Source organism: Homo sapiens, chromosome 3 (assembly GCF_000001405.40).
Source record: "Homo sapiens chromosome 3, GRCh38.p14 Primary Assembly".
In the NCBI taxonomy this organism is placed as follows: domain Eukaryota; kingdom Metazoa; phylum Chordata; class Mammalia; order Primates; family Hominidae; genus Homo; species Homo sapiens.
In genome coordinates, this window is record NC_000003.12 from 86,463,959 (window position 1) to 86,536,047 (window position 72,089).

The window sequence follows — 72,089 nt, forward strand, 5'->3', positions numbered from 1 at the left end:
ATCTTATAAGTCTTCTTATCACACTGTGGTCATAAAATTATTAAATATTGTCCATATACTATAGTCTTTCCAAGTTGGCTCATATTCTACATTTATGTATTTATTACATGCTTTCAGACATTCTATAGTAAAGAAACTATCTTAGATTTATTTGTGACCACCATTCTTTTGTCTCATTCACCTATTAAAACATGTCTTCATCACCCACTAGGTGGGCCGTGGGAACCTCTTCTCTAGATCAACTTTCTATTTGCTGAAGCCATGTGTATGAGTGGTTAAGAAAGGGAGGAAAATTAAATTATTATTATTTTATTATCATTATTAGGGATATATTTATTTCTTGGAGTCCAAGATAAAAGGTTTCTCTTATTGTGCAAAAATAAAATAAAATAAAATAAAATAAAATAAAATAAAATAAAATAAAATAAAATAAAATAAAATGAAATAAAATAAAAAAATAAAATAAAATATAATAAAATGCCCCAAAATTTCTTGTGCAGCTTTCTAATCCCCCAGCAGCCATAACTTAGAAATAGCTCACTGCCATTATTGTTTTCATAGATTTTTTCTCTCAATTTTATTTTTTATTCCTTTTTTTTCTAACCACTGATTTGTCATAGCCTCATCAACTTATGGCATAAGATAAAAAAAATTTAATTTTGAGAGTCTATAAATAGTGATTGAAAATGTTGTCAGGGACAATTATTCTCATCTCATCACAAATACTTCTAACTTGATTTACATTTAACTTTAAACATTTAAGTGTCTAATAAATATGACATTGAAACAAACTATTAATTTATCATCAGAATGATGTTACATAATTTTATTCAAGAATATGATCGTTCACTTTGATTTAAATAAAAGATCTAAACAGAAATGGAATGTTTCTCTATACATAGCAAGTAAATATTTCGAAATAGAACAACCTTAAAGCAGAGATAATTTTTACATAGAGAACTAGATTTTTATCTTGAGACTGTGTTTTCTTCTCTAGATAAATAAGTGTCTTTCTCTGTAAAGGAAGATTTTTGTTACTGCCTTATATCCTTGCTATTCTTTTTGACTATTGTAGTAGTTCATTCTCACACTGCTATGAAAAAATGCCTGAGACTGGGTAATTTATAAAGGAAAGAGGTTTAGTTGACCCGCAGTTCTGCATTGCTGGGGAGGCCTCAGGAAACTTACAATCATGGCAGAAGGCAAAGGAGAAGCAGGCACCTTCTTCACAGGGCAGCAGGACACAGTTAGTGCAAGCTGGGAAAATGCCGGATGCTTGTAAAACCATCAGATCCCTTGAGAACTCACTATCACAAGAACAGCATGGGCATGGGGAAAACACCCCCATGATTTAATTACCTCCACCTGCTCCTGCCCTTGACATGTCGTGATTATGGGGATTACAATTTGAGGTGAGATTTGGATGGGGACACAGAGTCAAACCATATCAACTAATAAGAGGAAACAGTATCACAGGACATATTATAAATATCTCAGGGCCTGAACATTTGAGTAGTAATTGGTTATCAATGAATGTAGGGACTTGACATCCAAACTAAGCCTCTAGTATTTAAGTTAGAAGTTAGTTAGGATACAGTTCTCTCCACGTATGTAAAATAGAGAACAAATTACTACAAGGAAAACAAAATATTGCTTTCCAGTGTTCTCAAAATGATAAATCTAATTTCCAACAATACTAGAAATCTATTATACTGGTGCTGTGAATTGTTACTACAGTTTATATTACAATTTTAAGTTTATCTATGGTTAATCTTCTTTTAAACACAGATCAATTTACCTCAAATTGCCTGTTGGGGCCATGGCTAGCATGCTTGGAAAGTCCAACAGAGTTAAGAGTAAATTAAGGATGTAAATAGTTTGCATACAACTCCTATCCTTTATCTTTTAGAAATGTTACCCATATTCAACCAACAGAGGGAAAAATGAGGTCTAAGAAGGATGAATTGCCAGATTTTATTAAGTTGAAGTATGTGGGGTGCATTGCTACCATTCAAGCACTCACATTTCGTTAGCTCACTCATCTGGCGTGATTCCATTTTTATGTCCTAAACTCTCTAGACTGAATGAATGCATGACTGCTATATCAGGCAGCCTGTGCAAAATACTTGACTTCAGCAAATCTTTGACAAGCACCATTCATTAATCTTTGTTTCATAATTCTCACCAGTATGCACACCCTGCTTTTCTGTTCGTATCTGCAGGTAAATTGGTTTTTCAGAAAATGAAGAGGTCAGCAGAAGATGTTGGAGCATACATTTTTCTGTTGAAACAAATCAGTAGATTTGGACAGCAATGTCAATGGTTAAAATTAGTAGAACTTGCCCATTTTTCAACTGAATCATCAATTTATATTAGCAGCAATATTGTTTGGGTTCCCATGTAGTAACAAAAATAAACTTACTTATACTAAAAGTATGGATAACTCTTAGCTTACACACACTTAACGCCTTAAAATATAGTTACAAACAACAGACTTCAGCTGTCATAAATGTTATTAGTGCCTAATTTTTAGGTCCAAAGGTAAGTTATCAGATTTATCTTTCCCATAACAGTGAATTAGGTACTTGAACAAATCCACATGATAAGAACAAATAGAAAAACTGGAGAGTATATACAGAAAATATATGTTGTAAGATATAGAGCAACCAGGGTAATAAAAGTCTGGATCTGTGAGGAAAAACTAAACAAAACAATACTTTTATCTAAGTATTTGAGGCCCTAATTTACTTAGCAGGCTTAGAATTTTAGAGGAAGTTTGAACAGACTTACAAGGCTAGGGGGACAAAAGTTGGAATTTAGGATCTACCAGGGACTGGGAGCCCTGATGGACCTGACAAGTATTACAGAGGTCACCCAAAGAATTATAGCTTAGTAGAAGATATTCAGATAAACAAACCCTTAGTAAGACAGAAACACAGCTTCAAATTGTCACAAATGTAGAATGATTAAATTGATTTGGAATTGCTCTTGCCTTAGCCCCCTGGCAGAATAAAATACAAATGTTCTGTGAAGAACACTTCATCCAGAGCTCAAAACATCTCTACTATTTTTATCTACAATACCTAGCACTTAATCAAAAATAAGCATGCTTATTGAGCAAGAAAATGTAATATTAGAGACAGACTCAGAGGGAATCTAGATTTAAAAAAATCAGATCTGGATTTTAAAAGGTAAGACTACAGTAATATATTAAAGAAAATACGAGATGAGTTTAAGAAATTTGATACATATCTTTCAAAAGCAACCAAATGGAAATTCTAGAGCTGAAGATTATAAATAACAGAAATTAAAAAACTGAAAGGTGAGATTAATACATTAATCACAGCTGGGGAAAATGCAAATGGAAATATGGGTCAGAAGAAATACTCGTAATGAACCATGAATAGGTTGAAGGAAAGTATACATAAAAAGTGTACAAGAGACATAGAAGATATAAGTATGACTGGTTTGATAACTATGATAGGTTTATCATACTTGTAATTGAAGTATTTGAAGGAGATAGAGAGAAAATAAAATAGAAGCAATACTTGGTGACATTATGGCTGAGTATTTTCAAAATTTTGGTTGGAGATATTCAGCAACAACACTATGGAATCAAGGCAAGCTGGATAAACATACAGCAAGGCATATCTAGGCCAAGCATAGTAATTCTGTTGAAAGCGTCCTTCCCTCTAAAACGAAAAGAAAACAAAACAAAGCAAAACCACAACAAACAGGAAAAATGGTTTAAAATAACCAAAGAATGAAAAAGCAACACTAAAGCTAAGAGCTGACTCTTCAATAAAAGCCAGAACTATTATAATACTTCACCTCTTCCTGCATAATTTGCAATGCAATTTCTGTCCTATTTTCATAAATAAGTCAGGCTATTTATTTGTACTTGAGCATAAATACAATAATGTTTTATTTAATAAAATTTTGTAATAGATCATCTCACTCCTTGTATTTCTTTCATGTCAAAAATTTGCTTATACTTGGCTCTTTGTTCCAGCACTTAAAATACAGAATTAGCTTGCCAACTTCCAAATAATACCCAGTTGTGATTTGACTAAAATCAAAGTGAATACCCAAATCAATCTGTGGAATGCAGATATTGTCATAGTACTGAGTTTCCCAAAAAGATGTTTATATAATCTTTAATTCCTTACAATAGAGCTCTTGTATATCTTTGTTGGATTTATTTCTAAACGTGTCTATTTTTGAGCATACGATATGAGTACTTTAAGTTGTTTTCAACGTTTTTTGGTAAAAAGAAATGGAGTTGGCACGTATTTAGGGCCCTTATAACAAAATACCTTGCTTAACACCTTTTTTTTTTCTTTAAGTCAATGTTGTTCCATCACCCAGGCTTGAGTGAAGTGGTGGGATCATAGTCTACTGCAGTCTCAAACCCCTGGGCTCAAGCTATCCTCCTGCCACAGCCTCCTATGTAGCTAGGAGTACTGGAAATAGGCCACCACACCCAGGTAATTTTTTTGTAGAGACCAAGTCTCTCTACGTTGCCCAGGCTGGTCTTGAACTTCTCACCTCAAGCAAACCTCCCACCTCACCCCCTGAAAGCACTGGGATTACAGGTATGAGTCACTGTGCCCAGCCCTAAACATCCTATTAAACAAAATATAAATGGTAGGGACTTTTTTTTAATGTATAGTTTCAGATCTACTCAAAATGTGACTTGTGGACTGAGGCTGTTCCACCCAGCGTACACTGCTCATCTGCAAGGAAGTATGTGAAGAAATTCAGAATAAGCATAGCAAAATTTTCATAGAAATGTAGAATTGTCACAGCATCTTAGTGTATTATTAGTGTATTATTATTATATTTTACAAAAAAAGGGTCATAAATGGTTTATCAAAAAACTTCTGGCCCTTTACCACAGGTCATTTGAGAAGTGTGAATGTTAATACCATATGCTGGAAAAGACAGCTTTGTTTACATTATTTCCCAGTTTTACTGGTTCATCTTTCCTGCAGTGGTGACTGATTGCCCCTTTCCTACTTGCAACCACAGAGGGAGACTATCTTCAATTTCCCATCCACGGATTCTATATTGCCATGTGAACCCTTACTCAGCTTTTAGTAATTCATTAAAGTATTGGTTCTTTTATTCTTATGTACTTGATGGTGGCCACATATATCTCCAGTTGGTCTCTCCTTGGCTTTCAGGTTATATTGCTGTTCTGTGATCTCCGCTCTGATATGGGTTAAAAAGAAGTTATTACTTTATAGTTCTCGTAGCTTTTTCCCTTCCATAGTTCAGAGAGGAGTGATGCACTTGTCCAATTATGTAAGTTTACACACTATTCTGGCACTTTACCTCTCTTATTTAGTCCAAATCCAACAATTAAATATATTTAATGATTATCCACAAACCTCATGCTGAAGCTTCTTCTCAAATCCTTTTTTGTTGTCTGAAGGTCATTCTCTAAGAGTTTCTCAAGAAGTTCTCATGGGAACAATTATTCCTGAGTTCTTGCATTTTCATAACCGTTCATAGCCATTGTGCTTGAAGGAGAATTTGGCTGGCTACAGCGTCTTTGATATGCTTTCTGTTTTTGAAACCATTTTTAAAAGTTTCCCTATTGCTTTTAGAAGTGTAATGAAAATCTATTGTAATTTTCTGCCTTTTCTTTGTCAGGATATCCAAGAAATGATTGTTTATCTTTATTTTCCAACAGTGTCACTAGAATATATCTCAGTATTCATAATAGTGATTAAAATTTTTAGGTGTAGAGTGTGGCTTCCTAGGATGGCAGTTATTCTTTTTTAGCATAGTACTATTTTTTAGTTTACATTGTTGCTGTTATAAATAATCTGTCCACCTAATGCAATCCTTTCAAGATTCCTTTTAAGATGGTCTCTCCCCCCACCCAGAATTCTGCTCCTTTTAAGAATTTGTGATTGCGTTTTATTTTCTGCAATATTATTACAAATGTCTACGCGTAGATTTCTTTTCTAATTGTTCCCGTTTAGAGTAAATTGGGATCTTTGATTCTATGGCATATAGTTTTCATCAGTTCTGAAAATAGCCATTGTCTTTCACATATTGTCTATTTCTCATTATTTCTCTCTTCTTTTGTATTCTGTACAAATGCATATTAGATGATTCCTATTTCTACTATATATTTTTTTTATATTTTATTGAGAGTCTCACTCTGTTGCCCAGGCTGGAGTACAGTGGCATGATCTCGGCTCACTGCAACCTCCACCTCCTGGGTTCAAGAGATTTTCCTGCCTCAGCCTCCTGAGTAGTTGGGATTATAGGCCCCCACCACCACGCCCGGCTAATTTTTGTATTTTTTTAGTAGAGACAGTTTCACCATGTTGGCCAGGCTGGTCTCGAACTCTTGACCTTGTGATCCGCCCGCCTGGGCCTCCCAAAGTGCTGGGATTACAGGCATGAGCCACTGCGCCCGGCCTATTCCTACTGTATTTTTCATATGTTTAAATCTGTGTTTTCAATTTGGAATAAATTTCATTGACTTTTTTCAGCTTACTAATTGTGTTTTCAGTTTTCTCTAAATAGTCGTAAAATCAGTCTGTATTATTTTAATTTTAGTTAATATGTTTTTTACTTCTAGGTGACCTTTGTGTTTATAGATTTGCTTCTTATTCAAATGTACCTAGATCATTCTGATAATCTCTTTTCTGTCAGAAACTCTGACTCAGGATATGTATTTTCTTGTCAACTTAATTTTTTGTTAATATTCTATTTTTAAAAATGAATCTTGGAGATTATTTGAAGGCTTGACTTAAAGTTTTGTGGGGTTTTTTTTTTTTTTTTTTTTTTTTGAGACTGTTTCTGTTGTTTCTCTCAGGTAAGTATAGCAAGGGCCTGACTAGGACCACTTCCAGCTCAATGTTCATCTTGTTATTTCAGCACTACTTCATACATTCTGGTATCAAGCAAGTTTGGAAGCAGAATGTAGTTAAGAAATCCCAGGAGACATATTTATATTTTTTCAAGAAAGTGTCCCAAACATCTCCTTCTGTATTTTAGGATTTTTTGAGACATACTCAGTTGAAGGTAAAGCCTTCCCAGAGTTCCAACTTTAGAAAGATCTTTTTGATCCAATCCCCTGTCTAGACTTTGCCCTGTTGATAGTGCACAGACAGTTAAACCAAAGTTCCAGACCACCTCAGACCAAAGGTCAGCAGATGCTTCTAGAGCAATTTAGTGCTTTCTTATGTCTGTTGAATTGCATGTTATTTTCAATTTGGGGGATTCTTATTTTCTTATTACTCTATGCATTTTTTAAAGATGAATTTTAAAATTTTATCCAGCATACGTTGTGTTCCACATTGGAAATTTTTACCACTATGTGTAGTTTGGGATTCTACTTAAAATAGAAACATGATTGCCTCTTCTGCAGAGAACTTTTGAGATGGGATTATTAAATTAGAGCATAAATTTATTTGAGGTTTAGGTTTATAGAAATTTTACACCTTATTGGTCTGCATTTCTGCATAATGGGAGACATCTCACCTGCCCTCCTTGGGCCCACAGTTACATTTATAAAACCATTTTTTCCCCGTGACTTTTCATTGTAAAGAGCTGCTTATCTTCCAATTGTTGTTTCTGACCCTTTTGTTTTTTGGGATTTAGATATTCTGTTCCCAATTTTGTTATTTTGGAAAACTTTCCTGAAAGAAATTACATTAACATTTGTATTAAATATTAATAAAACAACTGGACTCAATATATGGAATTTATCATTTCTGAGGGAATAAATCTATTTAATATATCAAAGAATACATTTTCTATAACAGAAAGAAAGTACAAATAGAATGAATATGTGTGATGAATTTGCAATGTCTGCCATGGTTCTTTTATTGTACAGGAACAGAGCAAAAATAATTCAAATTCTTCCATTGTGTTTGTACTTCCCAGTGAGTAATACTATCTCTTCCATTTTTGTCTTTGGACTCCAGTGTATCTTTTATGTTAATTTATCATGTTTAATAGGTGAGAGGTTTGTGTTTTGCCTTAGAAAAGAACTGATAAAATTTGCATTGTACAATACCCAAGAGATGATGATGGCATTTTTTCTTGTTCATTTCATATTACAGTGTTCTGAAATGTATTATCAATGGAACTCTACACAAAAAGACTATTTAAGAGATTATATTGTTCTTCATTACATAGTGATCTGTGACATACTAAAAGCATATGACTGCTCCATGCTTTTAATTATTAAAACTATACCTATATAAAATGGATTTTAGCATATAGGAATTTCATTTATATTAAAACACAGAAGAAACTAATAATATAATTTAATACTTATAAATTTCCAAAACTCCCTCAATTAAAGTATAATATGTTGAAATGCTATTGGAAAGCTTATAAAAATATATGACAATTTTTATTGGCAAGCTACTTATTAAAATAGACTATAAATTGTTTTCTTCACGATATGTGTAACACTTTCTTATTAGAGATAGCTTTCGTATCTTTAAGTGAGCAGCTTTTCTCTTTTAACACATTTTAAGATGACTTATAGAATTGTTTTGAATTTTCTACCACTTAAGTTTCTGTTTTCTGGGTGGATACCTGATAGAAATAATCCATATCAAAGTATGTCTTATGCACTATTATTAGCTTACATTTATAGATCTTATACTTTACAAAACACTTAATTTTTGCATTATCGAATCCAGTTAATGTATTTATATTAATAGATTCTCATGGAGATATAATATCCTAAATAACAGATGAAATTTTAAACACCCTCTCAGGTAAGTATAGGAAGGGCCTGACTAGGACCACTTCCAGCTCAACCTTCAACTTGTTATTTCAGCACTACTTCATAAATTCTGGTGTCAAGCAAGTTTGGAAGCAGAATGTAGTTAAGAAATCCCAGGAGACATATCTATATTTTTTCAAGAAAGTGATGGTTTATATATAAGAGCAAGCAGTTCTTTTTTGTTTTTAATTTTATTTTACTTTAAGTTCTGGGATGCATGTGCAGAATGTGCAGGTTTGTTACATAGGTATACATGTGCCATGTTGGTTTCCTGCTCCTATGAACCCATCATCTAGGTTTCAAGCCCTAGGTTTTAAGCATTAAGTATTAAGCCCTAGGTTTCAAGCATTAGGTATTTGTCCTAATGAAGAGCAGGCAGGTCTTTTACTATTCCCAGCTTCTTACTCCATTGACAGAGAGGGCCAGGCATCTAAACGTTGCCCTTACACAATGAAAAGCACATACATTGGCAGAACCCTGTTGATGAAAAATGTAAGCATTCCATAAACAGAGAAGAAGAACACAACTTTTGCTTATTCTCTTTTGAAAACTAAATTTCTATCAAAACTCTGAAAATGTACAGATAGAATATATATAAATATGTGTATATGAATATATGTGTATATACATATATATGCACTCAAGCTAAAATGACATAGTCTTTATTTTAAATCCTGCTGGACTTTAGTCTAAAAATTCATAATAGTATTTGATTTTTAAATACAATGAAGTAAAAATCAACCAGATCTAACCCAGAGTTCTCACAATCTTCATAATTGCAATTTTAATTCACTTTAGAACTATTTATTCTAGTTACTTACTTTTTATTTTTATTTTTTTTTGTGATGGAGTCTCGCTTTCGTCACCTAGGCTGGAGCGCAACGGCACGATCTCAGCTCACTGCAACCTCTGCCTCCTGGGTTCAAGCGATTCTCCTGCCTCAGCCTCCCAAGTAGCTGGGATTACAGGTGCCTGCCAACACACCCAGCTGATTTTTGTATTTTTAGTAGAGATGAGATTTCACCATGTTGGCCTGGCTGGTCTCGAACTCCTGACCTCAGGAGATCCACCAGCGTTGGCCTCCCAAAGTGCTGGGATTACAGGCATGAGCCACCGCACCCGGCCTATTCTAGTTACTTTCTTTTCCCTTTAAGAATAACATAAATTAACTTTGGATATAGTTTGGATATCTGTACCCTCCAAATCTCATGTTGAAATGTGACCCCCAGTATTCATGGGGCCTGGCTGGGAGGTGTTTGAGTCATGGGGGCAGATCTCTCATGTATGGCTTGGTGCCCTCCTCATGGTAATGAGTGAGTTCTTGCTCTATTTGTTTGCAAGAGAAGTGATTGTTTAAAAGAGCCTGGCTCCTCCTCCACCTGTTTCCCTTGCTTCCTCTCTTGCCATGTGACACATCTGTGCTCCCTTTGTCATCTGCCATGGTAGAAGCTACAAGAAGCCTCACCAAAAGCTGACCAGATACTAGTGTCATGCTTGTGTGACCTGCAGAATTGTGAGCCAAATAAACATCTTTTCCTTATAAATTTTCCAGTCTCAGGTATTCCTTTAGAGCAGTGCAAAATGGACTAACAACCTTAATAAAGCATTAAAAAAGTGCCAAAATGTATTACAATTGCTCTGTTACTTAAAAGCTTATGTTATACTCTCAATTATATGATTAAACACATTTTAAGAAAAACAATTTAGTATTTAATTGATAGGAACTATCAATCATACATTTTGTGGTAATATTCAAATATTAAACATTTACAGTCTCATGGTGGCTAACAGAAAATCTTTTGAAATTATGTAACTTAAGATCTGTACAGAATTATATTAGAGAGACACCCTAGATCTTCTAGTTGTATAGTCTAATGTCCTTTAGAAAGGAAACAGTTATAGATGTGTGGTGTTATTTCTGAGGCCTCTGTTCTGTTCCATTGGTCTATATACCTGTTTTGGTACCAGTATCAAAGAGTTACTGTTTTGGTACAGTAACTCTTTTGGTTACTGTAGCCTTGTAGTATAGTTTGAAGTCAGGTAGCACGATGCCTCCAGTTTTGTTCTTTTTGCTTAGGATGGTGGTGGCTATGCAGCACTATTTACAATAGCAAAGACTTGGAACCAACCCAAATGTCCATCAATGACAGACTGTATTAAGAAAATGTGGCACTTATACACCATGGAATACTATGCAGCCACAAAAAAGGATGAGTTCATGTTCTTTGCAGGGACATGGATGAAGCTGGAAACCATAATTCTAAGCAAACTACCACAAGGACAGAAAACCAAACACTGCATGTTCTCACTCATAGGTGGGAATTGAACAATGACAACACTTGGACACAGGGTGGAGAACATCACACACTGGGGCCTGTTGGGGGGTGGGGGGCAGGGAGAGGGATAGCATTAGGAGAAATACCTAATGTAAATGACAAGTTGATGGGTGCAGCAAACCAACATGGCACATGTATACCTATGTGCACGTTGTGCACATGTACCCTAGAACTTAAAGTAAAATAAAAAAAAAAAGAAACTGTTATATTTAAACAAGACCTTTCCTCCAAAATACTATTAAATTTAAAAAATGAGTAATAATTAATGTTATCACAGTAAAATAAAAATGTATATATTTATATAACATTTGCTCATTACACATGATTTTTCTAATATGTTCATTTCTTCAAACTATGGTTACAAATACATCATCATTAGGAATACAAATGTATTCATGTGTGTAAGAGTAGTATTATATTTATAGATAAAATAGACAAGATATTTTTGAACTCATAAATACAATCATATATAAATTTTAAAAAATTGGAATCCAATAATTCATTATTCAAAAATTGATCTAATTATTACAGTATTTGGTGAGATAGTGTACACTAACAAAATTTAACTAAAATTTTGGGTTTAAAAATTAATTTTATCTTGTAAATTTCAAGTAGTATGTTAAGACATCCTGTCTACTTTCAAAACATGTTTGCTTACATAAATATTAAAGATATGCTTCTAAATAAACTCATATTGTAGCCCAGTGGTTATACAGTTTTCTGTCTTGGTGATTATAAATAAGAGACCTAGGCTATCTTTGATTCTTTAGTTGGAATTTAGCCCAAAGGCAAAAGGTAGATTGAATAGCCTCTTTTTGTTCTTTTCTTTGGCACCGGTGGTTCATCAAAATCCAATCTGTGAAGATGCAAGATATTCAGAATTCTCTTATTCTGTCTACTACTCTCATGATATAGGTACTAAGAGAAGAACATGGGTAAATGGTGTGACACTGAGGTTTGGGATATGAATAATCCCATCATGTAGGGTGTGAGCGTAATATCCATGTAACAAACTCGCACATGTACTCTCTGAACCTAAAATACAATTTGAGATTTAAAAAGAAGAAGAAGAAGGAGGAGGAGGAAGAGGAGGAGGAGAAGGAGGAGGAGGAGGAGAAGGAGGAGGAAGGAGAAGGAGAAGGAGAAGAAGGAGAAGAGAGGGAAGGGAGAGGGAGAGGGAGAGGGAGAAGAAGGAGAAGGAGAAGGAGAAGGAGAAGGGACCAAAGAACTATAACAGGATTGGGGTGGGAGTTTTTATCTCTTCTTTCGTGACCTTCAATCACAAATGTGTCCAAAATATATGTATTTAAATGTAGATATGTTTCCGAAAGTTCTCTGAACACATCAGAGGGCTCTTTTTTAGAGAGAGAAGGTCTGTGGGGCTCTAAGACCAGTGAAAGAGCAACACGGAAAGGACTAGAGAAGTAGAGTTATCCTATATCCCCTTTGGGAGTGGGGCTGAATTACCTTGACATGACATATCATGACATTTTATAGAAACTTTGCCTTTCAGCTATGAGGGAGCTGATAAAAAGGTTTAATAACCTCTCCTTGCTCACTTCATAACACTGACAATTAGTTCTCTTGTAAAATTAACTAATGTTTTGTCTTAACTTTTTTTAATTATTAAAATTTAATTTTTGTAGGTACATAGTATATATTTATGAGGTACCTGAGATATTTTGATACAGGTATGCAATGTGTAATAATCACATGATGGAAAATGGCATATCCATCTCCTCAAGCATTGATCCTTTGTGTTCAAATGTGTTCAAATTATACTCTTTTAGTTATTTGAAACTGTACAATTACATTATTATTGAGCATAGTCACCCAGTCGTGCTACCAAAAACTAGATTTTATTCATTCCTTCTATTTTTTGTACCTATTAACCATCCCCACCTCTCACCCATTTCCCCAGTATCCTTCCTAGCCGCTTGTTACCATCATTCTACTCTATCTCCATGAGTTCAATAGTTATGATTTTTAGATCCCACAAACAAGTGAGAACTTGTGATGTCTCTCTTTCTGCACATGGCTTATTTCACTCAACATAAAGACTTTCAGTTCATGTTTCTGCAAATGAGACGAACTCATTCTTTTTATGGCTGAATAGTACTCCATTGTGTATAAGTACCACATTTTCTTCATCTATTCATCTGTTAGTGGACACTTAGCTTGCTGCTACTAAATCTTGGGTGTTGTGATCATTCCTGCAACATACATGGGAGTGCAGATATCTCTTTAGTGTACTGCTTTCCTTTATTCTGGGTATATACCCAGCAGTAGGATTGCTGGATCAAATAGTAGCTCTATTTTTAGTTTATTGAGGAACCTACAGACTGTTCTCTATAGTGATTGTACTAATTTAAATTCCACCAACAGTTTATGATTGTTCCCTTTTCTCCACCTTTTGGCCAGCATTTGTTATTGCTTATCTTTTGAATATAAGCCATTTTAACTGGGGTGAGATGATATCTCATTGTGATTTTGATTTGCATTTGTCTGATGATCAATGATATTGACCACCTGTTCATATACCTGTTTGCCATTAATATGTCTTATTTATATGTCTATTCAAATCCTTTACCCATTTAAAATCAGATTATTAAAGTTATTAATCCCTTGTCAGATGGGTAGTTTGCAAATAGTTTCTCTCATTCTGTGAGTTCTCTTCACTTTGTTGATTGTATCTTTTTCTGTGCAAAAATTTTTTAACTTAATGTGATCCCATTTGTCTATTTTTGCTTTAGTTGCTTGTGTTTGTGAGGTATTACTCAATAAATTTTTGCCCAGAACAATGTCCTGGAGATTTTCCCCAATTATTCTTGTAGTAGTTTCATAGTTTGAGGCTTTAGATTTAAGTCTTTAATCCATTTTGATTTGATTATTGTATATGGTGAGAAATAAGGGTCTAGTTTCCTCCTTCTCCATATGGGTGTCCACTTTCCCAACACCATTTATTGAGGAGACTGCTTTTTCCTTAATGCATGTTCTTGGCACGTTTGTCAAAAATCAGTTCATTGTTGGTGTGTGGATTTGTTTTTGAGTTTTCTATTCTGTTCCGTTGGTCTATGTGTCTGTTTTTATGACAGTACCATGGTGTTTTGGTCGCTATAGCTCTGTAGTATAATTTGAAATCGGGTAATGTGATTCTTTCAGTGTTGTTCTTTTTGTTCGGATAGCTTTGGCTATTCTGGGTCTTTTGTGGTTCCATATAAATTTTAGAACTTTTTTTCTATCTGTGAAGAATATCATTGTTATTTTGATAGTGATTGTATTAAATCTTTACATTGCTTTGGGTAGAATACATATTGTAGCAATATTAATCCTTCAAATCCATGAACATGGAATATTTTCTCCATTTTTTTGATGTCCTCTTCAATTTCTTTCATCAATGTTTTATAGTTTTCATTATAGAGATCTTCTACTTCTTTAAGTAAATTAATTCCTAGGTATTTAATTCTATTCATGGCTATTATAAGTGGGATTACATATTTTTTCTTGTTAAGATTGTTCAATGTTGCCACATAGAAATGCCACTGTTTTCTTTATTTTGATTTTGTGTCCTTCAAATTTACTGAGTTTGTTTATTAGCTCTAGTAGTTTTCTGGTGATGTCTTTAGGTAATTTTTGAATTGTAAGGTAACATGGACTGCAAAAAAAAGGATAATTTGACTTCTTCCTTTCCAATTTGGATTCTTTTTATTTCTTTCTTTAGTCTGATTGCTCCAGGTAGGATATCCAGCACTATGTTGAATAACAATGGTGAAAGTGGGAATCCTTGTCTTGTTCCAGATATTAAAGGAAAGACTTTTAGTTTCTCCTCATTCAGTATCATACTACTTGTGGGTCTGATGTTTATGGCTTTTATTATGTTGAAGTGTGTTTCTTCTATAGCCAGTTGTTTTAAGTTTTGTTTTTTTTTTTATCATGAAGGGATGTTTAATTTTATCAAGTGCTTTTTTTCAGCATCAGTTGAAATGGTCATATGTTTTTGCCCTTCATTCTGTTGATATGATATATCACATTGATTGATTTGCATATATTGAACCATCCTTGCATCCCAGGGATAAATTCACTTGATTATGATGAATGATATTTCCAATTTATTGTTAAATTCAGTTTGCAAGTATTTTGCTGAGGATTTTTGCATCAATATTCATCAGAGATATTGGTCTGTAGTTTTCTTTTTTGATTTGTCTTTGTCTGGTTTTGGTATCAGGGTAACACTGGCCTCATAGAATGAAAGTGAAAGCATTTCCTCCTCCTGTATTTTTTTAAATAATTTGAGTAGGACTGGTATTGATTCTTTTTGAAATGTCTGGTAGAATCTAGTATTGAAGCCATTTGGTCCTGGGTTTTTCTTTACTGGGAGACTTTTTGTTATGGCTTTGATCTTGCTACATTTTATTGGTCTATTTGTATATTTTAATTCCTTCATGTTTTAGTCTTGGTAGAGTGTATGTGTCTATGAATTTATTAATTTCTTCTAGATTTTCCAACTTGTTGGCATATAGTTGCTTATAGTAACCTCTAATAATCTGTTGAATTACTGATGTATCAGTTGTAATGTGCCCTTTATTTGCTATGATTTTATTTATTTGGGCCTTCAATCTTTTTTTCTTAGTCTGGCTAAAGGTTGGTCAACTTTGTTTAACTTTTTTAAAAAGCAACTTTTGTTTACCTTTTGTATTATTTTCTTCATTTTAAATTCATTTATTTCTGCTTTGATCTTTACTATTCCTTTTCTTCTCCTAATTTTGGGTTTGGTTTTGCTCTTGCTTTTCTAGTTCTTTAAGATGCATTATTAGATTTTTTTTTTAAAGTTTTTCTTCTTTTTTGATGAAGGTACTTATAACCTTCTCTCTTAGTATTGCTTTGACTGTATCCTATAGGTTTCAGTATGTTCTGTTTATCATTTGTTTCCAGAAATTTTTCAATGTTCTTCTTAATTTCTTCTTGTTTTGTGACCTAACATATAGATTGGTTACTGCTTTCTTATTTGGTGAGGTCAGGTTTTCTTTGATGGTCTTAATACTTGCAGATATTTATCTGTGTCTGGGAGTTGAAGAGCTAGGCATTTAAATTAGTCTTTGTAGACTGGGCTTGTTTGTACCTATTGTTCTTGGGAAGGCTTTCCAGATATTTGAAAAAAATTGAGTTTTGTGGTCTAAGCTGTATCTGCTTTAGGGGCCATCCCAAGCCCAGTAACGCTATGGTTCTTGCAGACTCATAGAGGTACCAGCTTGATGGTCTTGAACAATATCCAGAACAATTTTCTAGATGACCAGGCAGAGACTCTTGTTCTTGTCCTCTACTTTCTCCCAAACAAACAGGGTCTCTATTTCTTTTCTAATCCACCTGTAGCTGGGGGTAGAGTGACATAAGCATGACTATGGTCACCACCACAAGGACTGCACTAGGTCAGACATTAAGCCAGCACAGCACTGGGTCTCACACAAGGCCTGCTATAACCACTCCCTGGCTACTGCCCATGTTTGCTCAAGATCTGGGGACTCTACAATCAGTAGAGGACAAACACAACCAGGCTTATGTCCTTCACTTTATGGCAGTGAGTTTCCCAGGCCTTGGGTGGGTCCGAAGTTGCCTTCAGGAGTTAAGGCATCTTAGCAGTAGGAGTAGTTAAAAAAAATCTTAGAAGTCTACATAGTATTCCATTGTACTGTGGCAGAGCTAGCACTCACATCAAAAGATGCAGTTACTTGCATTTTTCATATTCCAGAATTTCTGCTTAACACAGAGAATCACAGAGAACTGCATTTCCACTCTTCTCTCCCCTTTCAAAAGGCAGAAGAGTCTTACTCTATGGTCCTGATCATTACAGGCCCATGGGCAGTACCAGCAGATTACCACTGATGTTCCCTTAAGGCCCAAGGGCTCTTCAGTCAGCTTGTGGTGAATGCTGCCTGGCCTGAGACTCCACAGGACAGCGGATTCCCCTCTGGGCCTGATTAGGTTTAGAAATGTCATTTAAGAGCCAAGTCCTGCAATCCAGATTCTAAGAGACTCCTAGTTGCTTTACCCTGCTGTGGGTGAGCTGTGAACTAAGGTGCAAGCAAACTTTCCCCCTGCCTTTCTTAAGCATAAGTAGTCTTGCCTTAACACCACCATAACTGGTAATGTGCTGAGTCACACCTGAAGCCAGTAAGTATCAGAGGCTCACCAGAGGCCCTTTATGTAAGACCTGGATATCACTGCTGGTTGTTCAGGGCCCCAGGGCTCTTCAGTTAGCAGGTTATAAATTCTGCTAGGGCTGGGTCTTTCCTTTCAATGCAGCAGGTTCCCTTCTGGCCCAAGGTGTGTCTAGAAATGTCATCCAGTAGCTGGGGCTTGGAAAGGAGGCCTCATGACTCTGACTGGTGCTCTATCCTGCAGTGGCTGAGCTGTTATTCAAGATGTAAGACAATGTCTTTCCTGCTCTTCTCACTCCCCTCCTCAGTAGAAGCTCCTTTTGAAGCTGTGGGCTGTGCAGCTGGGGGTTAAGTAGTGGGGTGATGCCAGGACTCCCTTGGCTGCCCTAGCTGGTGCCTCAGTATGTCACATGCCCCCATGTCACTGGTTGTCAGCCAAGTTCAGCAGTAGGACTTGTCTAGGAGCTGCGGTCTTCATGGTCTAGATGGCCTTTAACATTAGGTAGGGCACCTGAGCACTTTAGCCCATGGTGGCAAGGTTTGTGGGAACTCAAGTTCAGACTGCTGGAATCAGGGATTCCCCCCTGGCAAGGGTTGGTTTAAGTGCTCCCTTGTAGGTTGGAGTCAGTTGAATTTGGTCCAGTTTTGCCATCTGCTATAACAGAGCAACACTGAATTCAATGCCTTACAAATGTTGTACTCCCCCTCTCCTGAGTTCACAGAATCACTCTCTGCATCATGCTGCTGCTGCTACAGGATGGGAGAATGGTGGTATCAGTGATTCAAGACTGTTTTTCCTACATCTTCAGTGCCTTTTTCAATGCTGTGGAGTTAAAACCAGGTACTGTAAGTGCTCACCTTATTTTTGGTTCTTATGATAGTACTATTTTGTGTAGATAGTTGTTAAATTGGTAATTGATTTTCTTGCAGGCAGCAACGGTGATCAGTTAAGCCTTCTATTCTGCCATCTTGCTCCACCCTGCTGTTTTTAAATATTTATTAAATCAGTCTGATCCTCTCTATTACCACTGCCCTAATGTGGACCATTATCAAGTTTTCATGGATTATTACAACAGCCTCTCTTCATGCCTGCAGTCTTAAACCCTTCCATTTTTCCCTGCAGAGAAATGTCAAAGTAACATGTCCTAAAATACAAGCTCATAGGAAATTTATTGTTCTCACATGTAGTACAAAGTTCAGGCTCTTCACTGTGAAGCATTCTGCATGGTACCTATGAGCTGTGCAAATGTCTGTTGAAGAAACAAATGGACAATAAATAAAGAGGTGAACAAGGCAAATAAGGCATAATCAGATTCCTTCATGCTTTCTCTTCTTCATCTTTTATCTTTTTTTATCGTGTACTTTTGCCTTCCACATTGATCCCTCCTTAGAACTACTCTCTCTTTCTTTGCCTTGCTAATACCTAATACCTAGTCAACCTTTTTTTTTTTTTAGACTGAGTCTCACTCTGTCACCCAGGCTGGAGTGTGGTGGTGCAATCTCTGCTCACTGCAACCTCCGCTTCCCAGGTTCAAGCAATTTTCTGCCTCGGCCTCCCGAGTAGCCGGGATTATAGGCACCCACCATCATGCCTGAGTAATTTTTGTATTTTTAGCAGAGATGGGGTTTCACCATCTTGTCCAGGCTGGTCTTGAACTCCTGACCTTGTGATCCACCCACCTGGGCCTCCCAAAGTGCTGGGATTACAGGTGTGAGCCACCGTGCCTGGCCACCTCATCAATTTTTAAGACTCAACTTAGAAGTAATCTCTTCACTGAAGTTTTCTGGACCCCTCCTCTTGCATTCCTCTCCCCACAGCATTTCAAATATTGGAAACCTTTCCTCATATTGATTCATATTAGCCTATTAATATTGTTTGGAAATTTGTCCTCTCCAAGACTCATGTTGAAATGTGATTTCCAGTATTAGAGGAAGGGCCTTGTGGGAGGTGTTTGTTTGGGTCATGGGAACGGATCCCTCATGAATGGCTTGGTGCCCTCCCCATTGTAATGAATTCACATGAGATCTGGTTGTTTAAAAAGGGACCTGGTACCTCTTTCTCTCTTTCTTACTTGCTCTCTCCATGTGAGATGCTGTCTCCTTTTGCTTTCACCATGATTGTAAGTTTCCTGAGACCTCACCAGAAGCAGATACTGGTGTAATGCTGCTTGCACAGTCTGCAGAACTGAGTTAAAACAACCTCTTTTCTTTATAAATATATATAAATATTAACCAGTCTCACGTATTCCTTTATAGCAATATAAATGTACTAAGACACCTATGTATATGTCTACCTCTGAACACAGCTCCACTGCATTTTAGCCATTTATTTTCATGTCTCTCGTTATACCTAAACTCATTTACTTAAGGACAGAGATCATATCATATATAAATATTTGCATCCTAACATGAAATTCACTCTTTTCCCTCACTTATAGTTACTTAATACATGTTTATAGAATGAATGCAGAGTTGAATAACTTAACTAATAGTAAATAACAATCATATTTTTCCAATCTGTGTATGTCTGGGGGAAGAATTAATGAACATAATTTCTGCCTTTTAAAGTTTGTCAGTTATAATTCTTAACGTTTTTCTGAAAAACATAAATATATTCAGCTGAAAACTTTCATATAGGGTACATTTATAAATATTAGCACTTCTTTGTTTTTATTCAGAAAAATGCCAAAGATGTTGAATATTTTACAAATATACTCTATGGGAAAATCCTGGAATGATATGGTTATGCTTTATTCAAAGGCTTTGGAGTTCTTTTATTCCCATATTTGACTGGAGTTATGATTTTATATTGAATGCTATGCATATATTCTATCAAGAAAGTTTCTTTAGATTGTGTGAGAGAATTAAATGTATTAACATGTCTTGACACGCTGCTTTAGGTAAATTCTTGAGTCATTTATGACATATTAAGGTGGTATTGTTCACATTGGGGTTACAGCAACAGATAAACAATATTCACACATTATGGGAGATATTTTATGGAGTAACGCATAAATTATGTAAGAAAGGTTAGTGAGACCAAAGTGAGTGAACCAAGAAAGGAGTGCTAAGAGATGGGTAGGAGAGGTAGACAGGGGTTAAAATGAGTAGTTTAGATTGAATTATTATTGCAGGAGAAGCCACTGGACGATTTTTCAACAGAAGAGTAATAAGAAGATAGACCAAAGGACTTGCTGTTGTCTTAGATGCTAAATATTAAAAATAAGTGAAGGAAAGATGAAAAACAAGGGTCTTTCCTTGAGAAACAAGGTGAGTGGATGGTAATATCATTTATTAGGTTGATGCAATACTAAGAGAGGAAATACTCCAGAAAAAAAACTATGCAGAGAGTGGAGATCAAGAATTGAGATAAAATCATGTTGGGTTTGAGAAGCCTATTATCAAAAATGCAAGTGAATATGCCTTCTAAGAGCTGTGTCAACAGATCAATTATGAGAACCTTAGGAGAGCATAATATATGTTAAATTATTAATATGTACTGTGACTTAATACGTTACCTTTCTCAAGTAATATATTTGCATTTTAATGAGTTTTCACTAAACACTTTGACCCAGATAAATTGCTCTAATACTCGCCATACCAATCATGTATCAGACTATGAGAGTTGAGTGCTGTGATAGGCTGTGATAGGCAATAATTATTTTGAAAGACATAGGCACCCCACCACTCTACTGAAACACAGGTCTCATAGTTGCCCAGTTGAGTAGTCTACCTCATCTGCTTCCCAAAATCACTTTTCCATACTCACATTTCCGGAATACAGCCTTAGGAAATATGAATCCCCCACATATGCCCATCAAGAGATTTTCCTGATGAAAATTTTAAAAGATTTGAGAACCTATTCAACAGTTAATTTGTGGTCATCTTTTTTCACTCAATGAATAAAGTTAATAAGTTTTTATCTAATAATTAAGTAGCTAATGTATCATTAAAGTATTTTTAGGATGTTTTAAAATATCAATGGATAATATGTTAGATACCTAACTATGCTTTTTCTTTTTCAATATTCAAAACAAAAGAAAATGTTTACTTGATTTACTATGAGTCTAGTCTTTCAGGGTCAGAAAAATCACTAAAATCAGAGTAATGACATGTTATCTCCCAGTTTGAAAAATGGTAATTCAGAACCCAGTGCTTCATGTGAAACACTCTTAAGCTGAGGAGAGTGAAAGTAAACTGAGGGCAGGGAGGAAATGGAGTCTTGAAAGAGAATGTCAGTGCTTTTCATATTCTTACTTTCACACAGTTCTAATTCACATTAGCAGGGAGATGAACACATAGTGGGATTATGTTGTGATTTGGCCTTATTTCATTTCTGTACACTAAATTATTACTTAGACATTATTCTATTCCATGTAAGGCAAAAAATTTCTCTCCTTGTAAAAACATTTTCTATATTTATGTTTATGTAGCTCCTATAAGTAAAAATGGCTGCATTGTTTAGCCCCAAATACAATCTCTCGGGGTATAACATTAAGATATTTAAAATACTTTATTAAATATTTAAAATAGCTTATTAAAAGATGAATCTCAGAACAAATGCCTGAAAGTTATAGGATATCTTGAAACTGTATTGAGCCTAAAATGAAAAAATAATTAATATGATCATCTTAATAATTTATAAATGTTATAATTAATAATTTATAAATATAGGCTTTATTTAATACAGGTGTATCAGCTCCCACTCTGTAACAATAAACACTAGAACTTAATGATTAAATATGTTTTTCTTTTTAGATTTCTTATGAGCCTACTGATTTTCTTGGTGGCTTGACTGATTTGGGACAACCTCAGTTCATTTCAGTTGGGCCTGTTCAGTCAGGTGAAACAGCTGTCAGAATGACCGAGTTCTGGCTGTCTAGGATGGTTTCCTTGAATTCATTCATAGCTTGCTAGGCATGAATCTGAAAACAGATGCTTCAAAGTTGCAAGATGCCTTTTAACAGAATTATATTACTTTTCTTAATTTTGAAAGAACAGTGAATAGAGGATTTTTTTAATTTATTTTTTATTTTTTTAAATTTTTTTATTATTATACTTTAAGTTTTAGGGTACATGTGCACAATGTGCAGGTTACTTACATATGTATACATGTGCCATGCTGGTGTGCTGCACCCACTAACTCATCATCTAGCATTAGGTATATCTCCCAATGCTATCTCTCCCCACTCCCCCAACCCCACAACAGGCCCCAGAGTGTGATGTTCCCCTTCCTGTGTCCATGTGTTCTCATTGTTCAATTCCCACCTATGAGTGAGAATATGCGGTGTTTGGTTTTTTGTTCTTGCGATAGTTTACTGAGAATGAATAGAGGATATTTAGGAATTTTTAGTCATGTGTTTTGTTTAAGCTAGTCTGATAATTTTAAAAAGTTTATCATTGTTATCATTTTATACACATAGCACAGAACAACTGTTTGATGGAAAATACAAGGTCTTATAACTTCATGCTTGGGCTCAAAAAGCTACTTACCATCAAATTTGCTTCAATTATGTTTAAATGAACTAAACTTTCTGATCATCCTTTAACTGCTTAGCAGGGTGCACAAAAGTATGTGTTCAATTAAGTTAAGACTACTGGCCTTCCCAAATTTTAATTGGTCTCTGTGTTTTATAGGTGAGCCAACAGTATTCTAGAGTTGATATAATGTAATTAAATTTTAATAAATTCTCTGCAAATTAACATAGGAATTAATGGAAAGCATTTCCAAATTACATAATTTGTATAATCTTTGTGAGTTTATTTCACAAGGTACCTTTTCAGAGATAAAAAATGTAATTCTAAAAAAGTGTTAGGTAATTAAAAGATGAATAAAGCTATCAGTAAATGATATGTCAACAATGTTAAGCTATTATTTTCAAATTCTTTTCTATTTAGAAAAGTAATATATTAATTGTAGAGACTGGACATTTAAAAATACATAAAAAGCATAAAAACATTCAAAATTTTGTTATGCATAAATTAAATTAATCATGGAATAATATCATGTATATAAAGATACAGTTAAAATTTCTTTTAATTTTATTAATATTATGTAATAAGCATAATTTTCTTGCGTATTTTTGAAGCATTGTTTTTAATATAAAGTTTCTAGAACATAGTAACTACATAAAATACATTAAACACACATTTTCCTCAGGTATGAAAAATTATTTAAGTAGTCTTTTTTTGAACCTTTGTTCTTTTTGAATGTTTCTTTTGTTATTAAAAGCAAGGCTGCGATGAAGCTAAATATCTGTGTACATGACTCAGTGCTTTCCTCCTGATACTGAATACTTTTTTATAAGTTTGTAGACGTGGACTACTAGTCCACATCTTTTTCCTGTGCGTCTCCAATCCAACCCAGAGTACTCTCTCACTCTCTCTTTTTCTTCCTGCCCCCTTCTACATCTCTAACTTTATTTAAATATCTGCCAATTTGAGAAGCCACATAAGTGTGTTGAATTAATTTTCTTTGCATTGTGTTATCAGTAGGAGTGATTTAAAAAAATTAAATGCTTATTGCATTTCTTTTGTGGAAAAATGCATATTTATACACTTTACCATTTCTCTGTTGAATTTTCAAACTTTGACTAAACTTTTTATATAATACAAAATCAACCTTTTATCTAAAATTGACCTTAGTTTTTTTGTTTTAGATTTATATTTAAAATGTCCTCCATGTCTAGGGTTTACAGAAGTAATAATATCTTCTTGATTTCCTTCATGACAGAGATAGTTTTTAAAATGTGATGTTGCATACATTTTTATTAATATGTTTAGTAAAAACAAGGGCATAGCAGAAACCACAGTGATGAAATACTAAATAAAAGATGAAATGATAATAAGGAAAGCTTCAAAATATGATGCTAGTGGGTCACTGCACACAAGAATTCATCCTGATGGGAACTGTCTGCCCTGGCACCTTTATTCTTCTAGTTGATTAGCTGTCACATGTGGTAACTTGGTAGATTGTGCATTATCATAAAACTTTCAGAATCACGCTGAAAGCCAAAGCATATCATAGCTATTTCTTCTCCCTAAAGATGACTTGAAACCAATAGCTACTCTTCAACTCTTCTCATCTCTCCAAACTGCACATTTCACACAAGTCGTAAAGTACCTTAAATAGGTAAATATCTCATTTTGATTTATATTTCCACAGAGATGACCTAAGCACAGAGTTCTTTATAAAAACCTATGCTTGAATAAATTTGGCCAGATTGCAGAATCAGGAAGGAAATAGATTTAGAGGTTAACATTTATACGAAGGTCAAGTGCTTTGGAAACAAAAAATAAATGGATATTTGTACAGTATAAAAGTCCCTTTATTATGCATATTCTCTATTTTTTTGAATTTTACTTTAAGTTCTGGGATACATGTGCTGAACGTGCAGGTTACATAGGTTTACATGTGCCATGGTGATTTGCTGCACCCATCAACCCGTCATCTAGGTTTTAAGCCTCACATGCATTAGGTATTTGTCTTAATGCTTTCCCTCCCCTTGGCCCCCAGCCCCTGTCCGGCCCTGGTGTGTGATGTTTCCCTCCCTGTGTACATGTGTTCTCATTGTTCAACTCCCATTTGTGAGTGAGAACATGCGGCGTTTGGTTTTCTCTTCCTGTGTTAGTTTGCTGAGAATAATGGCTTCCAGCTTCATCCATGTCCCTGCAAAGGACATGAACTCATTCTTTTTTATGGCTGCATAGTATTCCATGATGTATATATGCCACATTTTCTTTATCCAGTCTATCATTGTCTATCATTGGTAGGCATTTGTGTTGTTCCTAAGTCTTGGCTATTGTAAACAGTGCTTCAATAAACATATGCGTGCATGTCTTTATGGTAGAATGATTTACAATCCTTTGGGTATACAGCTGGTAATGGGATGGCTTGGTCAAATAGTATTTCTGGTTCTAGATTCTTGAGGAATCGCCACTCTGTCTTCCACAATGGTTGAACTAATTTACACATCCAACAACAGTGTACAAGCATTCCTATTTCTCCACAGCCTCACCAGCATCTGTTGTTTCCTGTAAAAGCCCCCTCACCCTTTTTTTTTTAAGACGTAGTCTCACTCTGTTGCCAGGCTGCAGTGCAGTGGCGAGATCTCAGCTCACTTCAACGTCTGCCTCCCGGGTTCAAGAGATTCTCCTGCCTCAGTCTCCCAACTAGCTGGGATTACAAGTCCACGCCACCACGCCCAGCTAATTTTTGTATTTTTAGTAGAGACAGGGTTTCACCACGTTGGCCAGGACAGTCTCAATCTCCTGACCTTGTGATCCGCCCACCTCGGCCTCCCAAAGTGCTCGGATTACAGGTGTGAGCCAATGAGCCTGGCACATAATCTTGTTTTAAGTAACAGATTCTTTTTGACACAAGTTATTGTTTCATCTTCTTTGTAAGAATTTAAAGAGAGAAGAATTTTTATCAATTTGAAATCTTGGTTTCATCATGTAATAATAAAGCACATTTTCACTTTCATAATTAATAAATGGATCATGGTTTGCTCACATTTTGAAATATAGTACAGAACACAATAAAAATGGGAATATGTTGAAGATAATTTAAACTTAAATCATTTAATATATTAGCAAAAAGTACAGAAAGGAGATTATAAACATTTGAAAAATGAGACTAATAATAACCTTAAATCAAATAACAAATGATTTTTGAAGCTCTTTTATTTTCTTCTGTAACATTGGTGAAGAAATATAGACTCTTCTCCATGTAGTACAAAACGGAAATCCTTCGTTTTATTATGTTCACATTTCTGAAAAATTGATGCATGTTTCAAAGAATTGATTGGGAATTGCTGCACTTTACATGTTTAGAAACATATCCAGATATGGAAATCACAGCATACATAGGGCTTTTTAATAAGGAATGACTTCTCATTCACACATTATAATTTTAATTGTCCTTTTTTGAAAGATATTAGAACAATCAACAAGATCTGAAATCATTTTAGGCAAGAATGAATAGACTATCATTTCAATAAGAAGTTGAATTGTGATAAAAGAGGAAAGCACACTACATTTATTTTATTTAGTTTGGGAGTCAATCATGTAGACACAAAGATAATTTACAGTCTTATGTGCACACACTTAACACCCAAGATAAAGTAATGTTTTTTAACTTATTATTTCATATTGAAAGGTATTTTTAATGTGGGGAGAAGCAAGAAGGGAAGCGAAAATATAACCCCATACCAGTAAAATTTAAAAGGCAAAAATCCTCTAAAATACAAAGCCTTGGAGGACAATCTCTGTTCTGAACTGTTGCTGAAAACAAACTGAAATAATGTAAAGACAACCAAAAAGGAACTCCTAAAGCTGCCTGGGGCAGATGATAGTATTTTCTCAGGACACATTTAAGTAAGAGCAGCAAGACAAAAAAGAGGAACAAGAAAGGCAAACTAGACAGGGTCATTGTTATGGAAAAGTTCTCAGTAGCAAGGCCTTATTTCTATAAAAAAGATAATTCATACTCATACTTTATTAATACCAATGTGAGATCCAGGATAACAGATCCAAATTTCCTGCTGCATTGTAGATGAGGCAGCAGAGTGCAACCATAGCTCACCTTTTGGGATTTTAGAAAAGTCTGAGTTTCAGTTATCTTACCGTAAATATCAGGCTAACATCACTTTCATTGATATTTCAGTACTGTCTGGAAAATATGAACGAATATCTGAACACACTTTTAAAAATAGTGGTGTTTCATACTAATATCAAGTAATAAAGTATATTGTTTGAGTTCTACCTTTTTATGAAAAAAATTGAAGAAGGATTTCTTAAAGCTGTGGAAATAAAGACCTATGCTTGGTGTGATCATATAATTTATTGTCCAAATCAAGATAGTTTTGAAAATAAGAAGCACTAAAATTATTAAAATGGTATCCATTTAAAAAAAACTTTGTGTATTGACTAATTGATTTTGTTAAATTGGATGAATTATAAAAAAACTATTAAAATCTATTTTTAAAAAATTTAATAACCTTTTAATAATTTCTATCTCTAGTACCAATTTACTGATATTTTTCTGAAGAATATTTATTTAAAACAGTTTCATACATATGTAATTTCTTTATTAATTTCAACTTTTAATTAAAATATAAAATTCATCATTTTTAATTGTAGAGTTTGATAAATGGTAGTATATTTATAGTTGTATAACCATCACTACAGTCTAATCCTAGAACTTTTCCATCACCTTGGGCTCTAGGTGATTTGTTTTTATTATTGTACAGCATGACTTGGTAAATGTATCACAATTTATAGATGAATTCTGCCGTTGTTTATCATTTAGATTATTTGCAGATTTGGCTTTTATAAATATAGCTACTATAAAAATTATTGTCCTTAACTTCTGGTGCACCTGAGGACACATCTCTGTTGTATATATCCATAAGAATAGAATTTTTAGGTCACAGCACAATCATATATTTATCTTAAGGAGATCATTCTACATTGCTTGGCACAGTGGCTTCTTCAATTTACATTTGTTCTTACAGTATACAAGACAATCTAATGCAATATATATTCAGCCAAAGTTGGTACAGACAAATGTTAAACTTTCAGACATCTTAATATGTATAGTAATATCTCATTGAGGCTTTAAATTGTATTTTCCTGATAATTGATAAAGTTAAACAAGTTCACATGTTAATTTTTCCTTTGAATATCTTCTTTACTGAAGTTTAAAAATCTATTTAAAAATTATGTTGTTTATCTTTTCTTCATTAACATGATAACATTTTTATATATCTGGATAGAATAACCTTCTTGGTTATATATGTTGCTTTTCTACTCTGTGGATTTTCATTATATTAAATGTGTCTTGAGAAATGAAAGTTTACAACTTAAAATAATCCAATGTATACTATAGCATTTACAGTTAAAGCTCTGTATTCTTCTTAATGAGTACTTTTTAAACACATGCTATTTTAAGATATATTAATCTAAATATAGTAAATATTAATATTTTTAAGATAAATACTGTTTTAACTTGTGCTTTTAGATCTATCATTTAATATAAATTTACTCATATGTATTTGTGGATTATGGGATTATGGGTTAGTTTCGCTTTTTATTTTCCAGTTTAGGTGGATGGCTGACCTAGTTCTGTTTACAGAATAGATCATATTTTTCCCACTACTCTACATTAACACGTTTGTAGTAATTAAACTGTACTTATATACATGGGTTTGTTTTTATCCTCTCTATTCTGTTTTATCATTCTGTTCTTCCTAGAGTCAATACTTCATTATTTTAATTACTGTGATTTACAATAAGTCTTGATATCTAATAAGAGATATTATTCATTACTGTGTTAGGCCTCTGTTGATATCAAAGTATATAAGAACAATATAGTAATATGCATAAAAGTTATTTAAAATATACAAACTAACTTTGACCTAGCAGAAATTCTCACATTACTTTCTTCTTAAAGATTTTTCTGAATAATTTAAATCTTTTTTATGTCCAATTATATTTTTAAACCCATTTGTCTTTTTCTAAAAAGTTTATGTTTATGTTGAGATCACATTAAATTTGTATATTTGCAGTATTATCTCTTACAGTGGATGAATATGTCATATTTATTTGTTTTTCTTTAATTTCTCTAAATAATGTTTTATAATTTTGCTATGTAGATGCCTCGCACATTGTTTAGACTTATTTTTTCTTGCTGTTGTAAGTGGCACATTTTATAAAATTATATCTTTTAAACATCTGTTGCTAATACAATTACTTTTGTACTCACAATTCTTGTTTGAGGCCACTTATTACATTAAATATTTTTTCTCAGTTTTTAAATTTTTTTACACAAATAATGAAGTTGTCTATGCATCACAAGTTAGAGTTATTTTCCTTTTCAACTTTTATTATGGTTTGTTTGTTTTTCATGACTTATTTTATTCTCAAGAACTGCCTTTGTAATGCTGAATAGACATTGTAGTAATGGTCATCCTTATCTCTTTATATCACAGAAAAACATCTTCCAAAATTTCTCCTGTAATTTTGTTGATTTTTATTGTTGTTTTTTAGATGATTAAGAAATTCCTCCTTCTAGTTGTAGTGTGCTATGTGTTTTGGCAATAAGTGGATGTTTAATTGTTTCAGAAATAATTGTCAAACATTAAAAACAAATTTGTACTTCTGAATGTGTTAAATTTGAGTGTACTTCTAAATTTACTGATAATGTGTATTTTTACTTCTACGTTCATGAGTGAGTTGGGTTTGTAATTTTCCTTCCTTATAATATCCTTCTCAGGTTTAAGTTTTAAAGTAATTCTTTCTTCATAAATTGAACTATGGCTAGTTTTATAGAAAAGTTGCTGTGACTTTGGTATTATTTCCCCATTTAAAATTGTAAAATCCAGTAAGGCTATCTGGGGTACTGCCCTCCAATTTCAAGTTCTGTTCAGCAATCTGTTCTCAGAAGCCTCTACTGTAATTGTCAGGGAGATACTTCTACAAATCTGCAAGGTCCCTAGGACAGTGTTTCTCCAAGTGTGCTCCTCACACAAGTAGCAGCAATGTCACCAAGAAACTTGCTAGAAATGCAAATCGCCAAGCCCCTTTTAATACGTGCTGAATTAGAAATTCTGAGGTTGGGGCCATCAGTCTTTGTTTAAATAAACTTCCCAGATGACTTTGATGTGAACCGAAATTTGAGAACTACCTTAAGAGAAAGCAACTCAAATGTCAGACTCTCTTTTTTTGCCTTCTCTGATGTCTTGGCAGAAAGTATTCACTATCTTGTTAGTACTACATTGACATCGACATATATGAAAACAACATAATTATATGTATAAAAAATATTGAAAGTATAAAAACTAACTAACCTAGCAAATTCACTTACAGAAATTAATCCTAAGGAAACAATATGAAATTCTTAAATGTTTTACATGAAATTATGTTTAAAGGACATAAATTTGTACATAGATGATATTCATTTCAGTATTATTTAGTTAATTGTGGAAAACTATGTGTAAGTTCATTAATAAAAATTGATTAAATAATTATTTTATCTTTCAGTGATACAATATTATGCATCTAACAAAACATTGATTATATATAAATGATTTTATATATCATATATGATTTTATATACAATAAATATAAATGATTATATATAAATGATAAAAAAATATAAAAGATTATATATTATATACATATAATGTATTTCTTTCCAATGGTAATATATTTTTGATATATGCATTAAAATACCAATATAAAGTAATTTGCATTTTTGTACTTCTGTATATTTTCTTCTCAGCTCTACTAAAAAGTTACTGTTTCTAAAGAGTTACCTTGACTTGTGCTGTAAATGCATTGCCTGACTATCCCAATTTCTAAACAATTTTTAGAAAGTGTTGTAAATGTATTTTACGGCATTTATTGTTAGATTATCAAATTTATGTCGATTAGGGATGTTTTTATTATACATATACAGGTATAAATGGATTTGCTCCCATTTAACCTTCATTTATTTTTTAATGATTATATTATAGTTTTAAAATATTTGCTCAGTTTTTACTGTTATTAAAATTTATCATTGGCTTATGTAAAAAGATGCAAGGAGAATACAGAAGAAAAAAGGAATCCACATCAATTTGGGTCTTATCCTTAGATAGAGTCTTTGCACATTTACTAATAATCTGTTTCCAATTTTAGTATGTGGGCTATGAAGTGAGCATCACATTTTTTGTAAAGTTTATAATATTCACACTTTCAAAACCAAAACACTTCTATAGTTAATTTTTGTTGATATTAGATGTTTGTGATAAATACACCAAAGATTATGTTTTAACTGGGATGATTTCTTACAATGTTTTTCTTTAGGGAGAGGAGATGATATGGGAATAAGATCATAATACATTGCATAAATGGCATTCAAAGTTGTGGAGATATATATATATAATGTATATGCATTGAAATACCAATACAAAGTAGGCTTACTATTAGATGTGTGTGTGTGTGTGTGTATATATATATATGTGTGTGTGTGTGTGTGTGTGTGTGTGTGTGTGTATGTATGTGTGTGTGTATATATATATATATATATATATATATATATATATGGAAAAGTTAAAAAAAAAAACTCCTTGCCAAAAAGGTAAAATTAGAAAACAGTTTCAATAACATATTGCATATATTTTGTAACTCAATTAAGACAAATTATTATAATATAATATTACTATTAAAAAACCAAGCTCTGAGTTATTAGCTTGAAAGGAGAGGTTGACAGCCTTCCCCCAGATATGAGATAACAAGACAGCCTGACACATTCTACTTGTAAATACTTTCATATACTGTTTTGAAGTAAACTTTAATTAGCAGACATCATCAATAAGCATTAGATTTGTCATATGCTAATTGTGACAGAGTTTTAATATGTCCTTTTGTTATTTTAAGACCAGATTATTCAGTCACTAGGAAGGGTACAGGTGTGTGTGTGTGTATACATTAGTGTTTTGAAATATAGACCAGCCTCTTCTATAGCCCAGAGTAGAGAAGATTGACTGTGTTCCTTGTCTCAGTCTCTTTTCCTATATTTCCTTCTAGCATAGGTCTTTCTCTGTGCTTACCTGCTGGGATCCACTATGATGTCTACCACTGAGGCTGTTCCTCCTCTCAAGACTCAAGACCCTCTTTACTTCTTTTAACTCCACTAGAGGAAGGACAGCAGTAAAATGTTCAATGCCGTTTGTGTCTGTTCTTGGCAGTGACATTCAGTTCTCTTTATAAAACAAGGGAGTAGAAAGAGAGTAGAAGTGACATCTTCACACACACATACCGTTTGCTAGATTTGTCAAACAGCTGATTTCAAACTGTTAATATGACACAGAATCAATTTTTTTGAGTCAAACTTTTCATTATACAATAGAATTGAAAAGTTAATATCAGAATAACTGTCTGTTAGTAAGATTTTATTTAAAAAATTTGGTTGCATACACACCTAAACATTCACTTACATTGTTATAGCATATGACATTGTGATGTAAAATATATTTCTTACTCTAGTCACGGTCATAAACGATCGAAAGCCATGACTTAAGGGCATTATTTAGTGCTGAGCTGTCTAATATGGTAGCTATTTTATTTAAATGTAAATGAATTAAAATTACATAAAATTAAAATCAGTGTCTTAACCAAAGCGGCCACATTTAATTGCTCAATAATTACTTGTGGCAACTTTATTGTATATCTTGGGTCCAGCCTTTTATCATCGCAGAAAGTTCTGCTGGCAGTGCTGATGTAGAAACAATCTAATACTATATTTGTAACATTTTCTTTATATGAAATTTGTACATAACAAATAATGTCCAACAATTAATAAAATTTGTGGTGGTTTTTGTCTTTTGCTACAATAAAGTTTTATGCAATAGTATTTAGCTGGTTGTATTAGATAGTGTTGACTTATTGAAAGAATTCCATTGCTTTATTTAAGAAAAGCAAGACCCAAAACCATGAAGCAAGAAAGAATAATCATTAGTGGCATGAACTCGGAATCCACTGCTCAGATTCAAATCCACTTTTCTACCTGTGTGAACTTGGACATTTATTTGCCTCAGTTCTATTACCTGTATAATGGATATGACGTGAATAGTTTTATCTATATCTTAGTGCTTAAATTTATAAAGTGGACTTTATATTACAAATTTATATTCATAAAATGCCTACACAAGTAAAAGCTAAATTAAGTGATGAGTTAAATTCATTTTTTGTCTAAACGTATTTGTGTCATATATAAATAAATATATACTTGTATTTGTGTGTGTATGTATATTATTTTGTCAAGCATCTTCTGAAAATGCGCAGAAGGCACAATGCAAAGTTGTGGTCATTAAAATTTTAATTTGGTTATTGACATTTAAGTTCTCCTTCCTGTGTTAGATGATTCTGGACACACATTTATATGTTATGAGCAAAAGTTAACTACCGAATATCTATGTTTCAATATTATTTATTTTTAATTTTTTTATAATTTTAAATGGTTTCTCACAAGGATAAGATAGAATGGAGAGTTTGGAAATTTAAAAAGTAAATGTAGTTCCAAGATGAAAATTGAGAACCATTTCCATTTTAAAAGAGAGAACAGCTTCACAGTGGATTAAAGTATTAAGCTTTATGTCAGTCAATCCAGGTTTCAAATTCCTCTTGCCTCAACTACCCACCATGCAATGAGGGCAGATTACATAAACTTTTTTAGTCTCACTTTTGCCATCTAGCAAGTGAGTGAGATAATATGTGTACCTTATAGAGTCGTTGTGATAGAAAATGAAGTATCAGTGTATTCTCACTTATACATTGAGTACCCAAAGAAGGGAACAATAGACAAAGGGGTCTACTTGAGGGTAGAGGGTGGGAGGAGAGTGAAGATAAAAAAAAAATACCTATCAGGTACTATGTTTATTATCTGGGTGACAAAATAATCTGTACACCAAACCCATGCAACGCTCAGTTTCTCCATGTAACAAACCTTCATATGTACCCCTTGAACCTAAATGCTGGAAAGAAAAAAAAAAACGAAAATGAAGTAATGTATGTAAATTGCTGAGAATCATGTTCAGCATAGAGTAAGTGTTCAACAAATGTAAGCCTTTATCATATTATTCATATAATAGTAACTGCCTCCCTTGCATATGTAATTAAACAGCTGAATAGTTTGATTTTCTTCTCATAACTAAATTGTGATTTTCTCTCTGTTTCTGATTAGGTGTGTGATATTGAATAAATGGTTCACCGTTTCTAGACCTTGGTTTCTACTGAGAAATAAAACAAATGGATAAAGTCCTCCTAATATCATTTCTGAGCCTGTAGTTTGGAATCTCAAGAGAAACAAAGTCAAAGACATTAAAAGAAATGATGTGATGTAAGGGTAATGAGGAAAACTAAATATATTTAGGCATATTTGAAATTTTGAATGCATCAAAATCCAACCTATGTATCAGTCAGCAGAAGCCCAGTGAACAGTTTGTGTGGTTTGACAAAGCGTACTAGATTTCAGTATATTTCAAACTTTTTCTCTTAAGTATGTCTGCTAATTGCTTTTACACTTCCATTATATATAATTCTTTCAGAGATGAATTTGACATTATGCATTAAATTAGAAAAAAGTCAATAACTTATAGTCAATAAGAAGCTAAGCAAAAGTTTATGTGTGTTTTATTGGTGTCTCTGAGATGATTTATAAGTAGTACTCTTCGAATGAAATGAAAGTTAAAGATGAAAGCCAACATATAACCTTTATTTCTGATGGACATTAAATGGGAAAGCAATTTGGTCTGAGGGGCAGTTTGGCAGTTAGAAAATTTGTAAATTCCAGAATGTAACCATCAGTTTATAAGGTATTAACAGGCAGTGCCACATGAGATTCAAATGAGAAAACAATAGAGCAGAGCAGCAAACTTATGCACATGATATCCGGAAACTTCCAAGAAGAAGATGAGAAAGCTGCCCAAGTTATTCTTCCTTAGGTTATTATTTATAAGTTTATAGATAGAACCATTCATTCCACATTTAGAGGCCAGGAAGTTAAAGGACTGAAAGAATACTAAATATGCTTAGGAAAACAATTCTTTCTCATGGCAAACAAGTCCAACCACGTTTTACAAATGTTGGAGTGGATAATTTAGTCTTTCTTATTTCATTATTAAATTGAATGGAGAGGCTTAGCAAAATATATGAAGACACATGCTTTGTGTGATAAGGTTAGTTTCAGAAAGGAATGAGGAATAAGATTTTTTTTTCCAATTTATATTTTTTAATAGGTCCACCATTGTACTTAGCAGATAACATTTTTACATGAACTTCTTTACATGAAATTTTCAACATGAAATGTTGTTGAAATATGTTTATATGTCCCATATTTCCAAAATAATTTTTTCTCACTGACTCTACCTTAAAATTACAATAATATATGTAGGACGTCTTCCTTTATTGTAATCCAGAGACCCAAATAAAACTATGCATCACACATCCTTTATCTTGTCAAAATGGCGCGATTCTTATGAGATGAAGTTGACAGAAACTCTTGTCATTTTGAGTTGTTTTGAGTTGCCTTGTTTTTCTCCACAGAGCTGCTAACAGATCTGATGGTTGAATATCTCCCAACAACTGGGCCCTAGTTTTTGAATTCATCTTCACAATGTAAAAAAAGATTACAATAAATAGTTGTATCAGTCCATTCTCACACTGTGTAAAAATACTACCTAAGACTGGGTAATTTATAAATAAAAGAGGTTTAATTGACTCACAGTACCACATGGCCGGGGAAGTCTCAGGAAATTTACAATCATGGCGGAAGGCAAAGGCGGAAGCAAGCACCTTCTTCACAAGGCTGCAGGAGAGAGAGAGCGAGGAAGCAAGGAAATGAGAACTCACCCACTGTGACGAGAACAGCATGGGAGAAACTGCCCACATGATCCAATCACCTCCCAACAAATCCTTCCTTCGACACGAAGGGATTACCATTTGAGGTGATATTTGGGTGGGAACACAGAGCAAAACCACGTGAGTAGTATTAGAGTTTATTCTTCATTCTGATGGAAATAGCAATACAACAAAAGACAGTCTTAAAAATCCTCACTATTGTTTATCTCAACCTCTTCTTTGGGAAGTAGAATAATTGCAGCCCTGGACATGTCTAATTCATGAGGGCACATAGATATAATTCACGTTTTGCCTCATCAAGTATTCTATAGAGGGAAAAGACTAAAATATGTGAAAAGTTGCTACAATAAAAAAATGTAATTTATAATTTTTGGAATTATGCTAGCAAGATGTTGTGAACAGGTTTTCCCAATTCAGAACACCAAAAATATTAAATAAAACATGAAGATAAGAAATATTTTTCTTTCTTTAAATAGATAAACTAGAGGGACAGTAAAAAAAATAAGTGAAACTAGAAACAACACAGGGGTCATGAGGGATGAAGGCATCTCAAGTAGCATTTCCAAGATAGCATCTGCCAAATTTGGAGTAAACATGTATGTGTGCTCTGCTAAGGCCAGTTATACATTTAAGGGGAGGTGAAAGGTCAGCTCAGACAGCTGCCCCTATTGCCAATGAGCACGCATCCTTTCCTCCCAACTCCCCCAACGAAGCCAAGATTCCTTTATTCTTTCACTTAGGAAACCAGGAAAAAAAACTAGAAAGCAATAAGGTGCTTCATTTCCTATCTTGGTCTTGGCTCCAGGTGGAGTATAAAAAATCATTAACTTTCTTTGTCATCATTTATTGTCTAGTGGGCTTTATAAATATTATGTTGGATCTAGAGTCTATGAAATCTATCTACAGAGTTTGTCCTGTGGCAGAATTTTAAGAAAATCAGAGATAAATACAATTACTCTAAATAAAACACTAGATTAATTTACACAAAATATTCAATGCATAAATCAATATTTTAGAAAATTTGGTTTGATTAAAATGCTGGCTTTGATAGAAATACTACGAATATGTTGCTTAAAGTTATACAGTAAATTATAAAATATCACAAACTTGAAAAAGATAAATTTATCTATATTGCTTTTGTGGGTTAGAAAGTTTTAGCCAGACTAAAAGTCTACTTGATGTCATTAGTTTGGGGGATACTAATGTATTGAGCACCATGACTCTTGAATAATAGAGTAGTTCATTCTGTTTTTGCATTTTGAGATTATTATTTATGCATGTCCTTGTGCTAGATAGCACTAAGCATTGCTCCTTCATTAGTGGTTCCCACTGTAAGTTATGTTTATATTCAAAAATTCTGCCCTGGGAAGGATCATATTGTGTGGGAAATAATTACAGGCCAAAAGTGGAGAGCCTCTGCTTAAAATGTATTAGAAATTATCTGCTTGATGTGCCTCCGAGTTTCCATAGTGCGATTCTGTCTAATTATCCCTGGGGATCTGCTAGGCTCTCTGACTATTAAGCAGATAATTTTTTAACATTGGGAAATATTTATTTTCAACTAGATAGTTTTTTGAGCCTGATGCTTTAAGAAGAATATTTCTAATAAAATTATTTAAGTATTTAAGGACAGTTGAGTATTGTTTGTTAATTTGGTCAATCAACTGATGGCATAGAAACTGCCCGATTCCCTTGAAATATGGTTGGAAGTGATAATGTTAAATTTCTGTTCTCCTCCATGTTGAAATTGTTGCTTCCAACAGACCATTCCTGGGAGAAACATTACTATTTTAGATATACCAATTACTATAGCAGAGCTTTATGAAATTCATGGTTAACTTCATTGAGGATAGGTTGATAGATGCAAACAAAGTTCAACTCAATTTACATATCTTATATCTGTATGTGTATCATAACTCTCTTTGGTGTGTCTGCCTAGCTTCTGAAAACATTTTCAGAAAGCTCTGCCATTAAGTATTCTTCTAATAAAGTACAAGGACACTAGTGGCTGCCTTTATTATTTATTTGCTCTGCCAAATTATTAAGGTTTTGAAAGCATTTTGAATTTCATGTTTTTGCTCCAAACTGGGAACCTAGGAAGTATTTGAATTAAAAGTGGAAGACAAATGGTTCTACCTAAATTATCTTTGAGGAAAAAGGACTGTCCACAACGAGCTGTTCAAGATCACATCAAATATTTGAAAACCTGGGAGCGTTTTATATGGGGTGTGAGTGTGTGTGTGTGTGTGTGTGTGCATTTATGTGTAAGGACAGTTTAGGAATGAGTGGATTTGTTGAAGATAAATATTGAGAAAAGAAAGAAAAACTTCAGAAGTTTCTATATGTATTAGTCCATTTTCACACTGCTGATAAAGACCAAGACTGGGCAATTTACAAAAGAAGGAGCGTTTATTGGACTTACAGTTCTATATGGCTGGGGAGGCCTGACAATCATGGTGGAAGGTGAAAGGCACTTCTCACATGGTGACAGACAAAAGAAGAGCTTGTGCAAGGAAACTCCCCTTTTTAAAAGAATCAGATCTTGTGAGACTTATTCACTATCACAAGAACAGCACAGGAAACGTCTGTCCCCATGATTCAATGACCTCTCACCGGGTCCCTCCCACAACAAGTGGGAATTCAAGATGAGATTTGAATGGAGACACAGCCAAACCATATCACTATATGAAATAAATACAATTAAGACTTCAAGAGGATGAGGAACAATGAGTTGTAGGTTTTTATATTATTTTATTGAACTTGTATCTTTTCTGTTCCAATGATAATAATACAAACAGATTTCATTTTTTTGGTTGAGGAAATGAAACAGGTTAAAGATAAAATTAGAGTCTAAAAAAGCAATAACAAACAAAATTAAAGATACAAGCAGAGTACATGAAATTAATAATTAGCACAAAAAATATGGCCAGAAGTAATTATATCCTTGCTAGATTTTAGCCACAAATTTGTCCTTGATCTTGTTAGCAACCAATGCAAATGAGGAACACATTATGCATGTGTCTCAGTGTCCCAAAGAGGGAAACAAACTGATCCACCTGGGTACACTTATTCCTAGCTGTGATATGTGAAATACAGTTTCCTGTGAGTAAAGAGGAGTTGCATGGCAACTATGGCAAACATCTTCACATTGTAATTATAATAAACACAGTGATGAGTTTTAGAGGGTTGTATCTGTCAGAAATACATCCAATGACCCATGCTATGCAGCATATGCAATGCAATAAATTAAATCCTAGGTGGTGAGAATTCAAAACAGCACGTCCCTGGTATACAATCTTCAATGGAACATTTTAACACATCAATCTGGATTACAGTATTCAGTGTCATGTTTTCCAAACTCTGCTATCCAGATCTATGGGATTCCAGGGTTTCAGTGGCTAGAATCAAGGCTTTCTCTTTGCACTCCAACTAAGATTATTCTACTTTCATCTCTATTACATAGTAACTGCTTACACAAGGCCTTGTTTGTTTAGAGTGTTCCAGAGCTTTTGTTAAAAAATAGAAAGCAATAATGTAAATTGATTGATAAATGAATGGAATGTTTAGATTTCTCTTAGGCAATATTCTATAGAAATTATTCATTTCAGCCAAGTTGTTGTTTTTGCTGTTAGTAGACTGTTTTTTTAAAGCATTTTTAGGTTCACAGCAAAATTTATTGGAAGGTAGAGAGATGTCCCCATATATGCATAGCCTCCCCCATTATCAACATTCCTCCATTAGAGTGGTACATGTACTACAACTGATGAACTTACATTCATACCAAAGCCATTATCACCAAAATCCACAGTTTACATTGGGGATTACTCTTGGTGTTTTAGATTCTTTGGGTTGATACCAATTTATAATGGCACGTATCCACCATTATAGTATTACACACTGTAGTTTCACTACTCTAAAAATTCTGTGGCAGGTTTCAATGAGTGTTATATAGCAGTGAACTGAGTATGCTTTTTGACAAATACTGGAAAGCAGATCTTAATGTTGTTCTGAAAAAGAATAAAATCATATCTTTAAACCGTCAGCTGAGCTTACAGTAGACTTTGCTTTCTTTTTAAAAAATTGAGGAGTGTCAAACTGAAAAGAACATCCATTAATGTGGATGAAATTTTCCTAAAAATAAAACAAAAGTTTGGTTAAATGCAAACCCTGAGGGTGAAACTTCTAGGTTATATGTCATACCTACAATGGTTTTATCTAAATTATATTGGATTTTATGATGTGTCTATCTTGCTAATTAAATAGTGTTGGTAAAGTATAGTATTCTTTATAAGTTCAGCTGAACACTGAAAGATAACTTTTCCAATTGTATTCATAGGTTATTAAATAAGTCAACTTTATGAAGAATCTGTTTATCTACACACCAGCTGGGGGTTATCTTCTTTGTATAATTACTCTTTCTGGTAGCAAGTGGGTATCAAGGGCATTTCTTGGCTAATATTGCTTCCAATTTGAGAAAATGAAGCCACTTTGTTTGCATATAGAGAGTGGGGGATCTTTCTCTTCCCCATGCAGAAATATATGAATTTCACTTACTCAAAAATACTATCAAAGTATCAATATGGGCTTTTAAATTTTAGGCTTCTAGATGACTTCTATGTTTTATCCCATATAATAAATACATCAAGAGAAAATTCTTCTTATACTGAGTAAGCTTAGCATATTAAGACATATGTCAAGGGGAGGCAGAGCATTAGGAAAATACCTAATGCATGTGAGGCTTAAAACCTAGATGACCTAGATAATAGGTTGATGGGTGCAGCAAACCACCATGGCACATGTATACCTGTGTAACAAACCTGCATGTTGTGCACATGTATCCCAGAAACTAAAATAAAGTAAAAAAAAATAAAAGAAATAAATGATGAAAAAAAGAAAAAGATACATGTTCTGCATGATATTTCCAAAACAAAGATTTATTTTGAGCTAAACCCAGAAACATACCCTTCCTCTTAAAGAATTATGGAGCTCAGTCTTCCAGCTTCAACAGGAAGAAACTGGCACACATTTTCAATGGACTTCCTTATTAGCTAGAAAATTCCTGCTTTGGCAACAAAGGTATTGAGGTAGGACAGTGGTCCATCAGGAAGGGCGGTAATCACAGAGCTGTGAAAGTAAACAAATAGGTAGTGTCTGGAGATCACATTCAAAACGGTCCTTAAAGTACAGAGGCTGGAAATATTGCTTGGGACATTATTAAGCAGTTTTTTTTTTTTTTAAATCAACATGCTTTTCAGCGGTCATCACCAGAAATCAGCCAGAAAGTGGCCCATTGAGTTTGAACAAACCATCTCCATTGGTGGAAATCAAACATGACCTTCTATGGTCTCAGTCACCAAATTGATGTTTTAAGTAACCAAGCATTTATATCTCATTTAGTTGCAAGATCTGAAGAATAAACATTATTTTCACATTGGTATACCACACTTGAATTGTTTTGAGGTATTAATAATATATAGTCAGGCAAATTTGATAAGGTCCTTAGTGACTGTTTCTGAGTTCTGATGTATATAGCAATTGTATCTATCAGGGTTCTTAGCTGTAGGCTAAAAAGTCTGACTCCAGTTTAAGCAGAAAATAAATTTTTAAAAACAGTGTGAGATCACAAAACACCCAAAATATTGAAAATGAAGTACAGAAAAAGAGTAGGACGAAGGATGCTAGGGTGCAGTCAAGAACTTAGCCAAATTCACGGCACAGAAGAGGAACAGGTCTCTACCACTGAACACAGGATGATCCAGCTTCTATGGACATCTTAGACTGCTCTTAAAAGCACTGCTACTTTTGCCCCAGAAATCAGCACGTTTGCCCCATGGCCACTCTTGGCCATCAGAATGTATTTTCTGTTGCCCCTGTTTCTTTAATATCCTTCTGTCAGTGTATTTCAATTCAAAAACCATAGAGGGTGTTTCTTATGCTAAAATCTAGGTTATGTGTCTGCATCCTAGATGCACAAAGAGGTTGAAAAGCAATCACAGAGCATTTCAGCTTCAAGGAAGACATACGATTTGCCTCTCACCCAAAATACTTAATATTTAATGAATGCTTCTTCTGTGTTAGGCACTGTTGTATGAGTTTATTTGCATAATGTGGAGAATTTATTAAACTAGGAGAGATTCAGGGAGCTACATCAAATATGTAGAAAAGGGTGAAATAATCACTTAACTCATGTTCCAGAACATATTCCAAGTAGTGTTGTAAATAGAGAAGGAATCGTTTTGGAATAATTTATGATACTGTTTTTTTAGGATAAAAGTAAAAGTATAAATCTCCCTAGATTGGTCTACCATGTCAAAATTTCAATACCAGGAAGTTTGCTCTATAAATGCTTTGGTGAAGAATTTTTCATTGGGTTGATATATCTGTTTTTAGAAGAATGCTCCATAGAGATCAGAATTTTTTTTTCTTTCTTGAACCACTTCAGAGAGAACTCAGTGAACTAGCTGCCAATCTTGGCATTCAGTTCCCCCAGAGAGCAGTGTTATTTACCAAATTGGTTTTAGCTGACTACCAGAGAAGCAGAAATGTGAAGCAAACACCTAACTCCTTCCACATGTTGAATCCAGTACCAGGGAAGTAAAACTTAACATTTATAAAGAATTATATAATTTCAACTTTTTTTTCTGTCAATCAAATTCTTACTCCAGCATTCTAGTGTCTGAAGAATACTGGTAAGTAGTCTCAGGGTACCAAAGATAGGAGAGAGAGAGAGAGAGAGAGAGAAAGAGAAAAGAGAGGGGAAGGAAGGGAAGGGGAGGAGATTAGAAAAGAGAGAGAATATTTGACTTTTAGAAGTGTGGACACAAAAAAATAAAATAAAAATGTACTCTTGATGTTGTCAAATATAATCATACAGTCTGGCTCTCTTCACTTCCTGACCACATTCACTCTTGAAACACAAAATCAATTCCAGCTCCCTGAAGTCACTTGTTGTGGGTCACCATTAATACCCTAATTGCAGAAACTACTTTGAAATTTTTTAGTCTAGTATCTTAATCATGTTTGACCACTCTCTGCTCTTGTAAGCTCCCATCCAGGGCACAATCTCCTAATTTCTCATGTATCACAGACTAGTCTTACATGTCTCCTAGGCAAGCTTCTCCTTTGACCAATCCCATCTGTTTCTTAGACGTAAATCCTTAGGTTCTCTCCCCGTTCTCACCTAATTTTTTCCCTTTCCTGGGTGGTTTTATCAATGGCCTCATCTACCAACAACATGACTCATTAATTTCAAGTCTCCAGCCCAGCTCTCCCTCCTGAGCTTGTGTATTCTACGGCCAGCTGCTTATGCAGGGAATATTTATAACTAAATGTGCCATTGTAACTGCAGCATCCTTAAACTCGAATAACCTTCCCAGACAGATGCTCCAGAAAGTAGTATCTTTGTGATAATATGATTAAATGATAGGTATCATGGTACAAGCAGCTGGATGAGTAAAACCAGAGGATTATGTTTATGATAAAATAGGAAAATAAGAGAAGTTAAATATTCGGTATTTAAGAGTTTAACATGTCATAAAGAGAAAATAGATGGTGCAACTGAATGCATTTTTAAATTGAAATCTACCATGTAAAATTTTTTTATTATTTCAATAGACTATAAGTTCCATTAAGTGTAGGACAAAGATAGTCTTTCCTACCACTACACTGCAATTTCTCCAATAGTTGTGTTTTAATAAACATTTGTGGATTTCTGGTAATATTATAATAATGCCAATTGTGATGATGATAGTAAAGGTATTTTGCAGTAACATGTGCTAATTATTTGTTACTGGTACATTTTAGGTGCTCAGTAAATTTTAGTGGATAAAAGATAAAAGAGTAATTTTTTACACATTTGGGTTTTTTAAATTTTTTAAAATTTAATTTAATTTTATTTGAAATTCCAGGATCCATGTGCAGGATGTGCAGGTTTGTTACATAGGTAAACATGTCCCATGGTGGTTTACTGCACCTATCAACCCATCACATAGGTATTGAGCCCTGTATGCATCAGCTATTTATCCTGATGCTCTCTCTCCCCCTGCCCCCCGCAATAAGCCCCGGTGTGTGCTGTTCCCCTCCCTGTGTCTAGTACACATTTCTTTTATAAGTTGGAGATAGCTAGCTCTAGGTTGTGGGTAGAGATTCCTAATTCTGGAGATAGCTTCGCCAGGCATGGGTGTGCAGGGAAGAACGGAAAAGTAGTTGCTGATACTATAGACGCACATCTCCTAGAGAATGTAGGGGAGGGTGGGCGAGATAGGGGATAGAATTTCTAGGTTCCTCTTTCACACCCATCCTGGCTTTTCAAGCTTCCATTGGGAATGAAGGTCAAACAGAAGAAACAGATATGTTCTTAGTTTCTTTGTGCCAGTCCCAGATGCCTCAGAACAACAAATAATAGTTTCCAGAAAATAATGAGAGACTGTATGTGTGTGGGTGTGTTTGTGAGATTGGTAGGGACAGAACAGGAGTCTCAGTAAAATAGTAAATAGAGATGACAAATGTTACTCAGTTCCTGGGTGTATCGGGAGCTAAGCTTCTTTCCAGCTGTGGAGAAAGAATACGTGTAAGAACAAGAGCTACAGGTGTTTCTACTAGATATCACCTAGGCTAGTGCTATTACAGACAGACACACACAGACACACACATATAAATATAACCATATATAAATATAATTTTAAAACCATGATTATAAATATCATATTATATGGTTATAAAACTGTGATTAATTTTCTTAAATCTAAGGTGCTAAGTAAGAGGAAAGGTCATTTGCCAAGAATTAACAGTGTGGAGTCAGGTTTGTAGTTAAAACATTATCAAAGTTATTTGAGAAAAATTCATTGTGAAAGGTAATAGGAAGTCACTGAAATGCAGAGCAATAGTAAAAGTCAAGAGAAATCAGCCTGTGGTTTTAGTGGGAAAAAAAATACTTTCGTGATTGTCTTCAGCAAGCATGATTTCGTCTAAATTTTCAAAATTTGTAGAAAAGAGGTACCACATTATTTCTTTACACAGATAAAGAATTAAGGCACAGAGAGGATAGTTCCTACCCTGAGATCATATAGCTTACCAGTGGTTTTTCAGTCTGTATTGTGAGTTGACAGAGGTTTTCTTCCCTCCAAAACCTTGTCCTTGATTTATGTCATATAAAGGAATCACTGAGGAGGTTTCAAATGCAGGTTTAATGCAGAATAGAATTTTGTTTCTTTATTCAGTTATCTCTGAAATTGACAAATTGCTAGTTAAAAACAAAACCTAAACAGAAACTTTCATTCATTGCTGGTGGAAGTAGAAAATGGTGCACCCATTTTGAAAGACAGCATGGCAGTTTCTTACAAAGCTAAACTTAGTGTTACTGCATAATCTAGCCATCGTTCTTACAGATATTTATACACATGATTTGAAAACTTACGTCCACACAAAAACCTGCATGCAAATGTCTATGGATTTTTCAGTCATAGTTTCCAAGAACTAAAAGCAACCAAGATGTCCTTCAATAGGGGAATAGTTTATCCACGCTACATTCAAACACTGAAATACTATTTAACAATAAAAAGGACTGAGACATCCAATCTTGAAAGATATAGTTCAATAACAAGTACATATAGGTAAGCGAAAGAAGATAGTCTTAAGACGCTATAGAGTATTTGCCACTTATATGATATTCTGGAAAAGGAATTCTGTAGAGATGGTAAAACAGATTAGTGGTTGTCAGTAGATCAGGGAAAGAGGGGAAGATTGGGCAAGTGAAACAAACGGTATATCTTAGAACAGTGAACTATTCTGTATGATATTGTAATGTTGAATGCATAACACCATGAATTTCTGAAAACTTTTGGAAATTTACAGTACAAAGAGTGAATCTTAAAGTATATAAATTAAAACCAAAAACTTTAGGAGGTTTTGGATTCCAGGATGGAATGTGAAATGTAGTATAAAGATCTAAGTGCACTATAAGTATATGAAATAACCTCACTGAAGGGGATAGAGGATAAGATAATGACCTAAATATCTTTGGAAATGAGTGGAGTCTACAAGCTTAAAGGCAAAAGAAACTATATATAAACACAATACTATAATTAATAAAGGTTTTTCCATTGTGGTGGGTACAGGTTAGCAATTTGGAAGCTGCTACACAAGTATACCAGAATTGAACAAATAAGCAAATGTAGGGATCCAGGTTTCTAACTTTTGTTCAATATTGTTCAAAATAGAATTACCATATGATCCGCCAGTTATACTTCTAGGTGTATACCCAAAAAATTTAAAGCAAGGATTTGTACAAATATTTATATACCCATGTTCATAACAACATTATCCACAATAATCAAAATGTGAAAGCAATGCATGTTTATTAACAGATAAATGGACAAACAAAATGTGGGATATATGTACACTGGACTATTATTCAACCTTAAAAATAAGGGAATTCTGACACATGTTACAAGATGAGCTTTGATTGCCTTATGCCAAGTGAAATTAGTCGGTCACAAAAAGACAAATACTGCATGATTTTATTTAAATATGGTACATAGAGCAGTCAAATTCATAGAGACAGAAAGTAGAGTGATAAATACCAGGGGCTGAGGAGAGGGGCAATGGGGAGTTCATTGTTTAATGAGTATGGTATAGAGTTTTAGTTTGAAAAGATGAAAAAAGTTCTTAGGATAGATAATGATGATGGATATACAATAATATGAATTTACTTAATGCCACTGAACTGTACATATAAATGGTTGACTGGAATTTTTAATAAATATAATTTACCATAATAAAAATACATGGATTACAGATAGCTATGCAAATTTTAACTCATAACATGAAATAATTTGAGAAATCTGATATGCACATTTAATATGTTGTTATTTTACTGGTCCTTCAAAATGAATCAGTGTACTTAAGCACCTAGAAAAAAACATTGATCTTACACATTGATAAAGATATTAGGGTTTTAGTGATTGCACATATTCTAAGAAACTATAATTCTGTGAACAAGAAAACAAAGAAATATATAAAGTTAACTGTGTACCAGCAGATAACAGCCTTCTCTTTCATCAATAATATAGGAGAAAGACATTCCATTAAACAAACTTATTGCCCTCTTTGCTACCTCCACCTGCCCCTTAACCCATATTATTACTTGCATCAATCTTGAGTCACACAGAATCACTTAAGCCTCTCTGAGCTACACTCTCTGACTTTTAACACCAAACACTTTCTTCACATAACATATTTGTTGCTCCATACATTATTTGGATAAAAAAACTCTCCTAACAGAAGGACTATTAACTTTCACTATCGCTTTTATTTATTAACCTGGGACAGCAAAAGATTTTTTAAAAATCCAATAATGTTAACAAAGCTAAGTAGCTCATCCTTTGTAAATCCATTGTTCATTGCGTATAGGACATTTTATATTAAAAACCTTAGACAAATTCTAGTTTTGATAGCTACTATAGGATAATTTTGTATTATAAGTCATTTTCTACAGACATACGGCTGTAAGTATGTGATATATATATACCATTTCTTTCTCCGAAAACTCACATAGGAGTTTCCCACCTCTGCCAGCATTAGTATTGGTCATTCTTTTATCACAGGGAGAGGTGAGCCAGCTCACTCTTCCACTGTGTTGAAAAGTAGTGACTCTCATTCCACAGGGGCAAATGATTCAGGAGTGAGATATCACAAAATAACCATGATTTAGAATAAGGATTGTATAAAAACATGACCTTAATGAATAACTCTTCAATAAATACTTCTCATGGTATCAGGTAGATTCAAAGTTTCTTTTGCAGTCTTATGAGGTAGTTGGAAGAGATGAATAGAATTCTGGAATATGGGTCAGATGGCATATTTGAAACCCAGTGGGATAAGCCAGATGGAATGCTGCTTTTCTGCCCATTTATGCATGAATAGAAAATAGTAGGGGGATGGTCCTGAAGCCTGTTGACAATAATGATTTTCCAAAGGTTTCCTGTTGTTCCTGTGGTTGGTGTGTGCATATGTGTGTATGTGTTTGGTGTAGATATATTTAGATTAAAATAGGAGGAGTGACTTTTAAAATAGAAAAAGTGAGTGGATAGCAATTGGCCATCATTGTTATAGATTCGTAATTCCGAAAAACGTGTACCAATTTTAAATAATTATGAGCAAAAAAAAAAAAAAAAAGCAAGCTGTTAAAAAGAAGTTAAGCTCATTAGCATTAGTAAGTACAATGTATTGTGGGACACTTTTTGTGTGAGCGTCACTGAGTGTGGTGCTTTTTTGTGTGCATGTGAGAGAACATTAAAAATAGAAATCAAGTTAGGAAGAAAGGACTTTTACACAGTGAGAATAAAGTAGGATTGAGAAGTAAAGTTTTGGTGGGTTCCTGGGACTTTACCACCCAAAGGACAGTTTGTTCATTCCTAGGCATTTGTCCTTTTCAATTTACACCAGGGGTGGGGGAGGTAGGGTAATGATTTTCAAAGTGGCTATTTCTTGAAAGCTGTAGATTGTTTGTTTGTCTGTTTGTTTGTTTTAACTCAAATAACAAATTAGCATAGTGAATGTTTTAATTCAGCTGGTATAACAAATTATTATAGGCTAAAACAACAAACTGATTTCTCTTGGTTCTGGAGGCTGGAAGTTGAAGATCAAGACACCAGCCAACATGGTTGTGTTCTTGGTGAGGGTCCTTCTCCTGGTTATGTCCTCACATGCCTTACTTTTGTGCATACAGGCAGAGAAAGAGAGAGAGAGAGAAAGAAACTCGCTGTTTTTCCCTCTTTTTTATAAGAGCTCTTATGATTCCATCATGGGGACTCTATCCTCAAAACCTCACGTAAACCTAATTACTTCCCAAAGGCCTCCCCTTCAAATACCATCACACTGGTGATCAGGGCTTCAACACCTGAATTTGAGGGAGACACATTTAGTCCATAGCTGTGAGCCAGAACACACACACACACACACACACACACACACCACCACACATTCATGAACTAAAAGCAAATGTTTCCTCAAACAATATTTATCTTTACCGTGTATCACGCACTAGCAGTTTCCGTTGGTTTTTTATTCTATTCTAGTTACCACTTAAATGCTCATTGTGATCCATTGAATTGGTTTCATGACTCATTAATAGGCTACAAAAACAAAAGCTCTGTCATAGTGAGTCTGATAAATTATTTTTCTAAAATGCTCATCCTTAATCCTCAACATTTACCTATCCTTTTTGACGTTTCTGATCATGAGTCAACAACTCCTGAAATAATCTTTTCCTTCAAAGAATTTCAAAATAGTTATGTAACAATTGTACTATTATAGTTTATTTTGTTGTTCCCTGTTCATTTAAGATAAAATTTTCCTTAAACCAAAAAGCAGCAAATTAGTTAAATAGCAGCAGACAAATAGTAAGAAATGATGTTTATTCTAAGAAAATAGTATCCTCTTGTGTTATGTGAAAACTAGTAAAAGTATCACAAAGCAAGGTGTAGCCAGTGGTCCTCCCTTAACTTGTCATGTGTGGATTTCATGATTCTAAACTTAAGGGGGAGCAAAGAGTGAGATGGGCATGGCATGTATTTTGGCAGTGACTGGCAAGGAGCCAGTGTGATTCACAGTCATTCAACCTGCCGCTCCCTTTGCTTCCTCGTTGGGCTCCAGAATTTTTCAAGTTTAATTCCTTGCTCTTGCCCTGCTTATCATTGTACTTTTACCTTAACCTTGAGCTCAGCAGTCCCAGTTGGTAAAGCTCTGTTACTTGAAGCAACAAGAGAGTTAGAAACTTTTTTGTACTATTTTTTTTGATGAAAATCGTTCACTGCTGGAAACTGTTCTAACTCCCCTTAAGACTTGGTCTATGCTCCTGGATTTTTCAGAAGCCTTTCCTGCCCCCATGGTGCTTTTGAAGAGATTGCTTTTTTCAATTATCTATAGCATATCTTCAAAATGCTCCTGTGAAGGTGTATGTGTTTGCACCTTATGAAATCATTCTAAATACAGCTTGACTGAACACAGCTAAAGGTAAGCCAGAATCAAGAATAACTAATAACTTAGGCCTTAAACAATTAAGGAGCTGAAACAATATAATTGTCCATTTAAAAGACTAATGGCAGTCTTTTATGATCTTTGCTTACTATTTATATACAATTACCATGCGGTACAATATGGATTGTGCATACAATTAAGCACGTGCTAAATGCACTTGTTATAGGTTTTATTTGATTACCACTCTAAACTTTATTCATGTTTATACAATTTCATAGTTCATTGCTCATTTAACATCTGCTCATAATTTTAAAATGGCTGGGAAATTGCTCTGTACTTAGGAATTAAGGGGTAACTTGGCACCAAATAGGAGATTAGATTCCTGAACTCTATACATGACTCATTGAAAAGTGAGCTATGTGACCTTCGAGCATATCATTTAATATTCTGGGTTCTCAGTTTCTCCAAATATATACATTTATAGTAGACAAATAGAGAGATAGAGACATGGATGAGAAAGAGAGACAGAGAGTGTGTGTTTGTTAAATTGCAGCAAAGAGAGAGAACAGAGTTATCAGAGCATGAATAAAAGGGAGGGTTAGTAAACAAACAGGCCATGTTTAAAGACTGTCAGAATAAGTATTTATTAAATAATTTGGTTGAAATTTTTTGCTTAATTGATCACAGTTTAAATCTTACAAAATAAAATTCAGATTTTACACAATCAAAATAAATACAGAATAGCTGGATGCGGTGGCTCATACCTATAATCCCAGCATTTTTGGAGGTCAAGGTCAGTGGACAGCTTGAACCCAGGAATTCGAGACCAGCCTGGGCAACATGGAGAAACCTCATCTCTACTAAAAATACAAAAATTAGCCTGGTGTGGTGGTATGCACCTGTAATCCTAGCTACTTGGGAGGCTGAGGTAGGAGGAGTGCCTGAGTCGGAGGCAGAGTTTTCAGTGAGCCAAAATTGTGCCATTGCACACCAGCCTGGGTGATAGAGCCAGACCTTGTCTCAAAAACAAATAAAGAATAAATGAGATAACTGAACAATGTATTCTTTGTTTCAGTTTATCTTTGTGTTGTGACTTTTGCTTTTGTTCAAGATTATTCTTACAGTTTTGGTGTGGGAAGCTAATAGATTAATCAAATATATAGTTTGTTTTAAAACCTTTGGAATAACATTGTATTCTGTTTTATTTAACTATATAGGTTTCTCGGTAAAGTAAATATCTGAAGTACAAATTATATAACAAAATAATTATAATAAATTAGTGCAATGTATGAAATGTTAAATATGTGAAACAATGGAAGAAGATAATTTCTAAGATCTAATTAAATATAATTTAAGATGTTCTGGAAACATCAGCTGAAAGCAAGGAAGGAAAAAACAGAAAGAACAAGACACTTTTTCTTCTAGATTGTGTCTTCAGTGTTAAATTAGATAACCAGTTCACATACTTGTAATATATTTCAAAATGAGTGGAAATATTTAGACCAGTAATATTATTTTTAAACTGTCAGAAATTAAAACTATTTATTTTGTATCAGTTTTAAATTGTAGGAGGCTGGGTGCAGTTGCTCATGCCTGTAATCCCAGCACTTTGGAAGGCCGAGGCAGGCGGATCACCTGAGGTCGGGAGTTTGAGGCCAGCCTGACCAACATGGAAAAACCCCTTCTGTATTAAAAGTACAAAATAAGCCAGGCGTAGAGGCGCAGGTCTGTAATCCCAACTACTCCGGAGGCTGAGGCAGGAGAATCGCTTGAACCCGGGAGGCAGAGGTTGCGGTGAACCAAGATCGTGCCATTGCACTCCAGCCTGGGCAACAAGAGCGAAATTCCGTCTCAAAAATAAATAAATAAATAAGTAAAAAATAAATAAATAGTAATTTTTATCAGTGTACCTCAGATCGTATAAAAATCTTTACCACTTATGTCAAGAGAGATAATTGTATTGTAATATGGTGATGTCAAAATATTTAATAGTCAAAGATCTGGAATCATTGACTTTCCAAAATAGTCATTCTTGGATCTCATACATATATTCTATTTTCTTTATAGATCAGAATTTTCTGTAGCTTAAAAGTGTATTACCAGTTTGTGTTCATTGTATTTTTTTATACCTTAAATTTTATTTTTTGTCTTAAGAATTTTGTTCTCTTCTCCTAAACATAGTTCAATTATTCCCTTTAATGATGCTATTTTTGGAGTTTTGGCTTCACAGAATTTGAATGTTTTTGTTATATTTTACTAGTTTCCATGACAACATAATCATTTTCTTCTTTGCCTTCTTTGGCTTGAAAAAAATAATTGACAGATGTCTCTTGCTCTCAATACCGTTTACTTTAAAAATTAAATAAAACCATAAATAATAACACTTAGTTGCAAAGTATAGTAGGTAAATTGCCCAACTGAACTAATTAGTCATGTATAAAATTTGAGTTAATAACAACAGATCATGTTTGATATTAAATTTTTCATATAAAGAAGAAAATACGACAACCATGGGTGTGTAGAAGGGAGTTTTGTAATTTCCTTATTTGAAACAAAGGTGACCTGGGATAAATTCTATTTTGTCCATAACTTCAAAGGTAAGAGAAAGAAAGATAACAAAGATAGATTTTACATATTGGTGAAACACTGAAAAACAAGTCTTCTTAGAGACAGGAAAAGGAATCAGAGAAAAGAAATAGATATTGTCACAGTATGTGTAATATGAATGACATTTAGAAATTTAAGTAGCAAAAATGAGTGTTTTCCATTTTATAGTGAGTTCAGTTTTGTTCTCCTTTGCATGGGTTGGGAATAAAGACTGACAAATCAGTGCTTAATAGCAGCATTAATGGTGCTAATTCCTGGCCAATAATAATGGGCAATAGTGAATCATATTTTGTCACCTGCTAATTGTCATGACCAGTGTTAGTAGTTGTAACTGAAGCAGAATATTTGAGGCACTGGAGAGGAAGCAAGATTCAGGAGGTTGCTGCAGAGTAGTCCAGGAAAGTTTTGACACATGCTTAAGTTATACACATTCTCAGTTATGGTAATAGAAATGTCAAGAGTAATCAGTGCTCATGAGCAGCTCATCTCCTTTCTGCACAGCTTTTTTCATAGAGTTCCTTCTATTCTTTTTCAACATCCATCAGTTTAGTTCTTCAGCCACACTTACTACAAAATCCTTCTCCATCTGGAAATATTTTACTTTCCAATTAAAGTGTTGGAGCCTCTAGGTAAAGGCCACTTCCTCACATCTGGGATTAGAAGGTCAACACAGGCATGATAGTTACCCTTGTGATTCTATTATCTTTAACAAAGTTCCCTAAGCATTGCCCTGATTTCAAAAGAATAAAGATGTATCCAGGGTTAGAATTAGGAATATGTCTTGTTGATAAAGCCTTAATTCAAATGACTTAGTTTAAATTATGTTAAAGTGTGGCAGCTATTGCATATTAATATCTTTATATCAAAATATTTTAATTTCTGATTATCTGTACATGTCTCATGCTACTGGTCACTTCTCTGTATTATTTTTATTTGTTTATATTCAACTAGTTAATAATATTAATTAGTTGACATTATTTATAATTAACTATATATTCAATAACCCTAACCAATACTTTAAAATATTTTTAATATGTTGGCATGATACAATTTATCTTTGATTATTTACAGTAATCAAGTTGGCAGTTACTATTTTAAACATTATGGTCTTGCATGTGTCATACTTAACTTTTCTAAAATTATAGCACTTTTATCATTATTTTAAACACTAAAGATATTTCTAAGATTGTTGAATGAATATTTGTAATTTCCCTGTTTATGTATATGGTTGTTACTATGCTATGTTAAACAATTGAGATTTTTAAAAAATTTTCAAAGCTTTCTCTTTTTTTTTGTTGCTTGAGTAAAATAACAGAAATGTAACCATAGCTTTTTGTTTGTTTAACGCAGCCAGCGTTTACCCTAATAATCTAAGTAGAATAAATCAGTGGGAATAACTAACAGACCGTTTTTCCAGAAATAATAAGACAGTTGAAAGAGAATGTGTTGGGGGAGTGCACAGATATTATTTAGATAATTAGCCCTATTTTCCACCTTATCTGGTAAAATTGTGTACTTTTCTTGCAATTTAAATAGACTAATATTAATGGAAGCTTATATGTATAAATATTTATGTGTTAATAGATTTTATAAATGGCTACTAAAATGTTTTATATATAAATATCAAACACATAATTTGCTTTTCTGGAGAATAAATTCTTTTTATATGAAATAAAAATGAAAGATACACTGACAGGTTATTTTGATTTATGAATTATATGACTTTTTAAAAAAATCTACATTTTTGGAATAAAAATGTCTTTACATTGAAATACTATTATCCTAATAAACACTGTATTTTCACAGGTTATTCTCATTTTAATACACAATGAAGCTAACTTACATACGTATGGTACTTTTTAAAATTTTTCATGAATTAAAAGGGATATTTCAGGTTGCTTTTCCCAGTATAGCTATTTTTACACAACAATATCTAGTGATTATAAGCACTTCTTTACAATTTGTGAATAATTCCTATTTTTAAACTTTTCTCTAGAAATCTATTAGTTAAATTTAAGCTGAGCAAATAAGGTGTGTATATTAAGAAATAAATATGTAAGTCTGTTGAGGTTTTATGAACACTTTTTCTTATGAAAGTCTAACTAGTAGAACCATTTGTATACTTGAGTAGATTAATTCAAATAACTTTCTGGTGTACTGCTTAGTATTTAGCATTGTCTATAAAATGTGTGGTTTCTCAAGAAGCTTAAAGTGACTTTCTGAATTGGTGTGTATCTGAAAGCACATGTTTTGATCAGAAATACTCTTTTAATAGTTTAATAGTTACATATATTTAGATATGCTAAAAGCTTCAAATGCTTTCAATCCTAAAATATGCTAATGACCAGTCTGCTAATATTGCTTTATTCAGTGATTCTGTCTCTGTCTTCTGAATAAATTGTGGAACTTGGGAAAGGGTAAGGAAGAGGTAGAGATAAATATCTGTCAAGAACTTTTCATATGTAGGTCAAATTTGTGTATCTTTCACCTTCCAAAGAACTTTTTCTGTAGGATCATCATATTTGCAAACAGTGTAACAAGACTTTCGTGACTTTAGTAATCTCTCTGTATTGTCTGCCTTTGTTTTGCTTGTCTTTCCTAGATAAAATCATTTAACTCTAATCTATAGACTTTCACAGCCCTATATTCTGCAAGCATCTAGACAGCGAGTCAGTCTTATGCCAGCCATTACTTTGATCTCTTACCCTGGTTTCCAGTGCCTGAATCTGATATCATCTCCACTAAATTAACTCTGCTTTGATTCTCTTTGAGAGTATGATTTTTTTTTTCTGAACTGAAAATCCTGTGTAGTACATAATTTTTAGTACATATTTTTCCAGATATTAGAATCTTTTTCTCAAGTCCCAGTATTTATTTTCAGATCTCCATGATTCCACCTTCTTATCAGTCTGGACCTCAGCCCCACTTGTTGATAAACTCAGCTCTAAAGTTGAGACTTCCTGAAATCTCTCATATTTTCTGTTACAGAGCCCTGGCCCAATTTATTGAACCTCTATATGCACCAACAATTCCTTTCACCAAACTAACTGTAATTATAAGACCAGACTAACAAGAGAACTTGAGCAATTTGGCCAGCCTGGTGGGTCTGGACATGCCATATTTATAGAAAACATTTAAAATATCAGCATAAAATTCTTGACTCCTTTTAAAGCATAATGGATTCTTAAATAGAAAAAGCCATATTGCAGTGTTCCACTGTCATAGCTACAAATTGATGATTCTTCCAGTTACATATGGTATCTCCTTGACTTAGTATATCTATTACACATATTTGACAAACAAGCAAGATCAACATATTTTGCCTGCCCACTAAGTATTGATCTTCATTTTAGACACTTTGATCAGATAAAATATAAAATACAAAAAATACATGGCCCCTTCAGGAGTTTATTAACTTACTGGTCAGGCAAAGCACACATGTGTATTTAGGGTGATTGGGCCACCTCAAAGTAAATATATGGAAAATACAGTTACATAATTCTGATTAAATGTAAATATCTGCTCAAAATTGAAGAGATAAAAATGCATGAAGAATTCAAAGAACCCAAAGCGGGTAACGAGTGGCTTACATGATGTTATATTAGATGCTATTAGGGGTTATTCATCAAAAGTCAGTATAGGTCAAAAAAAATCCTCATTGTTATGGAAGTTATTTCCTTAGAAAGTGCACAGTAACAATTTCAGGTTGAGAGTTTCCCTGCCATAGTCTGAGTGATATCAAAAATACATGAGGAGCTTTATGCTGAGTGACATGACACATCAGAACCTATTACTGGCTTTGAGAGTGATTTAGGATTAGAAAGGATATTGTAAAACAAGAAGTTATACAAGTAGTCATTAGTCAAACATACCTTCAGTGTGACGGAAATCAGATAGCAGGATGCACTGGATATTTTAACTACATTTATAACAGGAAACCAAAATATTGATAGAAAATACAACAGAATAAATTATTGGGGGAGAGTGTTTTATAATGGTATAAGTAGTTTCCTCTGAACAAATGTTTCAGGAAACTGTATTTGCCACATGTTTGAATTTCATTTTATCTAATAATAGGAATCATTTTCATAGGCATGTTCAATAGGTTTTTGTGAGACCTCCAAACCTAGTCTGAGAACTTTCACAGCTCCTTCTGAAACAACATGCTTTTATAATGGGGCCCTGTTGCATGTAGGTAAAGCCAAAATTTCAGCCAATCATAGTAGTATTTAGTTTAGTGAGATGAGATCTAGAGTAATTCTAAGGCTTTTAGTATATCCTAGGTTTTCAGGCTCTCCTCACATTGCTCCAGTTTGATATATAAATCTCTTCTCCCTAATTATAAGTGTAGTTTAAATAGTTAAAATGAGAAAAATTTATTGGAACTAAAGTCAAATGAAATATAATTAAATAGGAGGGAATTGTATAACTGTCATTTTTTATATGCAGTGTTGGTTGGTAAAGCAGTTCCAAGTTAATTAATCTACGAGTGTCCTGATTTGTAGTATTTGTTAACTTCTGTGGTATAACTACTTCCTCTTTGGTCAATTTCATTCTACTAATTGGTTCACAAAATTTCCTAATATTTAACAATTGGCACTCATGAGCCAGTAGTGCAGGTTCCAGTACAACATTAATATGCAGTTCTTTAACCTAATAGATGTAGGAGAAGACAGCTTTATTATATAGGATTTCGAGCCTGTAACAAATGCCATTAAGATCAAATATGTTATCACTTTCTGCTTGAGTTTGTTTTGTAAATGTCTGAAGACATAGTTTTCCACTTGGAAGTTCTCTGTATAATAATGATACTGTATCATCAGTACTTGTGTTTCTCTCCACAGCCTATCCACAGTCTCAGTGATTTCTAAGAAAGAACACCCACCCCTATCTCAATCTTTGTGAGATGGCCACCTCCTGGGTTTAAAAATGGACTTTTAACTGGCTGTATCCTCAAACAATAGAATGAAACAAGACATCCTCACTTCATCTTCCCATAACCCTTCTAAATGGAAAACAGCATTTTTATTTTACAGATGAGAAAGCTCAAGCTCAAATTTATTTTTCTAAGATCATTCATACAATAGCTCAGACACTCCCCAGGCTTTTCTTCCTCTTCTTCTTTTTTTTTAACTTAAATTATACAGTGATTTCTGGTTCCAGCAAAAGTGTGGAATGGATGAAAGAGGATTGTCTTCCATTATAATATATAGCCATAATCAAAAGAACCATATTTATGGGTATGAAAAGGAAGAAGGCTTAAGGTCTGAGCAGGGATCCTGCAAACTGATGTTACATAAACACATATTGTATCAGACAAAAGTCCCACAGGCAAGTAGATAAACTTTCAGTGCCCACAGGAGAAGAACTATGTTTTGTCTTGTCCACATAGAGGATGTTAATTTGTATTCTGTCTATCCAAAGAAGCAATAAAGAAGTTTGAAATTGCCTAGATGTTTTGGTAAAGGAAAAGGCAGACCCATTAACAATCAAAGCCCTAGTCTTTTTGCATATTCTGACATTGAATCCAGGTTATATCACCCATTTTGCTGGTCTCCTAAGTGAAGAATATAACCAGTGAGTTATGGAACTGTGAAGATCCTAAGATGCCAATGAAAAGCAGACCAACAAAATCATTCTATAAAACAATTACCATCTATAGAGTATAGAAAAACCACAGGAAAAATTTAAAATTCCTATCGAACATGAGCTAACGATAAAAAAATTTAAAACAAACAATGAAATGCTGCTTCTGAAATGTCAGCAGAAATAAAAAAGAATAGAATTCAAAACTCACAAAGTTTTATAATAAATCAGCTTGTGAGAAATAATAAAGTTAGAATGTTTCACTGATTAAATATAAAAGGGGATTATAATATACAATATAACATATTTTAAATATAAAATTAGAACTTCTAGCAATGAATGTGTATAATAATAAAGTTAAAACACTGATTACATAGATTGGACCTAGTTAAAAAGAGATGTGAGAATGGAGGATGAACTTGAGGAAATTATCAGAGAGAGCAGAAAATGTCTACCAGGTGGAACCTCTGAACTTGATTTTCAGGGTATACTTGAGCATGGGAAAGAGACACATTTTAAAGACATTTCTGGCAATAAATCTTAAGCCAAAATGATAAATAAGGGCAACTACACTGACTGTGAACTCATTCTAAGATATGATTTCTAATGACTCAATATGAAAATGCTGTTTTGTGCATCAATACTTAAAAAATGTTTTATATTTGAGAGAACATTTTTTCTTTGAACACTAGAATCTCTGGCATCTTTTGGTGGTGTGGTGATGTTTATGAGTCAAATGCTGCCTTGATTGTTGATATGGTGTGGCTCTGTGTCCCCACCCAAATCTCATCTCAAGTTGGAATCCCCATGTGTCTCAGGACGGACCAGGTGGGAGGTGATGAGATTCTGGGGACAGATTTCCCTTTTGCTCCTCTCATGACAGTGAGTGAGTTCTTATAGGATCTGATGGTTTAAAAGTACATGGCACTTCTCCCTTCATTCTGTCTCACTCCTGCCACCACATAAGAAGTGCCTTACTTACCCTTCACCTTCCGCCATGATTTACATTTCCTGAGGCCTCAGAGCCATGCTTCCTTTTAAGCTTGCAGAAATGTGAGTCAATTAAACCTCTCTCCTTTGTAAATAACCCAGTCTCAGGTTTTCCTTTATAGCAGTGTGAGAACAGACTACAATTGTTAATTTCAATTATCTGCTTTTGTTTAAATTAAATATGACATTTTAAGTAAAGTATCTAGTATAGTGCCTACCACATGGTCAGAATTAAATAATATGGTAGCTTTTCTTATTTTCTATACAAAATCTAGAATGTATTGCAAAAAGTAGATTCACTAAGTATATTACAACATTTTCAATAAAATAAAATATATCCTGCAATAGAATCTGATGATGAATATGTATTCATACTCCAGGAGTTCTGCAAACTCAGCCTCAGCTCCATGGGGCATATTAATATCCTTAGAATGTGGCTATTGTTCTTATTTCCTAGTCTATAATCTTTCATTGTGCCAGCTAAAAGTCTTACCAATATCTCTCTCTACAAGTTTCTTTCTTCAAATTTAGAGGTACCATGCAAATTCTATTTAAAAAATAAGTGCTACATTCCCTTGGTTTCATAAAAAAGATGATATTAAAATCCCTACTTTAGAGATTAATGTAGTCATTTTCTATTGCTGCATAGCAAATAGCCACAATGTAGTGGCTTAAAACAATGCATCTTTATCAGCGCACAGTTCTGTAGGTCAGAATCTTGGGCACGGTGTGACTGAGTTCTCTTCTCTGGGTGTAACAAAGGTAATATCAAAGTGTAAGTCAGGCTGCATATTCATCTGGAATTCAGAGCCTTCAGGTAAAGTCATGAGATTATGTCATTATTCAGTATCTTGTGACTGTAGAACTGATAACTCCACCTCTTTGCTAGCTGTTAGGTAAGGGTCGCTATCTGCTTCTAAAAGCCACCTGCATTTATTGACACACACCATCCTCCATCTTCGAATTCAGCCATAGAAAATTGCCTTTGTGGTTCCAATCTTCATCACCAGAAGTCCATTCTAAGGCCTCACCTGATTTGGTTAGGCCCATCAGGTTATCATTGTTTAAAGTCATCTGATTTGGGATATTCATTACATCTGCAAAATCTCTTCACAGAAGCATTTACATTAGTGTTTGAGGAGGGAGAAAGCGTGTGCACATCAGTGCATGTACACTATGAAGGCCGTGTTAAAATTCTACCTACCAGAGTTTAAAAACTTAGACTCACAGAAAAATAATGCACCAAAGATAACACAATAGAAGTAGTACAAAACCAGGACAATATTCAATTCCATGTAATTTTATTAATGCAATCACATTATAGTATATTATCCTTTTACCATTATCTTCTAATATTCCTCAGTTACTTAAAGAATTATTGGGGTACATGTGTTTTCTTCTCTGTCTCCCTTTTTCTCTTTTACACCCTTTATTCCCAATGATAATGTATGTATTTATTTATTCATTTATCAATTATTCAACACATTTTAAGGACTTAAGATGAAAGAAATAAATGTAAATGATGCTTATGCCATCCGCTCATGGGAAACTAGGGGGTGGAAGAGTGAAATTGGAAGTAGGAAAACTATTAGGAAGTTATTACAGTAACATAAGTAACATATAATAATTACTTAGGCTACAATGTTATGAACGATGATAAAATGGTGTGATTAGATTCTGGATTTGCATGTGCTTATGTGAGAGAAAAAGAGAAGTCAAGGATGATGACCAAGGCTTTTGTCCTGAGTTTGTTTTAAAATACAGCAGCCATATAATAAGTCAGGAAAGACTCAGGGATGAGTAGACTTTGGCAGCAAGATATGAGAATAAATTTTAAAACTCCAACCCTGTTAATTTTGAAGTTTCTAAAACCTCAATTATTGAATAGGCAGTGGGGTATATGAGTCTTATGTATAGGGATTAGGGCAGGATTGAGTTATAGATATAAGCTTGAGAATCTCTGGCTTAAAGATAATATTTTAAACCAAAAAGTAATTTAGATAAACTAAAAATGTAAATGTCCATAGAGAGCATAAGAATCCATGAATTAACTACTGGGTAACTACAACATTTAAAGGTTAGAAGAATAAAAGCTTTGCAGCAATGTAGACTGTGAATTAGGAGGAGGCTTAAGAGCTAGAATAACTTCAAAGGCCAAGTGAATAAAGTATTTCAAGTTGAACAATTATTTCAGATGGTACTGATAGATTAAAATGGATACTGAGAAAAATTACTATTGAATATGACAACATGGATATGATTGGAGACTTGACAAGAGCAATTTTTATGAAGTATTAATATTTGGAAACAAATGGATTCATAATAGGATGGAAAGTCAGGAATTGCCAACATTGAGTACAGAAAAAATTTCTTAAGAGGTTTTATTATAAGTGAGAAATGAACTGAGATGAGATGGAAATAATAATTTTAGTGAGATGTAAAACAGAACAATTTTTTTGAAAACTAGAATTGTAATACCATGTGTTCTTGCTGATAATGACTTAGACAATAAAAAAGAAAATTGATTACATTGGGTATAAAACTTCAGAATTGGTGTCCTTAGGTGAAGAGTGGATATGCTTCATTGCAGCAGAGTGGTCACATTAGATGGGAGTGCACACATTGCAGAAGGAGGAAAGTATGAGTGCATAATCACTTTTCTGCAGGTTGGTAGCTTCATGGGAAAGCATGTAGAATTTCTCTTTTTAGTGATATCAAAAAGCAAAGTCATCTTATTGCTTCTTTTTATCAGTGATATAAAAAGCAAATGTATTAGCTGAGAATGAGGAATTGACAGAAGGTTTCACACATTTAGAGAGAGAGAAAATAGTAAAATGGTCATCTGGCAAATAGTGAGAATGACTGACTAGTGAAATGTATTAAGCTTGTTAGGTGAAGCTTAAAGATCATCTTCAAATTAGCAGGGATACATTTAATGAATTTGAAATAATGCTAGTCAGTATCATTGTGTGCATTAGATGACTTGGAGACCATTGCCGAGTAGATGGGGATTTGAATTTAACAAGGTTTGAAGATTCAAAAGGAGTATGATAGAGTATGAGATGCAAATAATCTGAGAGTTTCTGTAAGGGAATAATTATAAAGACCCCCAAAGAAAATCTAAGAAAATGGAGAGGTCTGCAGTTAATAGTCAGAACACAGTCTAATGCATGAGTATGGGAACGTGTGGCTGAGGATGGGTTCAGGATAAGTTAACTAGAAGTGAAGTTGTTTAAAAGCTGAGGAACCAGGATATTAACAAGATTCTCTAAGATGTATTGAAATCATTTTAAAATTCTTGTACAACAATTCCATATTATTTCTTGCAGAAACGATCTGGAGTTCTCTAGAAGTCAATTGCTAATTGCTATAAGGAGGGGAAACAGGGAGTGCAGCCTCATGGCATGAGCTTCAAAGGAGTTGATGTTAGAAGAGAAGAAGACGAAATAATGGTCTGCACTAAAAATAAGATGAAAGAAGAAGTCCTCACCTATCTCTAGGCCTAATTGTTAGACTTTATTGGAGATAAAACAGCCAACATTTTAAAGGACTCCAGGGGGTCGGTGAACTCAACGGGAGGGTTAGCTGAAGGTCTGTGAGTTACAGAGAGTGTGGAAGAGGAGAGTTCTTGGGCTTGAGAGCAGAAAACCAGAAAATTCACTGAGCTCTTGAGAGAGTAGAGTTCTAGGTAAGATGGGATCCCTGGGAACATTGAGTTTCCTGTGGTGACCGACCTAAGCAGAGATAAAGGATTTGATGGCATTAATCCTTATGACCTCTATTAGGCAGCTATTGTGAGTGTGGTTTTAGTGTCTGTGGAGGTGGAGTAGCTGGAATAATTTTACCAGCATAACTCAGAACTTTGAGAGATTTAACCTTAGGAAATCCAAGTCACACTCTCACTATTGCTGACCCCGTTGAAGCTGGTAGAGAAATATTAATATGGAAAAATCATTCAGAATCTCTCTCTTTCTCAAAAGGAAATGACCACATAAAATGTAGGTATGAGAAATTCTAGGAGTTACTCCCATCCTCATACAATGAGGCTGCACTCCCTGTTAGAGGACGTAGTAACTCTGTACTTCCTAATAAAAGAAATTATGCTTTAAAGAATATTTTCAGACACCCCAGAATCTTATAGTAGCAATTGCTAAAGCCGTTGAAATATGTACTCAAAAGCTCTTTTCTAAATTTTTGTAATATGATTTGTCTACTTCCTGTTTCTGTTCTTTGTTTTCAGGACACCGAAATTCACAATTTCCACAACAGTATTAATCAGCTACTAAGGATTCAGTTAAGTGTTCTATATTGATATTAGTTAATTTCTAGTGTTGCAATATTCATATTCATATTCATTATTCCAAATATTAAATATAATGCTATTATGAATAGGCTATAGACTCAGGAAAATTGACCAGAAAACTTAACTCACATATTTTCAATAAATAACCCAGACCTAAAAATTCAGCAATAATTGTCTATATAAATTGCACCCCAGAGCAAGAGTATGTATAGCAAACATACAAACTTGTGCTCTGGAACACAAATGTACAGAAAACTTTTTAAGTTTTGTCTTAAAAATACATTTTAAGGCAAAAACTATGGAAAGAGACAAAGGAGGTCATCATATAGTGATAAAGAAATCAATTCAGCAAAAGAATATAACAATTCTAAATATATATGCCTCAACACTGAAGCACTCAGATATATAATGTGAATATTATTAGAACTAAAGAGAGAAAAAGATCCAAATAAAATAATAGCTGGAGACATCAACAGCCTACTTTCAGCACTGGACATATTTACCAGACAGAAAACTGACAAAGAAACACTGAACTTAATCTGCATTGTAGACAAAACTGACATAATAGATATTTAAAGAACATTTTTTCCAATAGCTGCAGGAATCACATTCTTCTCCCGAAGGAGAAGAATGGACCATTCTCAAGGATAGACCATATGTTAGGATACAAAACATACTCTTTAAAGGATCAAAAAAATTGAAATTTTATCAAGTATCTTCGCTGACCACAATTTTTTTAAAAAAGAGTATTTGTGTAGTTTTATCCGACTATACAAATAGTATCCAATTATACTATTTGTATAGTCGGATAAAACTACACAAACACATGAAAATTATACAAACACATTAAACTATACAAACTATAGTTTGGAAACTATACAAACACATGAAACTATATAAACACATGAAATTTAAACAATATGCTCCTTAATGACTGATGGGTCAATACAAATGTTAAGGACATTTTAAAATTCCTTGAAACAAATAAAAATGAAAACACAACATACCAAAACCTATGGGATACAGTGAAAGCAGTACTAACAGGAAAGTTTATAGCAGTAAGTGCCTACATCAAGAAACTAGAAAAATATCAATTAAACAACCCAGTAATGCATCTTAAAGAAATAGAAAAGCAAGAGCACAGAAATCCTAAAATTAGTAGAAAAGAAATAATACAGATCTGAGCAGAAATCAAAGATATTAAAACCAAAAATCCACAAAATATCAGCAAAATCAAAAGTTGGTTTTTTGAATAAACAAAATCAACAAATCTTTAGCCAGACTAAGAAAAACAGAGAAGATTCAAATAAAGAAAATCAGAGATTTTAAAAAAGGACACATTATGATTGATACTGAAGAAATTCAAAGAATCATCAGAGATTATGAGCAACTATATGCCAACAAGTTGGACAACCTAGAAGAAATGGATGAATTCCTAAATACATATATGCTACCAAGACTGAACTATAAAGAAACACTCTGGATAAAATTCAACATCCCTTCATATAAAAACCTTCAAAAAACTGACGTATAGAAAGGAGCATACCGCCACACAATAAAAGCCATGTATGACAGACACATAGCTAGTATCATACTGAATGGTGAAAAACTGGACACTTTTTCTCTAAGATCTGGAACAAGACAAGGATGTTCCACTTTTACCTCTGTTATTCAACACAGTACCAGAAGCCCTAGCTAGAGAAATCAGAAAAGAGAAAGAAATAAACAGCATCTAAATTGGAAAAAAAGAAGTAAAATTATCTTTGCAGATGACATAATTTTATATTTAAGAAAGCCTAAAAACTCCATGAAAACACTATTAGAACTAATAAATTCTGTAAACTTGCAGAATATAAAATCAGCATACAAAAATCAATACATTTTTGTATGCCAACAGTGAACAATCTGAAAAAGAAACCAAAAAAGTAATCTCATTTACAATAGCTAAAAACAAGACACCTATGAATAAAGCACAGGCAACCAAAGCAAAAATAGACAAATGGGATAACATCAAGTTAAAAGGCTTCTGCACAGCAAAGGAAACAATCAACAAAGTGAAGAGACAACCAACAAACTGGGAGAAAATATTTGTAAACTATCCATCTGACAAGGGATTAATAACCAGAATATATAAAGAACACAAAAAAACTCCATAAAAAAAATCTAACAATCTGTTTTAAAAATGGGCAAAAGACCTGAATAGATACTTCTCAAAAGAGGACATACAAATAGAAAATAGGTATACAAAAATGTATTCAACATTGTGGATCATCAGAGAAATACAAATTAAAACTACAATGAGAAATTATCTCATCCCAGTAAAAATGGCTGTTTTCCAAAAAGAAGACAATAACAAATGCTGGTGAGGATGTGGAGGAAAGGAAATTCTCACACACTGTTGGTGGAAATGTAAATTAATACAGCCACTGTGAAGAACAGTTTGGAGGTTTCTCAAAAAACTAAAAGTAGAATTACTCAGCAATCCCACTGCTATGTATATATCCAAAAGAAAGGAAATCAGTATATTAAAGAGATATTTGCACTCCTATGTTTACTGCAGTATAATTCACAATAGCGAAGATTTAGAATTAAACTGAATATCTATTAACAGAAAAATGGATAAATAAAACAGGGTATATATACATGATGGAGGAATATTTGGCCATGAAAAAGAATGAGAGTCTGTCATCTGCAACAACATGAATGGAACTGCAGCACTGTTAAGTGAAATATGCCAGGCACAGAAAGACAAACATCACATGCCCTTGCTCCTTTGTGGGAGTGAAGAAATAAAACAACTGAACTCATGGTGATAGAGAGTAGAATGATGGTTGCCAGAGACCAGAAAGAGTGACAAGGGGGCAAGTGGGAATGGTCAATGAGTACAAAAATATAGTTAGATAGAATAAACAAGACCTAGCATTTCATAGCACAATAGGGTGACTACAGTCAACAATAGTTTATTGTGCCTTTTAAAATAAATAAAAGAGTATAATTGGTATATTTATAACACAAAGAAATGATAGATCTTTGAAATGACGCATACCCCATTTTCCCTGTGATTACTATGCATTGTATGCTTGTATCAAAATATCTCACATACCTAAAAATATATATATATACTTATTATGTACTAATAAAATTAAAAGTAAATAAAATTCAAAAAATTGTGCCCATGCATCTTTGTGTTCATGTACTTTTACATACGTGTGTATGTATATTTCAGGAGAGTTTTCTAAGGTGGCCCTGGACCAAAAAGTTACTTTTATTTTCTCACTTGTAGTTCTAAAGAATAACTGTAGAATATGCTGGGCATGCAATACGTTGTGATAAGGGACAGCTGACCAGAACAGCCTGGGCCCTATTTCAGTCCCTCAGTAGAAACAGAATGTCCTTCAATGCTCTTGTGCAGTGATTCACTTTGTCCTGAGGTGTAAAACACGGGGGTGGGGGTGCTTTCTTTCGTGACAATAATTCCTCAGTTGTGGTGCAAGTGGTACATGTGCAGTCAGAATTCAACCATTCTGGACAGTTTTCTGAGCATTGAGATCAGCTCACAGTGAGCCTTAGGCTTCTATTTTGCATTGCTGCCTATCTGTAAGCAATAAATTCATTTCATGTAACAAGTAACTTGGTAACTTGTTGCATATGATTGTGTTCTGTCTCATCAAAATCAGAGAAGCTGGTAAACAATGCACAGTGGTCCTGCTTCATACATATATAAGAATATGAATAAGTATGTAGATGAAATGACCAGGGTCTATTTTGTCTTGACCCAAGAAGCGAAGCAGTGACTCCACTGAGCCAAAATGCCTTCCCAACAACCCTACCCAGGCAAGCAGATTCCCACCTCTGTGCATTTTAGAGATTACAGGCTGGATCTGCTTACTTCAGGAGGTCAAACAGCAACTCTACTGAGACAAAAGCTCACCCCATGGCTCCACCCTGACAGAGAGACTATCCTCAACTGTGCATTTCCAAAGAGAACAGCCTCTGGACCCCCCCGTCCTGAGCAGCAACTGCACCTAACTTCAGGGATCAGCATGCGTTCCTGCTAAACTGCAGATCCTCATAGCAAAATTGTCTGGCTAGGAAATACATCTTGTGATTGACATGACACAAGGAGCTATTGCAGTACTTAGCGAGAAGCTTCACCTGATAGCCAAACTCAGCCACTGATCTCACCATACAGTGTAGAGCACCTCCAGCCCCATCCAACCTCAGAATAAAGACAATGACCCATCTAAGTGGAGAACTGACAACAATTTCTGCCTGCCTAGTGTCATCAACAGCTGACCCTTCCAGAATCATAGAATATACTGAATAGTGAGGGTCTATCTCTAACAAAACAAACAAAACAAAATGAAAACAAAACTACCTATAAACCCAGAAGAAGGAGCTGTCTTCTCAAATGTGCAGACAATTATGCAGACACAAGGATTAAGACCATTCGTGGAACAATGACTCCTCCTAAAGAAACTGCCAACAATGAACCCTGCAAAAATAGAGGTTTAGGAATTTTTGTCAGACAATTCAGAATAATACTCAAAGAAGGTCAGAGCATGGTAAGAATATATGAGTTAAAAACTGGATGAAATTTGAAAAATAATACATGAAAAAAGTCAGAAGGTAGACAAAAAATAGAAACAATTATAAAGAACTGGATAGAAATAGTAGAGATGAGGAACGGAATGAATGAACAAAAAGCTTCACAAAACAGCTTGAATAACAAACTTGGTCATGTAGAAGAAAGAATCAGTGATGTGGAAGATGGAAGAATTAAAATTATCCAATCAGGAAGCAAAAAGATAGAAACAATTTTAAAAGTATCCATTCAGGAAGCAAAAAGAAAAATACAATTTAAAAATGAAGAAAGCCAATAGGAATTATGGGACACCATTATGGGACAAAACTTTGGCATAATAGGAGTTTCATGAGGAGAATAATTTCTTTAAAGGGACTAGAAAGCATATTTATAGAAATAATAGATGAAAACGTTTCTATTTTGGAGATAGATACCAATACCCAGGTACAAGATAGGCAGAAGTCTCCAATCAAATTCAACTGAGAGAGGATAACACTAAGACACATAACAATCAAATGATCAAGAATCAAAGACAAAATATCAAAATCAAAGACAAAAAATTCTGAGAGCCCCAAAAGATAAATAATGCATGACATACAGAGGAACGCTGTGTTAATCCATTTGTGTTGCTATAAAGAAATATCTGAGCCTGGGCAATTTATAAAGAAAAGAGGTTGAGTTCAGTTCACAGTTCTACACACTGTACAGGAAGCATGGTGCCAGCATATAATTCTGGTGAGGCCTCAGGAAGCTTACAGTCATGGTGGAAGGAGAAGGAGGAGCAGGCATGTCACATGATGAGAAGGAGTAATACAGTGAGGAAGTGCCAGGGTTTTTGAACAACCAACTTTCATGTGAACTGATAACTTATTTCTTATAATGGGGAAAGTGCCAAGCCATTCATGAAGGATCCTCCCTTATGAACCAAACACCTCCCATCAGGCCCTATCTCCAACACTGGAGATCACATTTCAACATGAGATTTGAAGAGGACAAAACATTGAAACCATATTATTCCACTCCTGGCTCCTCAAATCTCATATTCTTCTCAGATTGCAAAATACAATAATCCCTATCCAGTAGTCCCTCAAAATCTTAACTTTTTCCAGCATCACTCAGAAACCCCAAATTCAGTCTCATCTGGAACTCAAGGTAAGTTCCTTCCACCTATGAGCCTATAAAATAAAAATTTTTTAAAAGCTATTTACTTCCAAGATACAATGGCGGCACAGGAATTTGGTACACATTCCTATTCCAAAACAGAGAAATTGGCTAAAAGAAAGCGGTAACATTTCCCATACAATCTGAACCCCAGCAGGGCAGTTATTAAATCTTAAAGCTCCAAAATAATCTCCTTTGCCATTCTGTCCTGAATCCAGGGAACACTGGTGCAAGGAGTGGGCTTCCATGGCCTTAAGCAGCTCTACCTCTGTGGCTTTGCAGAGTGCAGCTCCCCAGGCTGCTCACATAGGTTGGAGTTGAGTGCCTTTGGCTTTTCCAGGCTCAGGGTGCAAACTGCCAGTGGCTCTACCATTCTGGGTTCTTGAGGGTGGCAGCCCCCTTACCACAGCTCCAATAGGCAGTGTCCTCGTGGAGACTCTGTGTGGGGGCTCTAACTCGACATTTCTCCTGAGCATTGCCCTAGTAGAGGCTCTGCCATAGTTCCATTCTTGTAGCAGACTTCTGCCTGGACACCCAGGCTTTCCCATACATCCTCTGAAATCTAGCTGGAACCTGCTCAGCCTCCTTGGCTGGAACTGCCAAGCAAGTCTTACATGCTATGCACTTGCAGGCTTAATATCACATGGAAGCTACCAGAACTTAGAGTAGCTTGTGCCCTTCAGAGCACAAGTATATCTGTGGCAGCTTGAAGTATATCTGTGGTCCTTTGAGCCAAGGTTGGAGCCAGAGTGGCCTGGATGCAGGGAACAGTGCCCTGAGGCTGCACAAGGTGGCAAGGCCATATGCCTGGTTTCCAGAATAATTTTTTCCTCCTAGGCCCCTGAACCTGTGATAAGAAAGGCTGTCTCAAAGATCTCTGAAATGCCTTCAAAGCCTTTTCTTCATTGTCTTGAATATTAGCACTTGGCCCCCTTTTAGGCATGCAAATCTCTCCCTAGCAAGTTGTAGCTCAGCACCCCACCTGAGTTCCTTTCCTAAAAATATTAATTTCTTCTCTACCATATAATCAGCTTGCAAATTTTCCAAGAGCTTTTCATTCCTCCTCCTTTTTAATTACAAATTCCAACTTCAAGTCATTCCTTTGTTCCCATATCTGATTGTAGACATTAGAAGCAGCCAGGCCACATATTGACCACTTTGCTACTTAGAAATATTTTTCAGCCAGTATACGCTAATTCGTCACTCTTAAGTTCAACCTTCCACAGATCCCTAGCACATGAACACAATGCAGCCAACTTCTCTGTTAAGGTTTAGCATGGGTGAGCTTAACTGAAGTTCCCCATAACTTCCCCACTGCCATCTGAGACCTTAGCCTGTCTTTGCCCATATTTCTACCAGTATTTTGGTCACAACCACTTAATAAGTCTCTAAGAAGTTTCAACTTTCCCTTTTCTTCCTTTCTTCTGAGACCTCCAAACACTTCCAACCTCTGCCTGTTAGCCAGTTCCAAAGCCATTTTCACATCTTCAGCTATCTTTATAGCAATGTCCCACTGCTCAGTACCAATTTTCTATGTTAGTCCACATCTATTTCTATAAAGAAATACCTAAGACTGGGTAATTTATAAAGAAATGAAGTTTATTTTGTCTCATGATTCTGTAGACTGTATCATAAGCATGGTGCCAACATCTGCTTCTTGTAATGCTTCAGGAAGCTTACAATCATGATGGAAGGTGAAGGGGAAGCAAGCATGTCATATGGTGAGAGAGAGTAAGAAAGAGTGGGGAGGAGGTGCCAGACTTTTTAAACAACCAGATTTAATGGGGACTGAATGAGAACTCACTCATTACCATGGAAATGGCATCAAGTCATTTACCTCCTCCATAACTTAAGCATCTCCCATCAGGCCCCACCTGCAACACTGGATGTCACATTTTAACATGAGATTTGGAGGGGTAAATACTACCAAGCCATTTAAAATGCCAATACAACTGTCCATGAATTTTCAGCTTAGAAAGCTGAAGAGAGTGGAATAAGATATTCAAAGTGCTGAAGGAAAAAACCTTCCACCAAGAATATCTTATCCAATAAAGCTATCTTTCAGAAATGAGTGAGAAAAGACTATATAAGAATAACAAGAACCCAGGGAATATATCACCACTAAACTTGCCTTGCAGAAATTGCTAGAGGTAGTTCTTTATACTGCAACAAAAAGCTCCTAAGTAATAGCATTAAACATATGAAAGTACAAAACTCAATGGTGTAAGTAAAAAGTGCCATTTTTTGGAATACTCTAGGACTCTAATGATGACGTGCAAGCGTTAAAAGATAAAACTGTTAACAAAGGCTAAAATAAATTGTCAAAAGATACACATTACAAAATTCCAATTGCATTTTTCACAAAAATAGAAAAGACAATTCTAAAATTCATATGGATTGTGAAAGACCCCACATAGCCATAACAATATTGAGGAAGAAAAGCAAAGTTGGACACTTCATACTTCTGATTTTTATATTATAAATTACAAATTATACTGCAAAATTATAGTAATCAATGAAGTATGGTACTGACATAAAAACAAACAGATTAATGGAACAGAATAGGGAAACCAAGGATATACAGTCAACTGATTTTTGACAAGGCCACCAAGAAGACACAATAGAGAAAAAAACAAATGGTATCTTCAATAAATACTGTTGGGAAAACCAGATATCCACATGCAAAGGAACTAACCTGTATTCTTATACTGTCCATGAAACTGCAAATCTCCTAGGAGAAAATAGGAAAAGGCTTTGGCCTTTGCCATGACTATTTTTGGATATCACACCAAAGCTCAGGCAAAAAAAGCAAACATAAACAAGTAGGACTACATTAAAATAAAAAGCTTTTGTGGAGCAAAGGAAACAATCAAGAAAATGAAAAAGCAGTCTATGGATTGGGAGATAACATTTGCAAACTATATATCTGATAAGGGGTTAATATCCAAAATATATAATGAACTCACATAACTTGATAACAAAGAATAAATAAACATAAAAAAATAAAATAAGCCATGGATCTGAATAGATATTTCTCCAAAGAAAACATGAAAAATGGCCAACAGGTCACTGAACTAGCCTTAAGAAAATGGTCAGTAGGTATTTGATGAGGTGCTCCACGTTATTAACTATCAGAGATATGCAAATCAAAACATCAAGGTATCATCCCACTCCTTTTAGTATGGCTATTGTCAAAATGACAAGAAATTACAATTGT

General features: G+C 34.2%; 1 long non-coding RNA gene across 1 annotated transcript, besides 1 other annotated feature; it reads left to right on the forward strand.

Moving 5' to 3' along the window:
• Positions 16,772–17,971: an enhancer, noted in NCBI's record as "BRD4-independent group 4 enhancer chr3:86529880-86531079 (GRCh37/hg19 assembly coordinates)". NCBI's record gives its function as "activates an origin of replication core promoter dependent on BRD2, P300/CBP, MED14 and CDK7 cofactors, and independent of BRD4, by STARR-seq in HCT116 cells {active_cell/tissue: HCT116}" and the evidence as "EXISTENCE:reporter gene assay evidence [ECO:0000049][PMID:35650434]".
• Positions 17,985–33,038, forward strand: LINC02070 (long intergenic non-protein coding RNA 2070). The gene is made up of 2 exons (NR_135563.1): positions 17,985–18,099; positions 31,833–33,038. It is a non-coding gene; the product is annotated as a long intergenic non-protein coding RNA 2070 (long non-coding RNA).
• The last annotated feature ends 39,051 nt before the right edge of the window (positions 33,039–72,089 follow it).